The 71,619-nt window shown below is 44.6% G+C and overlaps 4 protein-coding genes across 4 annotated transcripts in view; 3 read left to right on the top strand and 1 right to left on the bottom strand.

Moving 5' to 3' along the window:
- The window catches only part of Cfap107 (cilia and flagella associated protein 107), a 19,098-nt gene extending 13,070 nt beyond the window's left edge, over nucleotides 1-6,028 (top strand). Inside the window, 3 exon segments of the mRNA NM_001109629.1 lie at nucleotides 1,312-1,425; nucleotides 4,542-4,719; nucleotides 5,619-6,028. Of these exon segments, the coding sequence (NP_001103099.1) occupies nucleotides 1,312-1,425; nucleotides 4,542-4,719; nucleotides 5,619-5,800 (474 nt within the window). The 3' untranslated portion in view covers nucleotides 5,801-6,028.
- Nucleotides 6,029-14,459: 8,431 nt separating this feature from the next.
- On the top strand, nucleotides 14,460-25,579 carry Pramef12 (PRAME family member 12). The gene is given in 4 exon segments (NM_001431288.1): nucleotides 14,460-14,560; nucleotides 21,147-21,449; nucleotides 21,936-22,520; nucleotides 24,094-25,579. Coding segments are annotated over 3 exon segments (1,410 nt in total). The 5' UTR covers nucleotides 14,460-14,560; nucleotides 21,147-21,156; the 3' UTR covers nucleotides 24,626-25,579.
- A 17,095-nt stretch (nucleotides 25,580-42,674) lies between these two features.
- Pramef20 (PRAME family member 20) lies at nucleotides 42,675-47,151 on the top strand. The gene is given in 3 exon segments (NM_001434651.1): nucleotides 42,675-42,967; nucleotides 43,300-43,869; nucleotides 46,581-47,151. Coding segments are annotated over 3 exon segments (1,434 nt in total).
- Nucleotides 47,152-50,786: 3,635 nt separating this feature from the next.
- Pramef25 (PRAME family member 25) lies at nucleotides 50,787-60,801 on the bottom strand. Its single transcript, XM_087551679.1, has 4 exons — nucleotides 60,776-60,801; nucleotides 52,708-53,004; nucleotides 51,636-52,226; nucleotides 50,787-51,354 (listed from the first exon to the last, which is right to left on the bottom strand). The coding sequence occupies exons 1-4, from the start codon at nucleotides 60,799-60,801 to the stop codon at nucleotides 50,787-50,789; spliced, it is 1,482 nt and encodes a 493-aa protein (XP_087407805.1).
- Between the last annotated feature and the right edge of the window lie 10,818 nt (nucleotides 60,802-71,619).

Here is a 71,619-nt window from a genome sequence, read left to right as displayed (position 1 = left end):
ATTAAATAAATATTTTTTAAAAAATGAAACCTGAGATTCAGAAGGATGCTGCTGTACCCACGTGCAGAGCAACATTCTTCACATTTAGCCAAGAGAGAGGCACACAATGTGGGTACTCACCCACGGATTGATGGGTCAACAAGATATGCCAGGTCATACAGCCTTTACAAGGAAGGAAATTTGTATAACCTCCCTCGTGAATGAATCTTGAAGACATGAGTGAAATGCATTCAGTGTAACAGGACAAACACTATGTGACCCCTTTTCTGGGTGTCCAGAATATGCACACTCATAGAAACTGAAAGTAACATGGCCAGAAGAATGGGCACTGGTGTTTGGGATGTGGACATTCTGGATAGGAATATTGGGGGTGACTGAATAACAATGTGAATGACTAAAATTGATCAGGCGGTGGTGGTGTAAGCCTTTAATCCCAGCATTCAAGAGGCAGAGGCAGGGGGATCTCTGTGAGTTCAAGGCCAGCCTGGCTTACAGAGTGACTTTCAGGGCAGGGCTACACAGAGAAATCCTGACTCGAAAAACCGAACCAAACTGGGGGGGGGGGGAGAAGGAAGGAAGGAAGGAAGGAAGGAAGGAAGGAAGGAAGGAAAGAAGGGAAGAAGGGGTTGGAAAATGAGGAACAGAAAGGAGAAAGGAAAGGAAGAGACTTTAGAGCAGTGGTCAGTTATCATTGAATGGTCCTTTCACAGGAGTCACATACCAGATAACCTGACTGTCAGATATTCGTGTTATGATTCATAAAAGTATCAAAATTACAGTTATGAAATAGCAATGAGAGTAACTGTAGAGTTAGAGGTCACCACATACTATACATGTTAATGTAGTTATAATAACAGTTGTATGAAAGTGTTGCAGCATTAGGAAGGTTGAGAACTACTAGCATAGAGGAATGCCAAGAACAAAATGAGAAAGTATAGATCTGGGCTGGAGAGATAGCTCAGTGGTTAAGAGCACTGGCTGTTCTTCCAGAGGCCCCGGGTTCAATTATCAGCTACCACATGGTAACTCACAACTGTTCCAAGGGACCAAACACCCCCCTATACACATACATGAAGGTATAACATTAGGGCACATAAAATAAAAATAAAAATTGGAATAAAATGAAAGAAAAAAGAAAGGACAAAGGAAAGTGGCCAAGTGAGTCTGAGACAGACTCTGAGACCTTTAGCTCAAGCCCTTCTTATCCTGGACTTTTTAATTCACTCTCTACCTGCCTATATTCTGAGGGATAAAGCAGGGGTATGAAAGGCAGCATCTCAGATGTTCTCATGAATATATGTTCTTTTCCAGTTCACCAAAGCCACTGAGCACACACCTCAGTGCAATTACAGGATGGAATATATTCCCTTCCCAGACCACAGACCAGACTACATTTCTCGGTGGTATACAAAAAGGAAAATGGAGGTAAAGTGACATTTATTAGCAGGTGGGAGTGTTTCAGAGACTCTGGGTACATCAGGGAGGGTCATCTCCTACCAGACTTTCTTCCGATGGGGACAAGCTTGTCAGCATTCATCCATAGGACATAGTCGTGCTCTGTGCCACCACACTCTGAGAATCCCAAGTGAGAATCCTGAGTGTTTTGTTTTGCCAGCCTGTTGCCTCCCCATTCTATCTGCCTGGCACCTGTTCAAACTTAGGTGGGTGAAAGGAAGGAGTAAAGTGTGGTTTGTAAGAATCAGAATTTTAGTGTAAGGAGGGACCCTGGAAATCAGCTATTCAGAATCCAAAGGCAGGGAACAAACTCTTTCAAATTGTGTGGCTTAATGGTAAAGGAACAAGTGAGTGGCTTTTCTATAAATCAGACCGTGCATGTATCTCTTCTCTTTTTTAAAAAGACTTCTTTTATCTATTATATACTAGTACACTGTAGCTGTCCTCAGACACACCAGAGGAGGGCATCGGATCTCTTTACAGATGGTTGTGAGCCACCATGTGGTTGCTGGGATTTGAACTCAGGACCCCTGGAAGAGCAGTCAGCGCTCTTAACCACTGAGCCATCTCTCCAGCCCTTTTTTAATTTTTTTTTAACTTAAAAAATTATCTGTTCCTTCGCTGTGGGATACACCAATGGATGTGTGCACGTGTGGAGGTCAGAGGACAATCTACAGGAATCAGTTCTCTCCATCCCCCATGTGGAACCTGAGGATCAACCCCCAGTCCCCAGACAGCAAGCAGCTTTACCAGCTGAAACGTCTCTCCAGCACAACTTAATTTTATTTCATCATGAACTGAAATTCTTTTCATTTTAGCAGGGACTGAAGTCCCCGGGGGGTGGGGTGGGGTGGGGGGGGGGGGGTGTTGCACCTGTGTTAAAAGGTTCCACAAGCCTGATTGACTGATCAGAACTTTCTGATTGAAATGTTTCAGAATGTTACAGCTACAGAGCCAACTTCTTCCTCTTAACAGCCACTCACTGCATTTGTGTCTGACCCAACATCCTTCTAGCTATCTGGGGAAATCCTTTTGAAATGCATTAACCTAGCTCTCCCCTAACCAAAGCTGAGAACTTCATCACACAGCATCTGAGACATGTCCCAGAGGTTTCTCCATTTTGTTACAACTTACCTACCTGATGTTCCAACTGATGCATTTGGAAAATACTTCATTTTATGGCTTTGATTTGTTTTATGACAATAAAACACTTCAGGAGATTCTAAGTGTGATGACGTACACCTTTAATCCCAGTACTCAGGAGGAAGAGACAGGTGGAGTTCTATGAATTTTAGGGCAATATGGTCTGCATAGGGAGTTCCAGACCAGTTGGGCCTACACAGAAAGGCACAGTCTCAAAAAATAAAAACAAACACCACCAAGGGCTGGAGAGATGGCTCAGCGGTTAAGAGCACTGACTGCTCTTCCAGAGGTCCTGAGTTCAATTCCCAGCAACCACATGGTGGCTCACAACCATCTGTAAAGAGATCTGATGCCCTCTTCTGATGCATCTGAAGACAACTACAGTGTACTTATATATAATAAATGAATAAATCTTTAAAAACAAAAACAAACACCACCAACCATAAAACAAAACAAAACCTTCATGAGGGCCAGCTGGCAAGGTAGCTTATTCGGCAAAAGGCTCCTATCACCACACCTGACATCCCATCCCTTGACTATTCTTTGGTGAAAGGAGAGAGCATAAGGTTTGCCAGTTGACCTCTGATCTCCACGCAGGCGCGCGTGCACGCGCACACACACGCAAATAAATAAAGATAAAATAACATATTTATTTTAAAGTTCCCCTGAAGGCCCAGCAGTTTAATTGCTGCAGTCTGGAAGTAGAAACCATGTGGGTCTCTGTGATTCCGAGGCCAGTTTAGTCTACAGAGTGAGTTCCAAGACTGCCAGGGCTGTTACAAAGAGAAACTGTTTCTCAAAAAAGTTCCCTGACACTCAACAACAACCACCATACACCCACACACAGCCAAACAACCAGAACTTCCTTCCTCAATATTCTCTCTGTTCCTAAGGATTCGCCAAGTCCCTCTCTCAAGGTTAATTGGCTGTCCCTGGCCTGCTCTCTGCCACCTCGTGTGGCCATAAATGGTATTGCATGCCCCTCCTCATGAGAGCCGAAGGGTCTAAGAAAATATTTTGCCACCGTATCATTTTTGAGACAGCAGGGCGGCACTCAGAACCCAAAGAAACGCCAACAAAACTCTGTTAGCCCCTGACCTTCTATCACCCAGGGAATACCACCAGCTCACTGGCTAGATGACAAAGCCACTCCTAGTCCCTCCTGGTGCAGCTTGGGAACTCTGCATCATATCCAGTCTAACCCGTTCGTCTCTCTCTGGCATTGTGCTCTGATTTTAATTAATGGGATCACCTTTTGAAGTCTGGGGTACAGGATTTCTATAGCCCACGACAAACACGCCATCCCCTCAATCAGTCCTGTTCCCTAGAATTCCCTTCGAAGCTAGAAGGATTTCGTTCGGGAAACTCCAGTTTCAGACAGGCATCCCAAAGGCAGAAAAACAGTTTTCTCCTTCCTGGTAAATAACTCTTCACCGAAGAGAGGGCTCCTTGCTTTGAAGCTGAGGGTATCGTAAACCCTTCCTGGGGAAAGGCGATTTGCAGACACTTCTCTGGGTCTTCCAAGAGTAAATGAAGGGACCGTGAGGCCCAAATGCCCCCTTGCCTTGGAAACAGGCAGGTAGGGTGACAAGGAAAGATTGAACCAAAGGATGTGATGTCAGATCCCAAAGCTGCACCCTGAGCGGCCCTGACAGTTTCCATTCAGCAGATCGTCCTGATTTTAATACTAATTTACCATTGTAGTTCACCCTGGGGGTGAATGTACTTGGCCAGAGATGTGAAAGCAGCGAGCAGGGGTATATAACTGAAAGAGGAAGGGGTCCGGTGAGATAGACAGTTCTGTGGCCCTTAGAAGTCTCTGGTGACCGATGGAGGCTTTCTTTCCCCTGGAGATTCTTGGGAGGTGGTCACTGCCCTTATCCTGGGCTGGAAGGGACACATTGCTCTGATGGATAATATGGCGACTGCTTGTGTCCTTCCAGGGTCTCCCACACAATTACCTGATGACCCATCACCAGGAGCCCTGGCATCGCTATCTGATCAGCACCTATGATGACCACTACAATCGGCACAATTATAACCCAAGCTTGCCTGCCCTGCGTACCTGGAATGGACAGAAGTTGCTGTGGCTGCCAGAGAAGTCTGACTTTCCCCTTCTTGGTACTTTTATAATTGGAGATTGTACCCCTGTCTTTATTCAATGAGGGGACCACAGATGCACAGGGCTGAGGTGGGCTCTTATCACAAAGACCTACATGAGGGTGAGGTCAAAGGAAAATGAGGTTTGTGTGTGGCTTGGAACTACACCTGCCTCCTTTCCTTGACATCAGGGATGGTTCTGTAATGACAGCCTCACCTGTATGTCATGGGGACTGTTTACTAGGACCAAAAGTGGTCAGAAACAACACATTCTCTACTCCTCTGCTGGGCCTTCCCTCTGTGCACAATAATTGAATCTTCGTTAGGGTACCTAGGGGACATAGTGACGCTAAGCATACATTTTCACCTTCAGGGTGTTGATCCAAGAAGGAAACATATTTATCTTATTAATAAATAAGAGGAGATTGAATAAACAAGATAGGGGTGTATAGTGTACAAAAACATAAAACAGGTAGTGGTAGAGCTTTTGAGACATTCGTTCATGCCTTCATGCCCTCTCTGGCCTCTGCTCACTTTGCTAGCCTTAGTTCTTTTATAATGGCCTGGAAAATGTAACAGGAGTGTGAACAATTGTGCACACACACACACACACACACACACACACACACACACCCGGCAGCTCCTAGAGATGTCTCCATTAGCACAAAATTGCCATGGTGGGCAACTAATATGCCATTCCAGAACTAATTGGCTTTACTGCTCTGATGGGTGATGTGACTACGGTGTGTGTTCTCTATAGACCAAACTAGCCTCCAACTCACACAGATCTGCCTACCTCTGCGTCCCAAGTTTTGGGATTAAAGGCGTGTACCCACCACTGCCCTTTCCACGTGTTCTTATAACCACTATGTGCAAGACTCCTGAAGCCCTGTGTCACTCAAACCTGGTTTCTCTTGCAGGACCTCCCACAAACTATGGACTATTAGAGCAACTGCAGCAAAAGTGGCTTGCTCCCAAGACTGGCCTGAAAGAGAGCATTTACACTACATCCTACCCCAGGTTACCCGTGTGTGCTATGTCCAGAAGGGAGCATGCCATCCCAGTCCCTCCCACTCGACTGCAGCCTATGCCACGCTCCTGAGAATTACCACTCCACTTACAGTCTGGCCCGAGCCAGAAGACCCCACAACCTCACTGGACTTGAGAGATAGCAAACATCTGCAGATGTACCCCAAGAATGAATTATGGACCATTGTTTTGTGTGGAGTGTAGGAATCTCTTGGAATCATGATTTGTATTTTATGGTATCTTGTCTCTAAACTCATAGGTTGTTTTGGGTTACATCCCATAATTAAAGCTTTTTAACACGACCGTCAAGCCAAGTGTGTACAGAGGACAAAGAGACACTATAGGAGAAAAGCAAAAGGGTCCTGAGTCCATTGCATTGGTCACTGTGATCTGACAGACAAATGCTTTAAAGGAAAAAGGTTCTGTTCTGGCTCATGGGTCCAGAGTACAGTTCATTAAGCTGGGGAAGGCCTGGGGGCAGAAGCAGGAGGTAGTTGGTCCCTTGCGTCCCAAGTGAGAGGTAGGTTCAGCAGTTGACTTCTTTTTGTCTCGGAATCCTAGTCCATGGAGTGACACCACCTACAGTTAATTCAATCTAGATCATCCCTCATGGGCGTGCCCAAAGCTTGTCTCTTAGATGAATCTAGAGCTGTCAAGTTGACCATCAGGATTAATACCATCACAAAGCCCTTTAAAATGTGTTCGTTTGTTTATGGGTATGCACGTGTGTGCATTCCTAAATGGGGGGGGGGGGTCAGAGGACAACTAGTGTGAGCAGGTTCTCTCCTCTGGCTTCTCCTCTCTCTGGCTTCTGTGGCTTGAATTCAGATGGCCAGACTTGGCAGCAAGCAACCTTACTCCCTGAACCTTCTCGGCAACCCTCATCACAGGTCCTTGTTTGATTTTCCCATATTCCACAGAAGGGAAAACTGAGGCAGAGAGAGGCCACAGACTCCCTTAGATCTTTACAAGTTCGTGTGTACTTTCAAGGGATGTTGGGCCCAAGGGTGAGAAGCATTCTTGGCTCTGAGACCAATGAGGAAACGGCAGAGAAAAGGGACAGTGACCTGGGGAGTATATCAAAATAGCGGGTGATAGGAAAGACGTCCATCTCACTGATGTTTGCTCAGGCTACAGAATGGGTATGCTGGCATAAAGGGAGTCATGGGACATTGTCCTCTGCCTTGGGTTCCCAGATCTTTTTGGGGGTCTGGGAAGGAGAGATCTTTAAGGATGTTGGAATAAAGTAGATTTCCTGAGGGGGGGAAAACAGCCTTGTTCTCACCCAGAACAGTGGTCCACTGGCCATGGGAACTTGTCCCAAATTAAGGATATGATTCTAATTTGGCACCTTTTTCCAGGATATTTTTCATATCTTCTGAGGGGAGGGCAAGTTTGAGCATGCACACACCACAAAGTGTTATGTGGTCAGAGGACAACTTACAGGAGGAGTCAGTTCTCTCCTTTTACCATGTGGGCCCCAGGAGTTGAACTCAGGTCACCAGGCTGGCAGAAGAGTTACAGTCCAGTCTTTCTGGGAAGAGCCTTTCTCTGCTGTGGGGCCTCCAACCCAACTCCAGCTGTTGGCATCCACTACTGTGAGTACAATGAATGCCCTGTATATAGATGATGCTTAACTGAATGCATATGAATAACCTGTGTCTTTGGGAATGCCTCTCAGACCCAGCATACTATTCCTTTGAGTCTCTGTCATTCTGTGCCTCCAGCGGAATTCCTAAGGACTGGTTAATCCCAGTCCCAGAAGACCCTGTTCTTCACAGATCGCAAATCTTCCCGCCAAGCATCAGAGCAAGTGCCTCCTCCTTTGGACCTTTTTGGCCAACCCGAGAGAGGACTACACCTCAAGATAGCTCTGTCCTCAGCACATCTACTATCATACATACATACATACATACATACATACATACATACATACATCCCCTTATACATACATGCATCACTCCATCCATTTATCCATCCATTAATTCACTCATTCTATAAATAGACATTTTCCACCCACATATTCATTCATCCATGCATACATGCATTCATACTGTAGGGAGGAGATAACAGGAAATTTTACTGCCATTTGACTTCAAACTCCATTTTACCTAAGCTGACCAATTCCCCTTCTAAGCAAGAATAGTTACCCTGAACATAATTCCTGTTCCTAACCACAGAAAGAACAAATGAATTTGATTGGTTGGGCAAAAACACTTACATTCAATGCCAGGTGACAATGATGGAACCCTTGAGAAAGTCTCTAATCCCTCAGTTCTGACTGGTAAAAATTATAACCGTACGCTGGCCCAGATGCTTTTGGATTTTACACCTTGGTACTACTAAGGTCTGGCAGTAGAAACAAGGCTCCTGGGTCCTTGTCTAGTGGCCCTGAACCATTAGTGACTCCACTTAGGCCGTGGGAATAATGAAAGGATTTTGTTGTTTCACACGCCTGCTAGTGTATTCTCTTCCCTTCCTCGTGGCATACAGCGGACATGGTGTAACAATACAGCTGTCCATCTCTGTCCATCCAGCCATTCACGAATCTCAACAATGTCAGAGCAACTGGTTCTTCTTGATTATCTATGTATTTTCCCGCCCAAACAAACAGCAACTGTTTACCTGTTTTGCAGAAAAACAATTAATAGAAACTCATTTTCTTACATTTTTGAAACAGAGAGGAGAGGGCTTAGCTGACTGAGCGTAACCTTCGTTGAGGATTGAGTATTATGTCTGCCTCAGGGTGGACTCCCTCACTGATTAACTGCCACATTCCAAGCTGCAGAATCATTGGGGACAGTCCTGTTTTACAGGGGCAGAGGAAGAGATAGTATTCACTGAATGGCCTGAGGTCACACAGTTGTTGAGGTGTAGAGCCAGCTGGATGCTGGACTCAGAGAAGTGGCTGCGCTCATGCTCCTTGAGCCCTTGTCTTTGTGCCTCTCCACATGACAGCTGGGGTCCTCTCTGTGCTTGGCTCACAAGCCAGAGTGAGCATGTGATTTTTACACTGCAGGCAAATAGTGTGACTCAACATTTAGAGCCTGAGTCTGTGTCATCCCTTTCGCAGGAAGCCTGCTGGCCTCCAGCCTTCTGTTCCAGGGTAACCTCTGCACCTACTCTGGCTCCTTCCGTATTTTTCCAAGTATCCAGAACTTCAGACACTGACGAGTACTAAAGGCTTGACAAATGTTTGTTGAATGACTAAAGGGAGGGAGGGATGACAGAAGGGGGAATCAGGTGATGGAGAAAGGTTAGGTCAAGAAAGCTCTAGAAGACAGAGCTGGACTGCCTCTTTGCTCCAGCACCCAGACTGTGAACCCATAAACATCCACTGAGCTATGATTGATCTGGTGCTGCCCTCACAGAACCTCCTTCCAGCAGGAGAAGAGGCCTATTAAATACCTACAGGACACAGGAGTTGGGGAACAGACCTGTGGGACTGGAGACCTTGGAAAAATATGAGGGTGTGTCAGAGTAAGCAGAGGCCATGACCCCCATGATGGAGAAATCTGATCTAACCAGGTATTGCCAATGAAGGTTTTCCTGAGGAAAGATGTTTAAGTCAAGACGGCAATGCTGAAGGGACGGAGAGAGAGGAAAGGTAGCTCAGCCTGTAGCAAGCATAGGAGGAAAAACTCTTCCAGTTTCAGTTGCTGGGCAGCTGTGAAAAGTTCAGCACGGTAGTTAATTGGCTGCAGCTGCTGTAACAAAACACCAGAGCCCCATTGCCTTAAAGGGATGAACGCCTATGCTCTTACAGCTCTGGAGGTGAGACAGCTACAAGGGATGTGGTCTAGAGGGCTTCATTCCTTCTGCGGGGTTTCAGGATGAATTCTTCCCTTGTGGGTTCTCTCTTTTTTCCTCTCTCTTTCTTTCTTCCTTCCTTTCTTTCTTTCTTTCTTTCTTTCTTTCTTTCTTTTTCCCCAGCTGGGACAACTATACCCGACTCAACATTTACAGTTCCATTCCTATTCCCTCTAGGCCATTATAGCATATCCTGTGCAGACAGCTGAGCTGGACCTGTGGGAAGAATTGACCTTAGGCCCTGGAGACTAGGACTGCCTAACGTATGCATATGCAGTGTCTTAGGGTTTCTATTGCTGTGATAAAGTACAGTGACCAAAGCAACTTGGGGAGGAAAGGGTTTATTTGGCTCATATTTTGATATTGTTATTTACCACTGAATGTCAGAGACCAGCTTTGTCACCAAAGAGTAAACTGAGAGCAGCTGGCTAATAGAGGTGAATCCAGATACCTACAGGAGCCAATGTCTACGGTAGCTAGCAGTAAGAGAAAAGAAAGCAAGGGGTGTGTGTTTGTGTGTGTGTGTGTGTGTGTGTGTGTGTGTGTGCGTGCACACACACAGGATGGCTGAAGCAAAGACAAGTTCTAACAAGTTATCTCTTCTTTTAACCCCATTTTATACCCCTTGTTGACAAAGTTTTTTTCTATTGGGAAGAAAATTACCGCATAGCCCCAAGTTACATATTTTCCAGAGATAATCGCCACAAGAACATATTCTTCAAAAACAGATTAAAATCTGTACACAAAAGAAAATCACAACAGGATACAGAACCTGTCTCAAACAATCTGTGAATGGTTGACTCTCAAACTCTTTTCCAGGGAGGCCCTTCCTCCTCTGCTCCCAGTCTCTCCCTTGTCCAGCAACAGAATGCCCTGGGGGTGGGGGGAGGGGTCACTGGCCCACTCTACAGTTTCTAGATCAGTAGGACAAAGGGGAGTTGCTGCCATTGCTAGTCCAACAAACTTTTCACAGGCTGCCACTGCTGCTGTAGCTGACAATCACTCCTAGAAGCTATTCTTCCTTCTATTTATATAATTTCTCTGAAATAATGGATTCTACAGCGAAAAGAGAAAGGGTTAGAGGTGGTACTATGCGGGTGGGGTGCTTGCCTAGTACACGTGAAACTCTGGGTTCCATTCCCAGTATGACATAAACTGACCCACGTGATGTATTTTTTTTCTTTTTTCTTTTTTTTTTTTTTTTCGGAGCTGGGGACCGAACCCAGGGCCTTGTGCTTGCTAGGCAAGCGCTCTACCACTGAGCTAAATCCCCAACCCTGATGTATATTTTCTACCCTAGCACCCAATGGGTGGAAGCCAGTGAGTAAGAAGTTCAAGATCATCCTTAGCTACACAGTGACTTTGAGGTTAGCCTGAGCTACATGATGCTATGGGTAGGCCGCCAGAGATGACTTTTATAGCCACGCACTTTATAGACAGGTTTATAAACCACATCCTGACATCCTTCTGAGCAGCTTCAGCAGGGGGGGGGGGGCTTTGCAGAAGTAAGCAGTTTGAAGGAAGAAGTTTTAATATAGGCTAAAATAAGCAGTGAGCTGGAGGGAGTTCTGACTAGAAAGGCAGTTCAGCAGAAGCTGAAACAAGACAGCCAGGACATCCTGACCTTGGGTTTTAACACAGAATTGGATAACTTCTCCACCAAGGAGATCCAATTCTAGTTAATCCTGAAATTGACTCGGCAAGAACACAAGATGGAGGAAACGTTGCCTTTTCTTGCCCTGTCACGATAAGATCCTGTCACAGGAAAAGAATGAAAAAAAGAAAGAAAGAAGGAAAGGAAGAAAAAATATATATATTAAACACCAAACCAGATATCCTAAAGGTTTCCCTAGCTGTAATAGGTCTACAATGTTACTGCTGAATCTGTGTCTTCATTTATTAATGGGCACAGTAGTAATTGCTAATTCAGACAAAAATATTAAGCCTGTGGTGACTAATATGGAATTCTCAACCCAATTGACAGACTCTAGAATCACCTAGGAGACATCCGTGAGCACCACTATGAGGAAATTTCTAGACACAGTTAGCTGAGGTAATTAAACGACACCTTTCTTCTTTCTTTCTTTCTTTCTTTCTTTCTTTTTCCTTCCTTCTTTTAAGCTGTTTATGTTAGATATTTTGTCAGATCAAGGCACAAAGCAAAGTAATATAGAGCCCAAGGCTGGGCATAGTAGCTGCTAATGTTTGATACACAAAGACTATAGGCATAGCTAGGAACCTGGGTGGGAGTCGTGCACACATTTTAGTCCCAGCCCTCTGGACGCAGAGACAGATGGATCTCTGTGAGTTCAAGGTTATACCCTAATCTACAAGTTTCAGGCCAGCCAAAGCATAGTGAGAGGAGAGAGAGAGAGAGAGAGAGAGAGAGAGAGAGAGAGAGAGAGAGAGAGAGAGAAAACAAGCACAAATAATTTTGGCCCGGGTCTAAAGCAGAATGCATTCACAAGTAGCTGTTCCTGTTACAAGCTAAAGGCCCAAAGACCATGGCTAAAGTTAGAATTGAGAGTCTGTAGTGGCTGGGGTTGGGGGTAGCGGGGTGGTAAGAGAACGGACTGCTCTTCTATAGTTCTATAGTTCTTGAGTTCAATTCTCAGCAACCGAATGGTTGCTTGTGTCTTGTGTGTCAGAAAGAAAAAGAGAGAGAGAGAGGAAGAAGAAAAAGAAGAAGAAGAAGAAGAAGAAGAAGAAGAAGAAGAAGAAGAAGAAGAAGAAGAAGAAGAAGAAGAAGAAGAAAAGAGAGAGTCTGGAGACCGTGACTGCCTGAAGAGAGAAGCATTTCTCACAGAGCAGCCCCAATGCATATTACAGGGATTTTGAAGATAAAGAACACAGAAAAACTGCATTCTGCTTGGCAATTGCAAGGGAAAGCAAGCAAACAGTTTAACAAGAGCCAAGTCCATATAGTTGGCTGGGGTATTTTTGACCCTGAGTTTCTAGAACAGGGTTGGGGGCTTTCCCACTTTCCCAAGGGAGTTTCAGGGCAAGAGGTGGAATCAAAGCTGGGTTCAGCCAAGACAAGATGGAGAACACTTTGCTATTACATTTCTCTCTGCTGTAGTACAGTGGTACCTTGAGTTTAGAGCCCAGCTAGAATTGCTTGGGGATCAGGACATGGGAGGTGGGAAGAGAAGGATAATGCTATCATAAAGCTGCACTGCCATCCTCGATAGTCATCTTGACACCACTTTACAGGCTATATGGTTTTCGACTCCGAATCTTTTTGTGCCTGGTATTATTACCACTGGAAAACGGGGGTGAGAATAATTGAAAACTAAACCGTGGAATGTGTCTGTCATCCCAGCACTCAGGAGGCAGAGAGGCAGGAGGATCAGGAATCCTTGAATACCTTGCTAGTCTGAGGCCAGTCTGTGTTACTAGGGGCCGTCTCAAACAAAACAAATGAAAAACCAAGTGCAAGTTGAAACGAACAAAGAAAAACATCAAAACCAAACTCTTCACCTCACTTCCACCTCGGTGAGGTGATTGTTTTGTTCTTGGAAAGGATGTGTGCTTGGTAGTAAAGCTAAGGCGTGCTGGTGCTGGACGTATTCACGCATGGCTTCTGAGGCAAAACATTGGTACCCACAGGGCACGAGTGACTGTCAAGTTGGTTGTCACCCTCAGTTTTGCCCCCTGAGAAAGGAGGAATCTCAGAGGTCCCTAAAACATAGGAAAACTGAGCCCAGTTATTCCTACCTGCTTGCTTAGCTTTTATTTCTCCTAGACTGGAACTTCCACGGTCCCCAGGGAGGCAAAGATTAGCAGCGTGTGCTATAGGAACCCAGATCCCCAAGTCTTCCACTCCCTTTGGGACCCTTGCCAGTTCCAGGAATCCTCCCACCAGGTGGGGGCTTTATCTACACAAAATATCAGCCAAGTTGCCTCACTAGTCCACCCTCTGAACCTCCTGAATGCTTCCCAGGGCCATTCAAGGGCAAGCCAGTCTTCCTCCACAGCACTATAGCTCAGAGGTAGAGCACCGAGTCTAGGAAGCACATAGGTTCTTGAACTCACCAATAAGCATCAGGGAAACCAGGAATGTTAAACAGCTAGGGCTGTCTTTTCAAAGTGAAAGAAGAATAACCAGTTTTCTGCCCAGAAGGCTAGAGTAGGGGGAGTGGTTAACAATACCCCATGATCTTTGCGCAATCTGTATGACAAGGCCACACCAGCTCCTCCCCTAGACCCTCGAAATGTCACAGGTACACAATGTCCAATACTCATTTTTTGCGGATGATTTCAAAGGTACTTTACAAAGAGTTTTGATGCGGTTGTGCTCTAAGAATTATTGTGCACACAGGATTGTGTTACTTATTACCAGGAAGCTTCTTCCCCCACCATCCCCAACTGTGCTGTTCTTAAATATACTTAAAATAAACTGCCGGGTGTCAAAGTTTGAACCAGGCTACTGAGTCTTGTTGAACTGGACTTCTTTCCGGCTTCTCCAGGATATTTGATCCACGCAGAGACCTCCCTCACACGTGGATTCAATTTTGTGTCGATCACTGTGTAAAATGGCGCACACCTGTGATCCCAGCATTTTGATGAAAACGGAAAAATCTAGAGTTAAGGTCACTGGCTACATAGTTTATCGGAGGCTAAGTCTGGGCTGTAAGAGACCCTATCTCAAAACAAAATAAAAAGTAAAAAATAAAACCCAGTAACACAACACGAGGACTTGAAGCCTGTCTGCTTCTGTTCCTTTCAACTGAGAGGCCTTAGTTTTCTTTAGAGGATTAGTTACCATTGGACACTTTAAAAAAGGTTGGCCTCTTTGAATTTAGCCTTAAGTCTTGAAAGTTTTCTGCCTAGAAACAGTAGCAAACAGCCGTCCGCAGGGCATGCAGGGGGAAAGGGAGGGGCTAGAAGGAGGAGGGGAGGAGAGGAGGAGTCTAAGTCTCATCTGGTCCCGGGCGTGCGGTTCACGAGGATTTCCTTAAACTACCTTCCTTAGAAGATAGATCTCTGGCCTCTGGAGTTCAGCACAGAGACTTCGTTGCAGGTATTTATGACGATCGAAAAGCAGCCGTGACTCTACAGGCGTTAGAGTAAACAGACCTTATGTCTCTAGCAGTCCAGGAACAGTCCGGGGTAGTTTAAGGATCGGCGTGCGTCCCGAGAAATGGGTCACAAACCTGAAGCACACTTCACGGAAGGCATTCACACAAACCTAAAGGATGGGTGTAAGCTAGTCACTTGCCTGGCTTCTTTGGATAGTTGGCTTTATTTGTTGTTTTTGTTTTGGAGACAGGGTGTCACTATGTATCTCTGGCTGCCCAGAGATCTGCCTGCCTCTGCTGAGCGTAAAGATGTGTACGACTTGCTCAGCACTTCCAGGTTTCTGGGGTTTTGTGGTTTGTTTGTTTACTTATTTACTTACGTATTAAGACAAGTTTTCATTATGTAGACCTGGCTGTCCTGGAACTCCATTTATAGACCAGGCTGGCCGTGGAGTCGGAAGACATCCATAGGCTGTGCTCAGTGAGCGCCAGGAATAAAGGTGTGTGACTTTCCTAGCATCCATCTTCCTTCCTTCCTTCCTTTCCTTCCCTTCCTCCCCTTCCCTTCCCTTCCTTCCGTCCTTCCGCCCTTCCGTCCTTCCGTCTTTTGATACAGGATCTCTCTTATTATGTAGCTCTGGCTGTTCTGGAACTTCATAGGTAGACCAGGCTGAGTTCAAGCTCATAGAAATTCTCCTCCCCTCCCGAGTGCTAGGGTTGTGCCCACAACCAGCTTGCACGACTTCCTGTTGCAATCAACGCAGTCTGCGGGAGGCTGGCATAACATAAACTCTGTTTTACAGACTTTTGCCTTTTTAAAAAACCTTTTATTAAACTTTGTTTTTATTTCATGTATTGAGTCTTTCGCCTACAGTATGTCTCTCCACCCTGCGAGTGCCTGGTGTTTACAGAGGACTGAAGAGGACAGCAGAGCTTCTGGAACTGGTTCTAACCAGTTGTTTTTGTTTTGTTCTGAGGCAGTATTGACTATGTAACCACCCTTGGCTCAGTCTTTCTGAGACTGTGGAATGCTGGAATTACCCGTGTAGGCTGCAACATGTAGCAACTTCGGTATAACTAGAAGGAAAATGCACCAAAATAAGGATAAAGGAGGAGCTAGGGAAGGGAGGTGACTCGGTTAGTCCAGAACTTGCCTACTATACACAAGCCCCGGGTTTCTTCCCCAGCACTACATAAAACCAGACATCACGTAATTGTAATTGTAGCAGTTGGGGAGGTAGAGACAGGTCATCCTTGGTTACATGGTGAATTCGAGGCCAGCCTGGAACCCAAGAGACATTATCTTAAAATGATGAGATGATGATAAATGTAAAGCCCTGTGGTGGTACAAGTCTTTAATCCCAGTTCTACAGAAGCAGAGGTAGGCAGATCACTGAGTTTAAGGCCCACTTGGTCTACATAATGAATTCCAGGACAGCCAAGCCTACACAGAGAAACCATGTCTCAAAAAAAAAAAAAAAAAAACAAACCACAAAATTATTGTTGTTGTTATTTTTAAAAGGTTTTAAAGAGCCAGGTGTAGTGGTCTGCACTTTTAATTCCAGCGCTCAGGAGGCGGAAGCATGTGAATTCCATAAGTTTGGGACCAGCCTGATCTGCAGAGAATGCTCTAGGCCAAGGCTCCATAAGGAGACCCTAACCTTAAAAAAAAAAAAAAAAAAAAAAAAACAGGTACAAGTGATGGGAAGGAGAGAGGCAGATACTGATACCACAGGTCTCAGAAATGTGGCTGAGCACCTGATCAAATGAAATGATGAATTGCTTGTTTCCTCCCCACCCCCACTGTTGGCTGATGAGGAATGAGATGGGAAGTTGATTTCCCTGATATGCAGTGTCTTACTGGGAGCATTAACCTTCTGCCCTCGCAGTTTGCTGGCTTTCTGCATAAAACATAACTGGAAGGCTCAGTTCCTGCCTTTGCTCCCTGAAGAGTAGTGTCACTATTCTGGTTACATATTCTGGTGGAACTCTCTGGTAAGTGACAGAGTTAATCAGGCATCCTGCTCACTGCCAGGACTTTGGGGTCCACAGAGGTCCTTTGGGAAACTCCTGGCTCAGGTGATGTAGTACTTGCCTAGCATATACAAGCCTTAGGTTTGATTCCCAGCACAACATAAAACCAAGCATGGGAGCACATGCCTGTCACCTTAGCAACTGGGAGGTAGTTCAGGATCACCCTTGGCTACATGGTTCAGTGTAGTTCAATGCCTGCCTGGAACCCAAGAAAAGTTAAGAAGGTATCTGATGATGATGATGATGATGATGATGATGATGATGATGATGATGATGATGATAATAGCGGCAGCCAGATGTAGTGGTCCACACTTTTAATCAGGACTCAGGAGACAGAGTCACATGACTTCAAATGATGGCCCAGGACTTCAACTTTACCCTTCCGGCTTCCCAACTCTCTCCATCACCCTCACTCAATACTTAACTGGTTTTGTTCCAGGTTTACAGCTTTTCCTGCCTGTGGTTTGGAAGAACTTTGGGAGGTGGGGAGTAGTGGTGAATACTTTTAATTCCCAGCACTCAGTAGACAGAAGCAAAGACATACCTTTTTGTAAGTTGAAAGACAGGCAGGACAACAAACTGAGATCTTACCTCAGAATAAACAAACAAAAAAGAGAGTTCCCTCTAAGAAATGTATTTTTTTAAACCTTATTATATGAATACATTCTTGGTGGTGTCATTGTTTTTGGTAGGATGTAAAACAATGATTAAAAAAACTTAATTTGGGGCTGGAGAGATGGCTCAGTGGTTAAGAACAGTGGCTGCTCTGGCAGTGGCTGCTCTTCCAGAGGTCCTGAGTTCCGTTCCCAGCAACCACATGGTGGCTCACAACCATCTATAATGGAAGCTGATTCCCTCTTCTGGCCTGTGGATGTATATGCAGCAGAGCACTCATAACATTAAATAAATTAAAAAGAAAAAAAAACGCAATTTGACCTTGAAATTCCTAAATATATTAGAATAGCAAATCTCTGTTAGTTTCAGAATTAGGGTTCCTGTGTGATATGCTGTATGGCTTCTCTTTCAGAGACTTTTTCTTATGTGCACACCCGCACCCCTGCTGCCCGTAGAAAGTAGAAGAGGGTGTCAGAACCCCGGGAGCTGGAGTGGCAGTGGTTGTGAGCCACTATGTGGGTGCTGTGAACTGAACCCAGATCCTTAGCAGGCAGGGCTCTTAACTGCTGAGCCATCTCTCTTGCCCCTGGTGTTGGCCTGGTCTCCTGGGATTATATAGCTACCTGGAGTCTCTCTGCTTCTTCTGGGAAATAGATGCCTTTGGCATTATTTCTGCAGCTGCAGACTTAGTTCATAACGATTTTTGTAGCCCTCTGTGTTTCCTCTACCTTCTTGATTATACGAGATCTTCCAATGACCAGGAAGTTGTTATCCTGGCCAGTTCTGTAAGGCAATGTCATATATCTTTACTCACACGCTTGGTGAGATATAGAAAGGAAATATGTAAAAAGAGCCTTACTTTTTTTTATTTGTGTGTGTGTGTGTGTGTTAAAATTGTGGCATTCTATCTCACTTTAGATCACTTAGTTCCCAAATAAAAGACACAAAACCTTTATATTTATCTTTTTTTTTTTTTTTTTTTTTTTTGGAGCTGGGGACTGAACCCAGGGCCTTGCGCTTGCTAGGCAAGCGCTCTACCACTGAGCTAAATCCCCAACACAAAACCTTTATATTTATAATAAGCCTTAAGGGTACTAGAGCTGGGTAGACATCAGCCCTCTATGCTATTTTGTCTACCTCCTTATCAATATACCCTTGCCATGTTCTGCCTGAGCCACTCCCACTCCACCTGGCTGGCCCTCGTGGCCCTGGTCTCTGCTTCAGACCTCAAGCCCTGCAACTGGAGCCACGGCTAACTGTCTTCTGCCCAGCTACAGGCTGTTGGTACCTTTATTTAACCAATAATTTTAAAGTAAGGAGCAAGGTTACATAGCATCACTTGGTGTACTTAAGGATTTCCTCATCCCAGAGCCAACCAGACCTTGGGGGCAAGTATTTAGCATTACAATACATAGCAACAGGCCAAACCTCCACATGTGGATGCTCATAGGGTGTGCACATGAGGTCAGAAGATAACTACGGGGAGTAATTTCATTTCTCCCAGCTCATTCAGTTAGGCAGCAGGTCGTAGCCTCCCGTTGGGTAGTAGTAGCCTGGGATAACAGATACACACCACCACGTCTGGCTTTTTGTGGGATCTGGGGATTAAACTTGGGTCCTCAGATTGGCCCATTGGCTGGTTTGTTTTGTCTACTGTCTTTTTTCTTTTTGGTACAAGTGGGAGTAAAAACCCGTTGGGATCACAGCAAATAACTATAGTTTTACACTATGCAGTGAGGGGAATTTTATTTGTTACATTGTATTATGCGTGTAATCAGATTCAGTTCTCTTTTAATAAATTAGTAAGTTCGTTGTGTTGCTCTCTGTCCAGTGACAATGAAAAAGGAAATTAGGGTTTGTGCACGAGGTTCAGTTGGGGTAGTCCTTGTCCGTTGTGCACAAGCATGGCCTAAATGGGGTCTGCTGATACTTGCCTCAAATCCCAGCATTCAGATGGGATCGGATGTTCAAAGTCCTCCTTGGTTACATCAAAGCTCAAGGCCAACCTGTGCTGTAAGAGACTCCATCCTTTCTCTGTCTGACCCTCCCCATACAAATGTGACCCTGTCTCAAGAAAGGAAATAAAATGAAAGGGATTGGTAAGTTATTTCTTACCAGCGAAATGAGCCCATTCGAGTTAGATTAAAATATGTATAAATGCACGTTTGTTGGGAAACTGCTCTTGAGTGGGCAAGTTCACCGGCCCCAAGGAAAGAGGCTAGGGAAGCCACCACCATCGGGAGGGAGACAAAGGAGAGGAAAAAGAGAAAGGAAGTGCATTAAAGAGAAGGAAAAAGAGTGGGGGGGAGGGCAGGCAAATTGTCTGGATTATACTTAGAAGGGCCCCTGGGGGAAGGCAGCACAGGCCCCTGGGCCAGAAAGTTCTGGATTAGGGGTGGGGAATGCCAGATAGGGACTGAGTGATGCTTGGGAGAACCTGGAGGCCAGGTCTGCTTTGGTACTTAAAATATGCACCTCAGCCCCTTGGACCTGAAACCAAACAGGGATCAATCCGTAAGCATGGCAGGGAAATCTTAGGGAACATTTAAGGATGCGAATATGTTTCTTGTAACCTTAAAAAAGACATCCTTTTCATAAGGAAGGACTTTCTTTGTATAGCAGAATAAAAAAAAATTGCTTTGTTTTTCGAGAATAGAAAAGGAAAGGTGAAGGCAGGGTAGTGCCAAAAAACTTTAGCTTAATGCAGAAGGATGTCTCACGAGATGAGTGGAGACGCACTTAAAGATGGTCTATGCGAAACAAAGAAAAATTGGGGAAAAAAATACATTTTCAAAAGATGGTCTGTCTGAGATTATCAAAAATCATTAAAATTCCTAAGGTACAGAGGGCAGAAGAGGGTGTCAGGCTCCCTGAGACTAGAGCTACAGATGGTTATGAGCCCTATTATGGTTGCTGGGAATTGAACTCTCTGGTCCTCTGGAAGAGCAGTCAGTGCTCTTAATTACTGAGCCATCTCCCCAGCCCTGTTTTTTGTTTTTTGTTTTGTTTTGCTTTACATCTTGCTCACTGCCCCTTTCCCAGTCGGTCAGCACCTCCCACAATCCTTCTCCTTCACCTCCTCCCCTTCCCCTCCTCTGGGCAGGTGGGTCCGTCCTGGGTATCCCCCTCAACCTGCTACTTCAAGTACCCCCGCATGGAGACCCAACAAGGCAGCCCAGCTAGAAGAATGTATCCCGTGTATAGTCAGCAGCTTTTGGGATAGCCCCTGCTCCAGTTGTTCGGGTCCCACATTTGCTAAGTGTGTGCAGGCAGGCCTAGGCCCAGCCTCTGCATGCTCTTTGGTTGGTGATTCAGACTCTGAGAGCCCCAAGGGTCCAGGTTAGTTGATTGTTGGTCTTCGTGTGGAGTTCCTGTGTTTTCAAGCTAGTTGTAACAATATTTACTCTCAGGGGTAGCTTTCTGTATCTCCTTGTGAACATTTGTGGCTCTGATGTCTCTGCAGTTTCTAACCCAAACAGAACAAAGCAATAAAGGTCGTGGCCAGGATAGAAAACATCCACTGTGTTCGGTTATGAAGCTGGATAGGAGACCCTAAGAAGAGAAAAGGGGTGAAAGCAGACAGGGTGGGAAACAGATTGTGAGACACGAAAACGCAAAGGAGTTCTAGAAAGTTCATGGCAGAAACTGAGAATTTGACTGTGTTGGTCCACAGGACATTCTTAATCCTTGTTCCACGGCCCTGGGTGACTCTTTTCTAAGAAGCAAAGTAAGCTTCTCAGGTTCCTTGGTACCCATTTCAAGGTGTGAGGGCACCATGCAATGGGATCCTGTCTGGAAGTGGATGGGTAAACAGAATCGCAGGCAGAGCAGTGGCTGTGGCCCTAAGTTTGTTTCTGGATTGACAAGGGCTTCTTAATCCTTGGCCCGAAAAGGTGTCTTTTCTTGGACATTTCCTCAGGATCATCTGTCTCCCTCCAGATCTGTGAGAATGAGCTTGCAGGCCACACCCACACTCCTGCAGCTAGCGATGCAGAGTCTGCTGAGGGACGAGGCCGTGGCCATCTCTGCTCTGCCGGACCTGCCCATGGAGCTCTTCCCACCACTCTTCAAGGATGCCCTCACCCACAAACGATCTAACATCCTGAGGAGGATGGTGCAGGTCTGGCCGTTTCCCTGTCTCCCACTGGGTGGTCTAATGAAAATGAAGGCACCGTACCTGGATGTCTTACAAACCATACTGGATGGGATTGACGGCCTGCTCGACCAGAATATTCACCCCAGGTAAGGGAGAGCCAAGTGCCCTGAAGAGAGGCCCGGGAGTCTAGGGTAGAGAGAGAATAGAGAATGGAAGGAACGTTAGAGGCTTATGTTGGCCTCAGTGATGAGGATTTCACAGGCCATTGCACCATTGCTGCACATCTAGGGAAAGGATTTAAGTGTCTAGGACTATTCAGAACAGACATAGCTATGGCTGAAGACACCTGTCCCTGCCTTTTCCCATAGGCACTAGTAGTGGGTCCAGACTGGATTCGAGAGGAAGGGATGACAAACATCAGGATGAATAGAAGGAGGAAAGTGATGTTGAGAGTAAGGAGTCCTTGCAGATCTGAATTAGGAGTGCTAGCCTGTAGTTTCAAGCCTCTGACTCCAAAAGCGGGGGTGGGGGTGGGGGTGCTTTGAAACCTTTTCGAAAAATGGAAGCAGCCAATCGTAATGGAGAAGGATGAATTCCCGTCTTAAGTCTAAGACTTCTACTTTCTCCCACAGTAATTACCGACTTCGAATTCTGGATTTGCGGGCTTTGCACAAAACCTTCTGGACCGTGTGGGCTGGAGATAAGACGGCGTCTTGCATTTCAGAGGCCAAGTGTAGGAGAAGGTCACAGAGGAGAGGTCTGGAAACGGTAGCCAAGCCAGAGTCATTGAAAGTGTTTATAGACCTGTGCCTCAAGCCGAGAGCCTTGAATGCATGCCTGTCCTATGTCCTCCTGTGGGCGAGAAAGAGAAAAGCTTTGCTGCAGCTTGGCTGTAAGAAGCTGAAGATCAACACGATAGCTCTCCAGAAAAACGTGAAGGTTCTGGAATTGCTAGATCTGGACTGTATGGAGGAGGTGGAAGTGTGCTGCACTTGGAAGCTGTCTACTCTGGCCATCTTTGCTCCTTACCTGGGCCAAATGAAAAACCTTCTCTCACTCATTCTCTCTCACATCCATGTCCCTGCCTCCATTTCCCCTGAGGAGAAGAATCAGTTGGTCAGCCAGTTCACCTCTCAGTTTCCCAACCTGCAGTGCCTCCAGGAGCTCTCCCTGGACTCTGCCTGCTTCCTCAAAGGTCATATGGACCAGGTGTTCAGGTAAGGAAGGACGAGGAGCTTTCCAGTAGACCACAGCGAAGCCTTTTCTTGTTGGGGCAGTTTAATGATGTAACCTGAGCTAGGGTTGTCTGTTTTGACGGTTGGGGAAAGGAGATACAGGGCTGTGGGCTGAGCTAGTCCCACAGTGATAATGTCATGCCTCAAGTTAGAATGGGTAACTTCAGTGAGTGGACTCTTTTTATTATTATTATTATTAAATTATTTATTTACATTCCAAAAGTTGACTCCCTTCTGGGTCCCCTCCTCCCCGAGTTCTTCACACCCTCCATCAGCCACCTACCCCTCCCTCACCCCCACCAGCATCCCTTTTCCCTGGGGAAACAAGTTTCCACCAGATTAAGCAACACCCTATCTCACTGATACCATACAAGGCAGTCCTCTGCTACACATGCGCCTGGGGCCATGAACCAGCCCTTATATGCTTCTTGGTTTTTCACTCGGTCTCTGGGAGCTCTGAGAGGTCTGGGTTAGTTGACACTGTTCTTCCTATGGAGCTACAATCCTCTTCGGCTCCTTCAGTTCTTCCTCTAACCCTCCCATGTTAGTCCCTGACCTCGAATCCAATGGTTGGCTCTAAGTATCTCACTATGGATATTAGCCAAAAAGTTCAGAATACCCATGATACAATTCACAGACCATAGGAAGCAGAAGGAAGGCCCAAGTGTAGGTGCTTCAATCCCACTTAGAAAGAGGAATAGGGTGCTGGAGAGATGGCTCAGCGGTTAAGAGCACTGATTGCTCTTCCAGAGGTCCTGAGTTCAAATCCCAGCAACCACATGGTGGCTCACAACCATCTGTAATGGGATCTGGTGCCCTCTTCTGGTGTGTCTGAAGACAGCTACAGTGTATTCACATAAATAAATCTTAAAAAAAAAAAGAAAGAAAGAGGAATAAAATAATCTTGGAGAGGCAGAGGGAGGGAGGAAAGTGGGTGGGAGAGGGGAAGGAGGGGTAGGATCAGGTATGAGGAGAAAGAGGAGGAATGCCCAGAGGGCCAGGAGAATGAATTAAAATATGCTACAGTGGGGATTAGGAGGCAGGGGGAACCTCTAGAAAGTCCTGGAGACCTGGGATATGGGGAGGCCCCAGGACCCAGTGGGGATGACATTAGCCAAACTGTTCAACAGTGTTTAAGGTGGAACTGGAAGAAACCAGCTCCAATAGATAGACTTGACCCCCAGTTGAGGGATGGGGCTACCCACACATCTCAAAATGTTTAACCCAGAATTGTTCCTGTATAAAGGAAATGCAGGGACAGAAATGGAGCAGAGACTAAAAGAAAGGCCATCCAGTGACCTGGCCCAACTTGGTATCCATCCCATGTACACATACCAAACCCTGTAACTATTACCGAGGCCTTGTAGACATGAGCCTTGCATAGCTGCCCTCTGAGGCAACCAGCAACTGAGTGCGCAGACTCTTCGAGGCAGCACACTAGGCGTTGATGCTTATCCGGTGGCCAGAGTGACAGAGGAAATGATCCACCCTACCCTCGGACTCCCTAACCGAACCCCTACAACTTGTAACCACTAACTACTTACTCTCTCCCTAGGTGCCTGGAGGCCCCCTTGGAGATGCTCTCTATCACTGATTCCCAGCTATCAGAATCAGACTTGAAGGCCCTGTCCCAGTGTCCAGGCATCTATCAGCTCAAACACCTGAACCTGAGTGGTGTCATTCTGACCAACATAAATCCCGAGCCCCTTCGAGTCCTGCTGGAGAGAGTTGCAGCCACCCTGAGGATCCTGGATTTGGAGAACTGTATGATTAAGGACTCCCAACTCAGTGTCTTCCTGCCTGCCCTGAGCCAATGTGTTCAGCTCATCATGTTCAACTACTTAAGGAACCCCATCTCAGTGGCTGCCCTGGAGAGCCTGCTTCTCCACACCTCCAAGCTGAGCTGCCTAGGCTTAGAGATGTACTCTACCCCTTGGGAGATTTTTGGTGCCCAGAGTGATTCCTATCATAAGAGGCTAGATGAGCTTCGAGAGGAGTTGAGCAAGACAATGATGCATCTAGAACACACCAGGACCGTCTGGTTCAGCGTCGCACCCTGTCTTCCTAATGACAACCAGGTCATATGAGTCAGAGTGCAAGCTTCATCAAGGCTGTTCCCTCAGTGGGTACTTGGGTGGCAAGTAATTCCTTCTAGCTCTTGGGGACAGAATCCTCTGGTATAGAGGCATCCTGAAGCAACACAGAACCTGTGATCTCAGGGTGGGGGATTGGGATGGGGGATCGGTTGAGCAACAAAGACAACCTCAGAAATATTGACCTTAGGAATTGATGTCCTTTGGGACATGTGTCTTTAGCAATAAGAGGTGAGGTTTCCAGATGAAACGTTTTAGGTTGTTTACTTCATGGATAGGGTTAAAGAAGTTGCCAGTGTGTTTTTCCCCACTTCAGGCTATAGGGTAAATAGACTACACTATGTTACAGCTTGGCAGGCCCCGGTAGCCTCTGGCAGCCACCACCTTAATCTCCAGCTCTGAGCCCTAGAGAATTTGCCCACCAGCAGCCCCATGCTGGCCATCCAAGAAGGCCATAGTTCTGCTCAGAGGGCATTGTCAGCATAGATTCTAAACAGCTTCACTGAGAGGAATGCAAAGAGCTTCCAGATGGTGCTGCCAGGTGCTGAGGACCACCCCAAAACAAAGTGGGAAGGGATAGGTTTAAACTCTAAGTAAACAACAACCATACACCATACTTGAAAATCAGTAAACCCAACACACAGTAAAGTAACGTATTTGTTAATCCTAAGGTACCCAAGTTAACAGCTGACTGCCATGAACAGATTTGTCACCTGACCTTTGTTTGGTCTACGGATGGTTCAGACTTCTTGATTTAAGTGACGGGCCCTATTGCACTGTGGGTGGGTGGCTTTATTAGTAATATACTAATGGGGATTAAATGTAGGACTTTGTGCATGCTAGGCAAATGCTCTTCCACTATGAACCTTTAAATCATTACTCTGCTGTGTATGTATAGGATGTAGGGGAATTTTCAGTGTTTAAATAAATGCGTGACAAAGAAGTCTTTTTGTTGTTTGTTTTGCTTTTGTTCTTGTTTGTTTCATTTTGCTTTGCTTTTTGGGACAGAGTCTCTGCATAGACCAGGCTTCCATGGAACTCACTGTAAACTCCCAGAGATCCTCCTGCCTCTGCCTCCCAAGAGCTGGGATTAAAAGCTGCACCACCAAGACTGACAAGAAGTCTAAATATATGTAGTCCATACCAAACTCCTGATAATCCTCCTGCCTTATCCCCACTACTATCACCCCATATGTTTGATTATAATGGTCATCCACCACATCTGGCTTGGAATGGTACGATTTCAACAATTCTTTCCCGTTCTTGACATCTGTCTTGGACAGATGTGGCCACTCTGTGAGTTCACACACACAAGGTAATGCACCTTGGATGTACAATGAAGAGCTACTCTCCAGAGTAAACTTTGTTTGGGAATGACAGGAGTGCTTGGGACGTTCATGTTTGGCCAACATGAATGTATACAAGGAGATGAGGGGATACATTTAAATGGAAGCGAAATGCAAGTTATCCACTTGGGGGAAGGTTCACTGCATGGACTTGTGGAAGGAATTAATACTAATTCTTTGGTGACCGCAGCTCTGATCAGGCACACTCCTGAAAGTCCCTTCTTTGAAACAGGGTGGCTATGAGCACAGTGCTCTATCCTCACATCCTCTGTCCATTTTAGGAGAGTTTGACATAATGAATCCATATGAATATAGGTAACTTCCACCAAGGCACACACAAGTCCTTCCCAGACAGTGAAGGGGGCTCCCAGCTAGCTAGAGCCTCTAGACCTCCCCAAACCATGTCTACCAACCTATTGGGTTGCAATCCCTCTTAAGAACTCTGTTCCCTTTGAGTCTAATACTAGGATCACAGCAACATGAAACACTGTATTTAAAGTTCTAGCATATTAAAATTACTGTATCGTTTTGGGACTTGATCACGTCAATGAAAGATCTTCCTACACGATTAAGTGCTTCCGTTTCCTATAAGAAAAACAAACCACTTCTTTCTACTACTACTGACAAGGTGTCAAATAGCCCAGGCTGGCCTTGAACTCCTGAACTCCTATAGCTAAAGATGGTCTTGATCGTCTGACACCTTTTGATCTCTACCTCCCAAGTGCTGGGATTGCAGGCATGTGCCACCACATTAGGATTGTGCGGTGCTGGGGATCGAACCTAGGGATTTATGCACACAATTGACTGCATCTCTGGGCCGAGAGCAGATTTTTCTTTTCTCTTAAGATTTGTTTCTTTTATTTTACTCGTATAAGTGTTTTACCAGAATGCATGTGCACCGTGTTTATGCAATACCCAGTGGCCAGAAGAGGGCATCAGATCTCCCAGAAACTAGAGGTAAGGAGCTGCCATGTGAGTTCTGTGAACTGAATCTAGGTCCCTTGAAAGAATAGCAAGTATTCCTAATCACAGAGCCATCTCTCCAGCTCTCCCATTCACCCCCATATAGATTTTAGATGCTCTTGTGATCCAAGGATGGAAAATAACAAGGGGCCTGTGGGCAAATGTGGCTCTAAGTAAAAGATTACTAGTGAGTCTCCCAGCTGAGGCCTGAGGGTTATGGGCTGGGGATCTGAATGAAGTATGAGCCCTAGTTTTAGCATCAACTGAGGATATCAATCCACACCTAGATGATGGGGCCCTTCTAGGAGCCAATGTACTGATGCACATTTAGGGATTAGTATACTGGGAGCTCAATAAGTCTACCTCTTTCTTCATCCCTTCTCCATGCCTCAGTTTGCCCTCTGCTTCTGATAATGGGAGGAAGGCAGAGACACAGGTACAAGAAGGGACTGGACTCTGACATGGGATCCACCATTAGATCCCTGCTCAGCCCCAAGGCAGAGCACAAAGTTAGTGCTCTTTAGTGATCTTAAGAAAACTTTACAAGCTGTGGGGTTTGAGTGCCATCTACTGGTAGGCCAACCCAAACATCCATCATAAGTTAACATTAGAAGGAAATAGTATGTGTGTGTGTGTGTGTGTGTGTGTGTGTGTGTGTGTGTGTGTGTGTGTGTGTGTATGTATGTTTATGTCATTGAGTGACACACAGTTGCCTGTGCCTTGAATCTTAGCACTCAGAAAGCAAAGGCAGGCTGATATCTTCGCGTTCCAGACCAGGCTGGTCTATACATAAATTCCAGGAAAGACAGCTATAGCAGCTCTCTCTCTCTCTCTCTCTCTCTCTCTCTCTCTCTCTCTCTCTCTCTCTCCATTCACTGTTACATAAATGCTATTAGGTGTGTGAATAGTTGCACTATGGTTTACATTTTAAAAATTCTCTTAAAAGTTTTGTTTTGAGACAGGATCTCATTTTGTGCCCCGGCTGGCCTGGAAGTTGCTATGTAGACCAGGATGCCCTTGCCTCTGCCTCCTGAGCACTGGGTTAAGGGGATGTGTCCCCACCCCCACCCCAGTGTATCCTTTTAAAATTATAAAAGAAGTTTACTGATTTTAAATAAATGGGTGTGTGTGCTGGCCTAAAATTATAAGGGAAGTTTAGTTCTCTTCATGCAATACATATGAAAATATGTTAAACTTCGTTTTCTTTGTGAAAACAAGTGGGACGTTTTAAAAACTAAAATAGATTTTTAAATACCAATGCACGGGCATTGTTCCAATCTTTAAAAAGTATTCTGGGTACAGTGTGTGAGCTTCAATCCTGAAGGGCTCTGGAAACTGAAACCAGGGGCTAAAGAGTTCTAGGTCAGCCTGGGCCTGAGTGAGACTCTCAAACAAATGAAGAGGTAGAGAGGAGGGTCAGTTCAAATGAGTTCTTAGTGCAGTCAAGCCTGGGCTTCGTTAGCCACAACCAAACAAAATCTTCAGTGGGACCACTGAGCACTGATGTGGCACAGTGGGTAAAGGCACTTGCACTCAAGCCTGGTGAACAGTGTTTGATCCCCAGAACCCATGGGAGGGCAGAAGGGCATACCTGCCATGACACACATGTACACACACACACACACACACACACACACACACACACACACACAAATAAGTCGAATACTTAAAGAAAACCTTCAGTACTTGGAGAGTTAATTCCCCTTTCCCCCAGTTTGAGGCAACTGTGGGCGTATTATTAACCTTATTTTTATCAGTTTTATCAGCTTTTTTGTCCGTCATTTTTCTTGCAAAGAGCCTCACTATGCAGCCCTGGCTGTCTTAGAACTCACTCTTTAGGCTAGCAGGGCCTCAACATCCGCCTGCCTTGGCTTCCCGAGTACTAGGAATTAAAGGTGTGAACCAAGGGACCCCATGCCATGTAACGTTTTTATTTATTTATTTTTCTTTTTTTCAGAGCTGGGGACCGAACCCAGGGCCTTGTGCTTGCTAGGCAAGCGCTCTACCACTGAGCTAAATCCCCAACCCCCATGTAACATTTTTAAATTGCCTTTCTTACTCAGGTTTGTTCTTATCTTTTCACAGCTTGAAAACAGCCCTTCCTCTGGGCCAGCTGACTGCAAATGCTTCACGAAGGCAGGTACTGACAGGAGCTCGTGATTTCATCACCTCCCTACCCCCACCTCTGTGGCAATCCAACCGGTTAGGTTAGGTGGAGATGGCCCCTTGTCAGGACAGGGAGTTTGTCACTATTCTGTCTCATAGCTGGTAACTGATAGCAGCTACTGCTTTAAGGGACAGTGGAATTCTCTGCAGTCAAGACGCACATTTCACCTTGATGTGGTAACAAACACATGCACACGTGTGATACATGTACATTCAAGAGGCAAGCACTGGGAAGCATAAGTTCCCAGCGAGCCTGAGTTGCTTAATTAAACTGACTTGGACTGGAGAGATGCCTCAGTGGACAACGGTACTGGTTACCTTACAAAGGACCCAAGTGTGATTGCCAGCACCTACAATGTAGTTCACAGACAACCATAACTCCAGTTCCAGGGGGTGTGATGTTCAAACCTCTACCAAGCACTAAGCATGCATATGGTACACATACATACATAGGGCAAAACATAAAAAAAAATAATAATTAGCAAAAAAACAAAACCAAAAACAAAACCCAGTCTATATTCAAAAACTACAAAAGAAGAGATGATAATAAGAGGGTGAGGGGAGGAAGGAGAGAGGGGAGAGAGGGGAGAGAGGGAGGGAGAGAGGGGAGAGAGGGAGGGAGAGAAGGGGAGAGAGGGAGGGAGAGAAGGGGAGATGACGGATAAAGGACTAGTGATGTAGATCAGTTGAGAAAATGCTTGTGTGTATGCCATACAGGAGGTGGAAGCAGGAGAGTTCTCTACAACACTGAGAATTTGAGACCAGACTCCAACTTGAAAAAATCAATGTCTTCATTGCCAGGTGGTGGTGGTGCAAGCACTCAATCCTAGCCCTGACAAGTAGATCTGCCCGAGTGGGAGGACAGCCAGTTTACACAGGGAGAGACCCAAACAAACAATCCAAACTAAAACAAAGATTAAAAAAAAAAAAAAAAAAAAAAGCAAAGTGAGACTCTCAAAAAAAATGAAACAGAACAAACAGGGGTTTTGGTGGTGGCACATACATGCCTATAATCTGAGCATTGACACTCAGGTGTGGTGGCCCAGCCCTAGGGAAGAAGAGGCAGGTGGATCTCTGTGAGCTGCAGATCAGCCTGGTCTAGGTACCCAGTTCCAGAACAGCCAGCACTGTTTATAGAGACCTTGTCCCATGCCCACCTGCCCACATCCCTCACAAAAAAAGGAGAGAAGAGAGAGAGAGAGAGAGAGAGAGAGAGAGAGAGAGAGAGAGAGACTAGAAAATATTAAACTAGTTTCTAGCTTGTCAGACTTCTAAATCCAGAGATGTTTAACATTTTAGGTATGTGGAACACCTGCTGGACCCTCGCACCCCTGAGGGCAGAGCTCGTTTAAAGGGATAACTCAGGCAAAGGGCTGGAAACAACAATCCAATCTACTCAGGTGGTAGCTAGCCTCTTTTTACAATGACTTGGACTTCCCTCCCTCAGTAGAAAGCCTGCTGCTGCAACAGTGACAGAAAGAATTTAAGGAACTGGTAGGATGGCTCGGCAGATAGAGAAATGAGGGCATTCCCAAACCTAATGACCTGATGATCCTCTGGAACCCATTTGGTAGGGGGGAAAAAAGAGACCAGAGATCTGCCTGCCTCTGCCTTCCTCTGCCTGCCTCTGCCTTCCTAGGGCTGAGTTGGCACACCTGGAGCAGATACATATCTGAAGTAAGATCTTGGAAAACAACAGTACTAGCTTTGCCCTTATTCTATTCAAGATTATCAGAAAAATTGGATAAGCAGTATTCTGAAACCTAATTTACCTAAGCTAAGTTGCCTCAGCCGGCAAAATGGCTCTGGATAAAGGTGCTTGCTGCCCCTCAGAAGGACCTGAGCTGGACTTCTAGAACCGGTATGGTGGAAGGAGAGAGTCAGCTCCCACAAGCTGTCCCCTTGCCTCCACATACAAATTACATATGTCATAAACCAAGTTGACTGCTTGTTCCAACCAGCCTTAATGGCCTCTAGATCTGCTCCTATACCTACACAAAAACTGGTCAGGTGTTGTGCCTCAGGCCTTTAATCCTAATCCCTCCTCTTGGGAGACAGCTGCATAGATCTCTGTGAGTTCCAGGCCATCCTAGCCTTCTTTGTTCAGAGCAGCTGGGGGTGAAGCAAACAAATACCTAAATGAATTCCTCCTGAAGACCTGTGACTTGGATAACTCTCCTCCGCCCTTGTTGGCTCTACTATGACCAGCCTCAAGGTTTTGACACACTAAGCAGGGGCAGATTTTAAAGAGCTTAGTGGCCTACCTCAAACATGCCAGTGTCTATGAGCTACGGCATGGATCAAGCATTCGTTTACTCCTTTGGGATCCACTCCAGGCTTTGAATATACTGAATCTATTCATCATCACGCAGTTTTTCTCTGTCGTAAGACCCCACAGTGGCCTTATCTCAGGAGCACCACCCACAGAGCACAGATTGACAAAGTGACCACTGCAATAGCATGAGGGTATAAGGTTTTTAATCCAGGTACGTGGAGTTGCTCATCCACGCAGGAAAAGGCATCCCTGGACCCCAAAAGCACACAACTTTTATTTGTTACAGAGGACAGACTTCAGCAACAGGATTAGCTGGCCTATTCTCATTGGTGGTTCACAGGACAAAGGATCTGGTCAGGTATTGGCTGGCCTGCTCAAGGGACTGTTCTTGGCTCAGTTGGTCACTTTGCTCATCCAGCCCTGCACCTGGCCTTGGAGAATCACTGGGAAAGGGCTAAGTTGGCATGTCCCTTACAGGGTGTGTGTGTGTGTGTGTGTGTGTGTGTGTGTGTGTGTGTGTGTGTGAGAGAGAGAGAGAGAGAGAGAGAGAGAGAGAACTGGGTGGTCGGGCAGGGTCAGGATGACATCTTGAGGTTGTTCTCCGAATTTACCACGGGGAAGGGTAGGGGGTCTTTCCAAGAACAGTTGTTATTGCTTGATTAGCATAGTCAGAATCTTGATCACCAAAGCTTTATCATATCACTGGGCATCCTGACGTCAGACGTATCCCTCTCAGAAAGGTCACAAGTTTGTCAAGGGCATCCTGACCACCACATGTATTTCTCAAAACCTTGTTTTTATAACTTCGTTCCTCACATCTATGAAATTTTGAAACTTTATTTCTTCATCTCGAGCCACATCATATATGCCATGCCAGCTGGTATGAAATGTTCGCTCTGTACCGGAAAGCCTTCCCCTAGATGCAGGTCATGTTATTCAGTGAACACTTCCCCAAGATGATAAAACAAGACTCCATGTGACTTAGATTCTGTTTGGTTTGGTTTTGGATGGGGCTCTATGGTCTCACTTTGTAGACCAGGCTGGCCTAGAATTCACAAAAGATCTACTTGGCCCTGCCTCTCTCACTCAGGTGCTGGGATCAAAGGCCTGCATTACCACACCAGGCCTAAGACTTAGTTTTGTTTTGCCCTATTCAAACTGTGTTTTTATTTCTGTTAAACTGAACACGCCATAGCCCAATATTAAATTACAGTCACTCAATAACCTGAGTAATAGGAAGTATGGTCTCCATTCGCCTTAAGAAGGATGAACTTGTGTGGTGGCACAGGCTGGCAGGATGTGCTTGAAGAGGAGGGAGAAGGAAGAGGGTGGGAGATAGCTCTGTGGGGAAAAGTCTTGCTGTCCAGCCTGAGTTCAATCCCTAGAACCCGCATGCTGAAGCAGCCCCTGCAAGTTCCATGTGCACACTAAGGCAGGCACAGTGTGCTCCCCACAGCCACACCCCAATAAATACATAGGTATAAATAAATAAAGGAACAAATAAATGTAATAATTTTTTTCAAAAGATGAAGAGAGGAATTTAGAATCAGACACAGTTCTCGCACACATTTGGAGAGCAATTCAGGAAGCTGGGTTTAGAAAAGGCTCGTTTCCTTCACAAGACAGTTAACCCTGGGAGGAGCTACAGCACCAGAGGATGGTCTCTGATAATCTGACACTGCTGGCTTTATTTCAGGCCATTTAAATCTGCTCTTGGAGGTCCTTAAGTCTAAGGCTATTGGAAATACGATAATAAGTAATTCAACGTACTAGTTAGACTCTATTCTTCACATACAGGAGCTATGGTGCAGGCACACACACACACACACAAACACACACACACACACACACACACACACCCCTACAGTAATACACACAAGCACACAGAATAAACAAATGCAATTAAAAATATGGTCTGGAGAGATGGCTCAGTGGATAAGAGCACTGACTGCTCTTCCTAGAGGTTCTGAGTTCAAATCCCAGCAACCAGATGGTGGCTCACAACCATCTGTAATGAAATCTGATGCCCTCTTCTGGTGTGTCTGAAGACAGCTACAGTGGACTCATATACATAAATAAATCTTAAAAAAAAAAAAAACCCAAAGAAGACCAGGAGTCGTGGCACAAGCCTTTAATCCCAGCACTCAGGAGGCAGAGGCAGGAGGATCACTGTACATTTGAATATAGCCTGGACTTCATACTGAGTTCTAGGACATCCAGGGTTACAAAGAGAAACTCTCTCTCAAAAAAATGTAAGTAAATGAATAAAAGAGTTCAAAGCCAGTCTTCTCTACATAGCAAGTTGGAATCCAGGCTGGGCTGTATCAGATCCCATATCAAAAACTAAAAGCCAAAAACAAAACAAAACAAACAAAAAAAACCACCCAAATATTGGAAAGAATCCTTAAACAAGACATTGTGATACAATCATACAATTGTACAGTGAAACAAGTTTCTGTCTGGCTTTGAACGCATAGAGGCCCCTGCTTTAGCCTCCTGCGTACTGGGGTTAAAGCTGTAAAGCACCATGCTGTATGAACACTTTGCTTATTCACTTACTGTTTTTATGAACCTCTTCTGAGGTGTAAATCTTTCAGTGGCAGTTGTGGGTTTTCTAACTAAAAATCTACTAAGATCAGCAGGGTGTGGGGGTACACACCTTTGATCCCAGCATCGAGGAGGCAGAGGCTGGCAGATCTCTGTGAGTTTGAGGCCAGCCTTAGAGTTTAAGATTTCTTTTTGAGCATAACAGGTTACAAATGGTCAGGATTGCTACCAGAACCTGCTGGGCTCAAGAAAACCCCATGAGATAATAACAACATTGGCCATGTGCCAAGTAAAGTAAACAGCCTGACCGTTCGGGCCCACTGTCAAACCTAGCACAGGTCCCACTCCCATGGCATTCCCAAGACTCATGGGATTTTATCTTTTATTCTTAAGAGACATTAATAAAGCTCAACTCTCATAGCATGCAGAACACTCTAGATAGCTATATGATGATGGTCTATTATCATAGATGTGTTTAGATTTGGGGGTAAATTACATTTTGAAGTGCAATAACCTTTTGGAACTCCCAGAACTACGAGGTTAAGGCGATTTAAGATGGGAAGGGACCTGTGCTGGTGAGATGGCTCAGTGGTTAAGAGCACTGGCTGCTCTTCCAGAGGTCCTGAGTTCAAATCCCAGCAACCACATGGTGGCTCACAACCATCTGTAGTGAGATCTAATGCCTTCTTCTGGTGTGTCTGAAGACAGCTACAGTGTACTTGTATATAATAAATAAATAAATATTTAAAGATGAGAAGGGACCAGGGCTAGAAAGATGGAGGACTCCGTGGTTAAGAGAGCTTGCTGCTCTATAAAGAGCCAGAGTCTGGGTCTTGGCACTCATATTGGGTGATGACTCTTCCAGGGACTCCAATGCCTCTTATGGACTCTGTAGGTATCCTATGCGTGCGAACACACACACACACACACACACACACACACACACACACACTAGCAAAATAAACTTTTTTTAAAAAAGACTATTGGAAACATAAAGACTTCTTAAAGGATGAGCATTGTTTACTGAGACAGAGTCCTGCCTTGAGCTTTAAGCAGCACTCCTCTTGCCTGCCCCAACCTCCCTAGTGCTGGGTATAGGAACAAGCAGAGACAGTTTTTTATTTCCTTTAATATGTAACTTCCTGTTTAGCTTTTGAACTCGTCTAATTATCCCTCTGGTGAATGGAAAGGCTTCTGTCTCATCACGATCTGGGTCCACTTGTTTGCATTAAGTGATTTTAACATTTTGACACTTTTGACCAACTTTCCTAAGGTTAGATGCTTTATCTAATCCTTTTGACCTTGAATAGAGAGTCTCAAATTCTCAAAAGAATTATGAGTTGTACTAAGCTAATTAGCCTTATTGCATATGATGGAAATAATGCTAAAATACATACGTAGTGGCCCGCAGCTATAGTCCTAACACTTTTGAGGTAGAAGCAAGGGGATAAGAATTTCAAAGACACTCCCAGTTACACAGATTTCTAGGACAGTCTGGGCTACCTGAGACAATGACATACATTGCCTGGTGTCATTGCTGGAGTATGTGCTCAGCATGCCTGACACCTGGTTCAATCCTCAGGACTAAATAAAACAGACAACAACACTTAGCATCTAATTCCAGCATTCGGGGCACTGTTTCTCCACTCTGGAGGGAAACTTCTTTGTGATCACCTGTCAGATATCCCACATATCAGCTATATACACTATAATTTATAACAGTAGCAAAACTAAAGTTATAAAGTGGCATCAAAGTAGTTCTATAGTTATAGGTCACCAGTACATGTGGAACTGTCTTAAAGGGTTGCAGCATTAGGACTGAGGGGGTGAAAGTGGAGGTAGGGGCATGGATCAGGAATTCAAGGTCATCCTTGGCCAGTTGGCAAGTATGAAGCTGAACTGGGCTACAGAACATGCTCCCATTGGGTAGGTGGGTGAGCAGGGTAATAAAAAGAAAATCGTGAATATGTAGTCGAATCTTGTCAAATTCTGTTCCTGGACTATCTGAGATGACATTTCATTTGTTTTTGTTGATATAATTAAGTATAGAAATGGACTTCTTTTGTTCGTGGTTTTGTTTTGTTTTTCAAGACAAGGTTACTTTGTGTAGCCCTGGCCTGGGATTAAAGGCCGACACCTGACAACCAGAGTGAGATCTCAGGAACTCATGGAATAGTGGAAGGAGCAAGATGTGCTTTGATGCCTATTCTCAGGCAGTGAGTGACAAGCTTACCACTCCTACCTGACAACCGGACATCACATACAGCACACGGAATGCATAGTTTAGGTGGTTATGTTTTGAGACAGACTTTCACTATGTGGGTAGACCTGGAATTCACTATATAAATAAGGCTGACCTTGAATTTACAGATCCACCTGCCTGCTGAGTGCTGGAACTAGAGTGCCCATGGCACCGTACCACACTCAAAAATTCAAAAAAGAGAGAAAGAAAGAAAATCTGAAACCTTCATAACTAAATCAGATGTTAAAGATAACTCCCCTGTGGTGTTGCAAACCCCTTGAGCTCATTCAGTCTTTTCTCTAACTCCTCCATTGGGGATCCCCTTGTTCAGTCCAATGGTTAGCTGCAATCATTCTCATCTGTATCATTAGGGCTCTGGTAGAGCCTCTCAGGAGACACCCTTATCAGGCTCCTGTCATTAGTATCAGCAATAGTGGCTGGGTTTGGTGGCTGCATATGGGATAGATCCCCAGGTGGGGCACTCTCTGGGTGACCTTTTCTTTAGTCCCTGCTCCACTCTTGGTCCCTATATTTCTTCTCATGAGTATTTTATTCTCCCTTCTAAAACAGAATAAAGCATCCACATTTTGGTCTTCCTTCTTCTTGGGCTTCATATGATCTGTGAATTTTTTTCTTAGGTATTCCCAAATTTTGGGCTAATATCCAGTTATCAGTGAGTGCATTCTATTTGTGTTCTTTTGTGACTGGGTTACCTCACCCAGGATGATATTATCTAGCTCCGTCCATTTGCCTAGGAATTTCATGTAGTCATTGTTTTTAATAACTGAGTTGTACTCCATTGTGTAAATTTTCTCCACATTTTCTATATCCATTCCTCTGTTGAAGGACATCTGGGTTCTTTCCAGCTACTGGCTATTATAAATAAGGCCTCGTTGAACATAGTGGAACATGTGTTCTTGAACTCTAGTCACATATGTAGCAGAGGATGGCATTGTCCAGCATCAATAGTATGAAAAGCCCTCGGTCCTGTGAAGGCTCATTTCCCCATTGTAGGGGAACGCCAAAGTGCTGAGGTAATAGTGGGTGGGTGGGAGTAGGAGCATCCTCATAGAAGAGGGGGAGGGTTGTGGGAGGGGGGGATAACATTTGAAATGTAAATATATAAAATATCCAAGAAAAATAAAATTAAAAAAAAAGATAATACCCCTTTGTACTTTCAGGCTTAGAAATTGTAGTACCACGCTTTGGGATAACAGATAAATAAGAACAGCTGTTCTGTTCAAGATGCCAGCCAAAATGTCAGGAAAGCTGTGTGGTGACTCGGGAAGACAAGGAAGCACTTTACAGACCCACCACAACCTACTCTCTACCCAGTAGCAGCTGCTGGTATCCAACAGCAAGTACAAGTCCGCATATAACAATGCCCTGCCTGAAACAAACCAAAGTGCCATGCAGGTGACACTGGCTACATGGTGGTTCTCTGTGAAGACGTGAAGACATGGCTATCTTCATAGAACTGTTTCGCTATGGGATAGTTTTAGCCTTTTGTTGTCGAGGAATGATATTGCAAGGCATGGGGTCTCGCCTTTATTATTTAGGTGTGTAAGTGTTTTGCCTGGGTGCATGTGTGTCTGTGCACTGTGTCTGCAGGAGAATCAGTTTCCTTGAAACTGGAGTTATGGAAGGTTGTAAGCTGCTATGTGAGTGGTAGGAACTGAACCTGGGTCCCCTTGGAAGAGCAGCGAGCGCTCTAAACCACTAAGCCATTTCTCAGCCTCTATTTCTATTTACGGGAAGTTTGTTTGGTTTTGGTTTTTTTCTTTTACCATGTGAGTCCAACTCCAGTAATCAGGCTTGGCATAAAGTGTTTTTACTTGCTGAGCCATCTTCTTGGCTCTGCCCTTGAGACAGGGTCTCATGTAACCCAGGCTAGCCTCTCACTATGCAGCTCAGGCTGTCCTCAGACTCCTACTCCTCTAGTTTTACATCCCAAGTGTTGTTACTACAGGCCCGTGCCTCCGAGTCTGGTGTTGTTTGGTATCAGTTTGGTTTAGTCCAGGCAAACAGACTAAATCCTTGGCTGTGTCTGTTCCTTAAGGCCTAAGGCAGTGCTCACTTACTGGGAAGTCTTAGCATTTCTGTCATGAATTACCAAAAATTTTGAATTTCACAATTGAATTCCTCTGTTTCCCTTTTAATTACTTTATACAAGGAAAACAACAGGATGGCTGGGTGGAGATTCAAACGTCTAATCAGCTAGTAGCGGTTTACATTGGGAGCTGCAGCTGGGAAGGGGAGGCTTGAGTAGTACGGTAAAGCTTCAGCAGAGCCGGAGAAGACAGTATCTGGGAGCTTGGAGTCACATGCAGCCTGGCTTAAACAGAAAGCTTTCTGTCCCATCTGGTAAGTCGCTCACCTTTATTGAGACACTTCTGCTCCCTTTCCCCCAAATGAAGGTCCTGGTAGTGCCACCTAGAGTCCTGCTCCACTGAGGTTGAAGGGTCAGGTCACTTCTTGAGCCCAGGAGTTCCAGGCTAGCCTGTGCAATATAGCTAGTCTGGAAGGGGTGCTGCTGGACCTCAGCACTGTCTACAGCCAATTTCTGGTGGCCAAATGTGTATGCGCTTGATAGGATCTTAATTCAGAATGTTTTCTTGGTTTTGTGACAAACTTGTTATGAATCCCTGGCTGGCCTGAAACTCACAATGGGTGATTTACACGGACTCTGTATCACATGAATGCCTGGAGCCTGTGAAATCTACAAGAATCCCAGAATTGGAGCTGTGAGCTGTGAGAATTCAATCCCAGCTCTCAGAGCAGCCAGCTCACTTAGACACTGAGCTATCCCTTCACCGCCCCACCCCCCACCTCCAACCCACTTTTTGGAGACAGGATCTCCCTATGTAACCCTGGCCTGGCCTTAAATTCAAAGATATCAGCCTGCCTCTGCCTTCCAAGCACTGCTGTGGTTAAAAGCATTTACAAACATGCTCAGCCTAGCCGAATCATTTTAATTTCTGCTTTTCACTTATTTTACATTAACTTTTTTGTTTGTTTGTTGAGAACAGTCTCGACACAGTCCTGGTTGTCCTAGAACTCAATAGGAAGACCAGGCTGGCCTCAGTGAGACCATCATGCTTTTGCCTTCAGAGTGCTGGGATTAAAGGCGTGTACCCCCACAGCTCACTATTTGCATTAAATTTAAAGCAAGACTTTGGTGACCTGTAAACTTGGAAAATGAAGGCAGGAAGAATATGGGTTAGAGGCCAGCACAAAGTACACAGGGAGACCCTATTTGAAAGAAAAAAGAATGGTGGGGATATGTTGTGGAATGCTCTCCTGGTGCCCAAGAGCCATTAACCTCTTCATCAGAACAGCTGTGGTTACTTGATCTCGTCTGCTGACCTTCTATTATGGGAGGGGCATTAGACCCTCATCTGAGGCGCACCCATGCCAGCTGTATGCAATTCTGTTCTAACTGTTCCAGCTTTCAGGAGGCTGAGTATATTGGAGGGAAGGCTAGCTGATGGAAGGATCCATCTTGGCAGCTATGGGGATGTGATGTTGGGGTTCTGGGATGGAACTGTGTGTTGGTCCTATTTGGGGCTCCTGTATGTAACCTCACCCATGATCCTGTATAAAAAACTGATAAATACATTAGTTGGTCAAGTTGGACTTGGGTGAGAAGCTCCCATGTCACCATTGGTGGTTTACGTGGGGTGACAACTTATTAGTTCCTATCTATCCAGGGATTGTTCATAGGTCTGGGTTGCTCCACCACTGAGCCACATCCCCAGCCTACTTTCCTTATTTATTTCCTAATGTGAATGCACCACTCACAGATGCCAGAAGAGGGCCCTGCATCCATTGCAACTGGGGTTACAAAGGACTGAGCTATCTGTGTAAGTGTTGGACATCAATCCTGGGTTCCTCTGCAGCAGCAACCATGCTTCATCCTAGCCTAAGGACTAGTGTGATGAAGTTGGGCAGCATTTGCTTCATGTTTGGTAGATTCCTGGGGACAAAATGACGTCGCCTTATTATACTTATTTTCAAGAAGGAAACACTAGAAAGGAAGGGGGTAATGACTTCGCAAGTTTGTCCAATGAAGCTGTTTAGGGCTGGGGAGCTGGAGCTGTAGAGTTGAAAGTTCAACAAGGACAGAAACCAGGTCATTGGGAGACTTACAACTTGGAACTCTGAACTTTATTTTCTGAGGTGTCTCACTCTGTAGCTCCACATGGGAGTCACTATGGTTGGTGCCTGAGCTAATATCAAACTCAGGGACATCCCCCTGCCTCAGCCTCATGAGCTAGTATCACATGTAAGCAGCAGCAATAAAAATGTACACTTTTTGGTAAAACCTACAGAAAACTCCCAGATGTGATATTGCACACCTTTGATCCCAGCCCTTGGGTGGCAGAGGCAGGAGGATGTCTGAGTCTGCGGCCAGCCTGGTCTACATAAAGAATTCCAGACCATGGCTACATTAGGAGAGACCCTGTCTAAAAAGTAAATAAATGAATAAATAAAATAAAAACTTACAAAAAACCTGGGCAAACATTCTTTTTAAAGATTTATTTATTTTATATATGTGAGTACACTGCCGCTGTCTTCAGATGCACCAGAAGAGGTCATCAGAACACATTACAGATGATCATGAGCCACCACGTGTTTGCTGGGAATTGAACTCAGGACCTCTGGAAGAGCAGTCAATTCTCTTAACCATTGAGCAACCTCTCCAGACCATGAGGCAAACATTTTTAAAGTTCTCTTTTTGGAGCTGAGAATGCAAAACTCCACAAGTTGTTTTAAACTACATATTTTTCTGAATTGCAGGGTGGTGGTGGTGGTGGTGGTGGTGGTGGTGGTGGTGATGATGATGATGATGATGATGATGATGATGATGATGATGATTACTGAGATGGGGTCTCTCTGTTGAGTTCAAGGCCATCCTGGACTACAAAGAGAAACTCTGTGTGTGTGGGGGGGGGTGAGGGTGGGGACTTTCTGGCTGAAAACCAGGCATGTTAGTCCATACCTTTAAGCTTAGCACTCGTGAAGGCAAGCAGATCTCTGAGTTCAAAGCTAGCCTGGTCTATCTACAAGTCTACAGAGTGAATTTCCATTCTGACTACATAGTAATAAGACCCAGCCTAATAAGTAAATACATGCATACAAACATACATAAGGCTGAGAAACATGCATAACATTATATATAGATTACACACAGGTATAATGCCCATGCACATAAAAATAAGTGACTAAATACCTTAACTTAGATGGGTGTGGGGGCCAGTGCATTAAATCCCAGCACTTGAGAGGAAGAGGCAGGTGGATCTTTGAGTTTGAGTCTAGCCTACAGAATGACTTCCAGGACAGCCAGGATTATACAAAGAAACACAAAACAAAATCCCACGTTAATTAAAACAACCAAATCTCTTGATATTGGCGTCTTGTAGTTCTGTGTTCTGGGTTTGAGAACACTGCTCCCCTGGCTTCTCCTTCTCCATCATTGCTAATGAACCACAAGAAGCCTGAGCAAGGCACCAATAGTCTCCATGCTCAGTGTGCCTGAAACTGGGTGTGGATTCAAATATTTTGCTACTGCTTAGCACAAATGAGGAAGCCTTTTGGTTCTGCAAGAAAAATTAGAAGCTCCATATCAGATAAATTGAACAAAATATTTAATTTGTGTACACTTCTATTTTCATGACTGGTTGAAGAGACAGCAAATTAGAGTAAAGTTAGGATATCTTGTTGAAGTTTCATGTAGCCCAGGCTGAGGTCCAGTTTGCAAAGTAGTTGAGGCTGGCCTTGATCTCTTGATTCTCCTATTTTCCTTTTGAGACAGGGTCTCTCTGTAGCTCTAGCTGTCGTGGAACTTGCTATGGAGACCATGTTGGCCTCAGCCTCAGAGAGCCACATACCTCTGCCTCTTGGGATTAAACATGTACAGCACCATACCTGCCTTTAATTTATTTTATATGTATATGAGAGTTTGCCTTCATATATGCAGTGTACCATGTGTGCATCTGAGAAGGTCAGAACAGTGCGTCAGATTTCCTGCAACTGGAGTTACAGGCAGTCGTGAGCTGACATGGGAGGACTGAGAATCAAATCCAGGTCCTCCACAAGAGCAGCAAGTGCTCTTAGTTGCTGAACCATCACTCCAGCTTTAGAGCCTCCTGTCTTTCAAGTGCTGGGAATACAAGCCTGTGCCACTCCTCCCAGCAACATGGGCTCTTGAGTGGTGCGAAAAATTACCCCAGAGAGTTTAAGTAAGCTTCCAGTATCCTCAGGACTCACTTCCCACTGGGAATGGGTGCGAATGAAGTGGCCTGTGACCAATGATGCTTGAAAGAATATAGCTACTGCAACCAGCAGTGAGCCCTTTGACTTGGTGCTCAGTAGAACCTGGAGTGGAAGGAGCAGTGACTGTGGCCCTGTGACGGGTGAGAAGGGTTCTCTAAGCATTCATGGAAATAGATGTTCTGTTTCTAGATGCTTCTCCAGGATCTTTACCCCTGAAGAACCACCAAGATGAACAGCAAGCCCCTACCCACGCTCCAGGAGCTGGCAGGGCAGAACCTTCTGAGGAATGAGGCCTTGGCGATCATTGCTTTGGAGAGCTTACCCAAATTACTCTTACCTCAACTGTTCAAGCAAGCCTACGATGGTAATCACGTTAAGGTCCTGAGGACATTAGTGTCTTCCTGGCCTTTCCCCCGCCTCCCGCTTGGAGCTCTAAAGAAGAGAACACCCTACTTGGAGGCTCAATTACAAGTTGTCTTAGAGGAGATTGATAAGCTGCTTATCCGGGAGGTTCACCCCAGGTGAGGAAGACTTAGGTAAACTCAGAGGGTAGCCCAGAAAATCTAGAGCAGAAATGAGGAGAGTTGAGTGTGGAAGGGTGCAAGGACGGGGCGGAGGACTCTGATGCCATCAGCTTGGAGAACCACAGAGGCCACTGCTGTGCCATCTTGGAAAGGGGTGTGGAGTGTTCAGGACTCAGGCTGGATATAGCAGAGGCTGAAAAAGTGATGACACACGGAGTGGAAGTCCAGCTTTAGAGCTAGAATAAAGATACACTTTAGATATTGTCCCCTTGCCTTGCTGCTGAGACTCTGTTGTTGTTGTTTTATTGTTTTTCCTGTTCTATTCACAGAGAGTTCAAACTACAAGTGCTGGATTTACGCTCTGTGGGACAACACTATTTGGATGTGTGGCCTGGGTCCATGGATGACTGGTTACCCAAGACCACTCAAGTAGATCCTTGCTGTTCTAAGATAGTAATGACATATCCCTTGAAGGTAGCAGTGGACTTGCATCTCAAGGGTAGAGGCCAGAGTAGGCTGTTCTCCTACCTGGTTCAGTGGGCTGAGAGGAGGAAAGGGTTGCTACAGCTGTACTGTAATGAGCTTCAGGTTTGGGCACCATCCCATCAAAACTACAGGAGGCTCTCACAGATGGTGAACCTGGAGTATGTAAAAACACTGGGCCTGCATTCCTCCTGCAGTCCAGCCTTCCTGCTTAACTTGGCTCCTCACCTGCGCCGAATGACGAACCTGCGTAAACTTGCTCTCTCCAACATCCGCGAGGAGAACTTTATCTCCCCAGAGAAGAGGAGGCGTATCGTCACCAGGTTCACCTTGCAGATCCTTAAGCTGGAAAGCCTCCAGAAGCTGCATCTGGAAGCTGTCTGTTTCCTTGAGGGACACATGGACCAGCTGCTTGGGTAAAGACATGCTCTGCTGAGCTAAGCAAAACATTGTTCCTTTACATTAATGGGTACTTGGGTTCCTGCAGCCACTGGAGATTGGCAGTCCTGAGGCATCAGAATATCAGGGTGTCATTTTCATGTCTGCTTTGGCCTGCAGAGAAGTCTTACATAATCACTAATGGAAATGTGCAGGCCTAACCTCAGGCTGGTGGTCTTCAAAGAGGTGAATGCTGAGAAGCCCATTAGAAGTCAATGAGATCTAGTGACCGTTTTCTGGTTTCTTCCTTAGCTACTGTGTCTCAACTAAGAGGGGAAGAGACAAGTGAAGAGGGCATTGTTACAACTAACTGTATTAGGTCTCCATCTGTGCTCTATTCAGCAGGCATGTGAATCGACACATCAGCCTGCCTACAATTTCTCAAATAGGAAACACTGGAATTTTTTTCTTTAAATGTAATGGTGCTTTTTATTGAATGTTATCCTATAGAAATAGATGAAAAATTCCAAGAGTCCATAACAGGCATTTCCCTCGGAGCCAACCTGAAGTATGAATCATTTTGCCTCTCTCTCTCTTTTTTATCTTTATTAACTTGAGTATTTCTTATTTACATTTTGATTGTTATTCCCCTTCCCGGTTTCTGGGCCAACATCCCCCCAGCTCCTCCCCCTCCCCTTCTATATGGGTGTTCCCCTCCCCATCCTCCCCCCATTACCACTCTTCCCACAACAATCACGTTCACTGGGGGTTCAGTCTTGGCAGGACCAAGGGCTTCCCCTTCCACTGGTGCTCTAACTAGGCTATTCATTGCTACCTATGAGGTTGGAGCCCAGGGTCAGTCCATGTATCGTCTTTGGGTAGTGGCTTAGTCCCTGGAAGCTCTGGTTGCTTGGCATTGTTGTTCATATGGGGTCTCGAGCCCCTTCAAGCTCTTTCAGTCCTTTCTCTGATTCCTTCAATGGGGGTGCCGTTCTCAGTTCAGTGGTTTGCTGCTGGCATCCGCCTATGTGTTTACTGTATTCTGGGTGTGTCTCTCAGGTTCCTGTCGGCCTGCACTTCTTTGCTTTATCCATCTTATCTAATTGGGTGGCTGTATATGTATGGGCCACATGTGGGGCAGGTTCTGAATGGGTGTTCCTTCTGCCTCTCTTGATTCTGACTAGCCTACATATTTTTTTCTCATAACTCTATGATTAAATAATTCAATCAAAAACTGTACATCTAAATAGGGCAGGCTTATTCATGTTGGTCAGATCTAAAGTCTTTGAGCACACATTAAAGTTTGCCCTTTTTGAAGAAATAGGGAAAGTTTGCTATACAGATGTTTTGATACTTTATGTGTGTGAGTCTGAGTTTGCCTGTGGAGATCAGAAGAAGGCATCATCGATTTGATCCCCCAGTACTATTTTAGGTGAGTCACCTTGTGGGTACTGGGAATTGAACCCATATCCTTTCCAAGAACAGCAAATGTTCTTAATGTCTCTAGTTAGGTTTTAGCACCTAAGTTTGTTTTATTTTGTTTTGTTTGTTTTTATGAAATAGAGTTTCTCTATATAGCCCTAGTTGTTGTATAGACCAGGCTGCCCTCAATTTCACAGACATCCACTTACCTTTGCCCCCATTCCCAGTGCTGGGATGAACATCACTATATTCTAAGCTATTTATTTTGTATGTTTTGGAGAAGTGGGAAGGGAGAGCTATAGCTCTTGTGGAGGTCAGAGGACAACTTGTGTGAGACAGTTCTCTTCCTTCTATCATGTGGATCCCAGGGATGAAACACAGACTGTCAGCCCCCTTTCCGGACAGGAACTATTATCTGCTAAGCAATTTCACCCTGGAATGAGCTCTGTTGTTTGTTTTTTGTTGTGTGCGTGCGTGCGTGCGTGTGTGTTTTGGTTTCTTTGTGTAGCTCTGGATGTCCTGGAAATCATTCTGTAGACCTCCATAGATGTCCTGGCCTCTTAACTAGGAGCTCTGCTTGGCTCTGCCTCCTGAATGCTGGGATCAAAGTTGTGCATCACCACCAACCCAGCAGGAATGGGCTGATTTTAAAAGTGATGTCTTCCTATGTGACCCGGAGTAGCCTTGATCACCTTCTTTCTCTTGTCTCTGCTTCCTGGTCTCAATGTTACAGTTGTGTGTTGTAATATTCAGGTTTTGTTCTTCTTCAAGATAGGGTCTCACCTTGTTGCTCTGGCTATTTTGCAACTTACTGTGTAGACTAGGCTGGCCTCAAACTCACAGGTATCCACTTGCCTCTATCAAGTGCTGGGATCAAAGATGCACACTACTATGCCCAGTAACCACACCCGGTTTTGATGGATGTTAGTTGGATAGGGGATGGGTAGTTGGGAATGGGTAGCAGTGAGGTTAGGGAGGTACAAAGGCATGAAGCATAGGAGAAAAACAGGATGTGCTGAGGGTGGGTTGATCAGTGGGTGCTACAAGGCTTTTGGCAGATCTTAGTTGGGTTAGTCCTTTCTGTGTGCTCTGTTCCTCTAGCCATCACTTGTGTCTTGCTTGACAATGAGGGAAATATGTGCAGTTAAGGATGGCGACAGGCCTTACTACAGATTTTAGTATGTAGACTTTCATGTTAGCATCATGGGTACTGATCTGTCACACATCTAGAAAGATTTTAGCTCACATGGTCCTTTTATATCATTCTCCGTCATCCTCCTGCACTAGTCATCAACTCCAACAACTGTGTTCTTCTTTTTCTCAATAGGTCTGTGAAGACCTCCTTGGATGACCTGGCAGTGACTCACTGTAATCTTTCAGTATCAGAATGGAGCCATCTTCCTGAGTTCCCATGTGTCAGTCAGTTGCGACAACTGAATTTGGGAAATGTCAGATTGGCTGGTTTAAGTCCCGAACCTCTCCGAGTTCTGTTAGTAAAAGCTGGACCCACCCTGGTGGCTTTGGACTTGGAAGACTGTCACCTTGAGGATAGCCAGCTCTATGCCATCCTGCCTGCCCTGAGCAGGTGCTCCCATCTCACCAAGTTCAGCTTCTATGGGAACCAGATCTCCATGCCTGCCATGAAGGACCTACTATACCACACTACCAGCTTGATCTACCTAAGGCTGGAGCTTTACCCTGTCCCTCAGGATAGCTATGACTACCATGGTATCCCCCACCTGCAAAGGATGCAACAACATTGTGATGAGCTTATGAAACTACTGAAAACCATTAGGGAGCCAGGGAGGGTCTTCTTTGGTACTGACCGCTGTGATCAGTGCTGCAATCGATACATCTATGGCAAAACCATTATGTGTAACTGTCGGAGACCTTACTAGTTCTATGCAAATATCAAAAACCTTCGTGGGCACTGGAAGATGAAAGGCACGTCACAGTTGTCTAGTAAAGGGACACACAACATATGGTTTGATTTCTTGTTAACTTGTTGCCCAGGTATCATGAGAGTGGATTTGGGCAGGATGGATTTATAAGGGCATTACACCAGTGTGGTGATTGTAAAGTCATATTTAGAACTGGGAAATGGGGGTTGGAGAGATGGCTCAGTGGTTAAGAGCACTGACTGCTCTTCCAGAGGTCCTGAGTTCAAATTCAAGCAACCACATGGTGGCTCACAACCATCTGTAATGGGATCTGATGCCCTCTTCTGGTGTGTCTGAAGACAGCGACAGTGTACTTATATATAGTAAATAAATATTATTTTTAAAAAAAGAACTGGGAAATGTGTGTCTTTCCTATCTGTATAATTAGCATGGTTTATATTTGTAAAGCTAAGAAAGTTCTGTCAACACCCACTTGAAATAAAATAAACTGAAGTTGCTCTCATAGTCTCTCCCGTGTCTTTTGGGGTTCCGCTACATTTCAACTGTGTGACTGGTTGTGTCAGATACGTGAACCCAAGGTTGTCATCTAAAGATCGCAGTAAGCTCTGATGGGAGTGTATTGAAGATGCAACCCAAGATACTCAGGACACTGGAGGAATTAACATAGGAGGAAAGGTACCTGGGTTTAAGCCACCGTTCTATGGGGCTGTATTTCAGGGGGCATCCAAACTTTTGAAACCATTTTAACAAATTTTTGAAAGATTTATTTTGGAGTAGCAGTGTCTTGCCTGCATGTTTGTATGTAACATCATGCATGGGCCTGGTCCCTGTGGTGGCTGGAAGAGGGAATCGGATCCCATGGAACTGGAATTATATGGAGTTGTGAGCTGTCCTATGGGGCTGGGAACCATACCTAAGTCCTCTGCCAAAGCAGCAAGTGCTCTTGACTGCTGAATCGTTTCTCTAGTCTCATAAAATTTTAAGATTCATTTTGTATGTGTGTGTGTTGGGGGGGGGGTGTTATGTGTCTGAAGGTAGAGCTCTGTGAGTTCTAGGCCAGCAAGGGCTACAGAAGGAGACTCATATATGAAATCTGTATATGTGACATGAGCACAGATATTAAGAGAGGCCAGAAAAAGGGGGATGTGGAAGGATGCTGGGTGGGATGGGGTATGCATATGAGCGTCAGTGCCCTTGAAGTCCAGATGATAATGTACCTTGAAACTAGAGCTGGACTTAAAAGGCAGTTGACCCCACAGACAGTGGGAGACCAGCACTGAGCATTGGTTTGGTTTGCCCCACCTCGGTATTTTTCCCTAACAACATTCCTGTATTGTTTTGCCCTACATAGCATCGTTGAGCTCAACCATTGAAAGACACTCACTTGCCCAAGAACTGCTCACGAGGTTCCTGTGGCAGCTTGCTGTTTCGGCAGCCTCACCTCAGGCAGGTCGGTGAGCCTGGCGGCTTCTTCAGGATTGAATTATAGCTGCCAATTCATAACTGATCTTTGCATGCCAAAAGGACTGGACTTTAGCTGCTGGTTCGTGCCACAGTCTGCCTGCCTAGAGGACTGGTCTGCAGCTGCTGAGTCGTAGTTGGTGTTGGTTATGGGACTGCCATGAAGATTGAGTTCGCACTTAAAAGAACTATTGCTGGATAGGTCCACTTGCCCCACATCCTAAGAACTTTTCTCTTCCACTATTTCTGGGTGATAGGTTAGCGGAGAGGGTAGAAGCCTTATTAAAAGTAGGTTGCAAAAAAGTTATGCCTATACCTAGGTATGAAGATCCATCTTTAATCTGGGCCACATCTTCTGGCAGTTCAAATAAAGGGTGTTGAAAGGGGAGGCTTCCTCTTTCCCTGCTTGTTCTTTCTAGCAAGTCCTTTCCTTCACTGGCGTTAGAAGTACTTCTTTGGGATTCCAGCATATACTAAAGAGCACCTGAGACATCTAGCCTCATGCACTGACTCTTGGAATTTTAGTTGATAGACAGTCATTGTTGGATTAGCTGGACCACAGCCTGTAAGCCAATCTAATAAATCCACCCACTTTCTTGCCACATGACACTGATCATCCTAAAACTCCCTTATGTAGACTAGGCTATGTAGATCTAACTCACAGATCCATCTGCCTCTGCCTCCCCAACTAAGGATTAAAGGGATGCACCATCATGCCTACATAAACTCCTTTTTAAAAAAATTCTATTTAATTATCCTCCATGGTAGTGAGTTTCTAAACGGATTTTTCATATGTCCCTGTGATCCTGCTGCCTCAGCCTTCAGAGTTGCTGGGATTATAGGCTTTTGCCAACAGCCCTTGTCTTTCCTTGGTCTAATGTTGGTTTCATATCCTTGACTTGGTTAAATATTTGTTTTGAGACATAGTCTCAATCTCTAGTTCTGGCTGATCTTGAACTCCTGACTCTCCTGCCTCTACCTCCTATGTACTTGGATTGTGAGCATGTGTCACTATGTTTGGTTTGCTACAGCTTAACTCAGATGTTTTGGAGGTCGATCAAACAAAACAAAATAAAACAAAACAAACAAAACAAAATAAAAACAGCTGAACCTTCTACCATGAGCTAGTGCTGGCACCTGTGGGGCCACGTGGCACTGGTTTGCTTTTGACCTGCTCTAGCGCTGGCATCCATAGGGTCACATGGCACTGCGGGTATCCTTATCTCAGCGGCTCCACTCTGCCCCCAAGAACTCTCTGACCCAGGCGGTCCACGGGCTGTTCCAGCATGGCACCTTACCACTCTGTTCCCTGGAGTTAGTTCCCGCACCCATGGGACCATATGGAACTAACCATAATTTATTTCTGGTTAGTATCTCTCCTGGTGGCTCTCTGCTAGCCTCAAACTCTCTGGTTCCAACTACCCAGTAAAATCAGGCCTCTAGAAGTCCAGCGTAGCTTGGCCTATCGCAGCTCCCTACTACCAACACCCAACTACCCAGTGAAATCAGGACTCAATAAACTGTAATTTGTCAATCAGATTTATTATATGTTAAATTATCAATTCACAATAAATCCACACAATAAACTCACAATCAATTGATAAAGATATAAACTGCCCTAGATAAGATAAATTGACCTATAGAAATCCATCCCCTTAAGAAATATTCATAACATCCTGTATCTATGCAGGGAAGCATGGTGAGGATCATTTACATCTGCCTCCATGTTGCTTCTCTGCCTCTCCATTTCCTTCTAAAACCTCTGTTCTCTCCTCCCTTCTTGTCCAATGACAGGCCTTGTTTTATCTTGTGTCTGCCTTCACTTGAATAATGACATCAACCTACACAGAGTTCCTAATGTTTTATAGAAATCAGCACTTACCTACAATGCTGGGACTACTACTGTATATTTCTATTTATTTTACTTTGTGGATGCCTGTACTTTATATAGCATACCCTCAGTTGCAGACTCCTGGAGGTAAATGGTAAACTTTGGGGGTCAGTACTCCCCTTCCATTGTGTGGGTCTCATTCATAGATCAAACTCAGATTGGTAAGCTTGGCTATAGTATAGGTACCCTTGGCATGTTAAGCAATCTTGGCTATATATATATATAATTTATTTATTTTATGTATGTGAGTACAATAGGAGAAAGAGCAACCTTCTGCTATTTACTGCCAACAATGGCAAAGTCTGGTCTCCTGGTCATAGATACAGCGCTGTAAACATTGAAGGCAAATCTGAGAGGCAAAGGAGACAGCCCCTGGCTGCCTTACAGTGCGAAGTGCGTTCATGAGCTGAGAAGAAAACTGGACAAATTTCTCTGCTTTGACAACAAAATCAGCTTCATAGCACTCCAGAGGGGCAGGGTAACACTCGATGATCAGTTGGCTTAGGTTGGCTGTGCGATGCAGAAGATTCCTTAGAACAGTCATGGAGATGTCATTGTCATAGAAGTTGACCTCGACAAGCTGAGAGCACTGACTCAGGGCAGGGAAGAGAACACTGAGCTGAGAGTCTGTCATTCTACAATGTTCAAATTCCAGGGTCTTCAGAGTGTCTGCGACATGGTCTAGCAAAACTCTGAGAGGCACAAAACTCAGATCATACAAAACGACACCTGCCAAATGCAGATGTTTGAGATGATGGAGGCTCTGACACTGGGCAAAGGACTCCAAGTCTGATTGTGAGAACTTACAGAGAGAAATAGACAGGAACTCCAACGGGGTCTTCAGACACCTAAGGAGAGACCATGGGGGTTAGTTGGGCATAGAGTGACAGGGCTAACCTAGAGTAGGGGAGACCACATATCCTGAGTCAGTATCATGCTGGGATGACAATGAGCTTTGAGTGCAGCCTGTTGGAGTCTGCCCACTCACGTCACGCCATTCTAGGCTGTGACCAGTCACCATCATGATAGGACTCGGTTATTATTTTGAAATCTACAATGGCCACTAGACTATATGGGAGACAGGAAATGCTTGCTTTGGAATCAGAAAGAGCTTTCCCTCCTTACTTACTGGAGCAGTTTATTCATGTGGCCATGGAGAAAGTAGGCACCAGCTATGTCGAGATGCTGGAGATGGTGGAGTTTGGAGAACTGAGAAATGAACTTGGTGACTCTCTTCTCCTGTGTGTCTGCTGACGTAGCTAGAATCTCAAAGAGGTTCTCATTGACTAGCGTTAGAAGGAGTCTACGAAGATTTTTCATCTGACCGAGGCAAGGTGAGAAGCATGTCAACATGGGCAGAGTCCACTCTGTATTCAGTTCCAACTCCTCAAAGTAATCTGGCTGGAACATCTTCAAAATCTTCCTGACAGTGTACATAGACAATCCCCTAGTCTTCATCTTCACACAGCACAGACACAGGGAATCTCTTCTCTCCTGTGCCCACTGCAAGAAGTAAGTTTGATGTTCCTCCAGATCCTGCTCAAGGCAAAGGTCAGTGACCACCTTCAAACGTTGCCTTAGGAAATATCTATGACGGCGTGCTGGTATTCGCCTTTCACGTACAGTCTGTTTTATGTGGTCTCCATCCTCTGGTCCAACTGAAATGTCCCAGAAGCCATGGTACACATTCCTCAGCTCTAGCAGTTTAAGCTTCTGCCTTCTGTGGGTAAAACAGGTAGAAGGTGAGGAAGATACAAAAGACCAAACACTAGCTAGCTATCTTTTTCTAGGCATCTTACTTGTTAGTTGCTCCGTGCTCTGCTCTATCTTCTACAAATTTAAGACTCCAGTGCTGGGTCTCCGCATAGCAACTCAAGCCTGCTGGGCAAGGGCTCTTTGCCTTAACTGCATCTGGAGACCTGTCCTGCTTCCTCCATTTGTTACTCTGGACCTCTGCTCTCCCTATTTCTATCACCTGACATAGACACAGGGCCGTGTAGCTACATGGGCTCCATGTACTGCATATTTAATGAACATTTGCTGTCCATTAAGGAGTCTGCAGCTGTTCAGGATTCTGCAGCTCTTCAAGATGATATCAATAGAAACCCCTATCCATCTTTGACCCCATTCTCCATGAGTCCAGATGCCCTTCTCCCTACACTTAAATGTAAGCCATTTGGTATTGTATGATTATTGCTTACCTTGGGTGAAAATTTCCTGCCAAATGCATGTCCACACCATCCAGCACAGCTTGCAACATCATCCTGTCAGGAAATTTCATCAGTGCCCCCACAGGGAGGCAGGGAAAGGGCCAGGCTGCCACCATTTCCTTCAGTATCTTCGTGTGTCTGCCGGTGAAGGCTGCCTTGAAGAGTGGTTTGAACAAGTCCCTGGGCAGCTCCTGCAGAGCAGAGATGGCCAAGGCTTCATTCTTCAATAGGCCCTCTATTGCCAGGCTCAGGAGTGTGGGTGGGGCCTGGAAGCTCATCCTGATGAATCTTCAGTCAGAATAGACCTGTTGAAGCATTGAGAAACTCAATTTTCAGGACGTGTCTTAGGAATGTGCAAATCCCTGCATCAAAGAACCACCAAAGTGCCGGAGTCCCTGCTCTGGCCACAGTGTGGAACTCACGTTGTCCTGTTATAAGACCCGGTGGTCAAAAAACCAAACTCCTATCACTCTGCATATGGGGTCCCTCACAAGAATCTGCAGCGGTGCACAAATTAACCTTTCACACATGAGGTAACAATCACTGGTCCATGCTCCAGAATAAAATTGGGCACACTTCCGAACCTGAATGGAATTCATTTTGTAGTCTAGGCTCGCCCCTCCTTACCACGCTCTTAACTATCACTGGGGAGTGGGGGTGGGGGAGTCAGCTGTTTTAGCCACAACACCTGGCTAATGCACTTGGCTTTAAAATTACTGCATAGATGCCAGGTGTGGTGGTAGAAACTTCTAATATCAGCGCTTTGTAAGAGGAGTAAGGAGGATTCTGGGACACCTAAGCGAATATTATGCTTTCATGCTTGTCTTGGGTAGTGGATCTCAAATAAAATATGATAAGAAATGTCTTGATAGAGGTGGCTTGGTAGTAGAGTTTGTGGTGGTTTGAATATGGTTGCGTTTGTCTCCTGGGATTAAAGATATGTACCACCATGCCTGGGCCTAAGTTTTTCATAGCCACTGTTTCTCAAGATCTGGATCAAAAGATTGTGTCTTGCAGCCTTACGATCTGGATGACAAGTGTGCCCTCCATTTCTGGATTATAGTTCTTTCCAGATTAAAAGTCTAAACTACTCCTTTTTCAACTGCAGACACAAACAATACGTTTAGCTGAATGGGATCTTGCCCTGAGATCACCATTTCCTTAATCTCTTTATCTCCTTCAGCACAGGATTAAGTTCTATTTCACGTCCTGGTGCCCCTTTATTATTACTGAAACTATATATTTTGTTTTTCCTTTCTAAACTTGCTATACTTGATAAAAATGTTCTTCATGAGAGCAAGCCAGTGGACAAAGTCTATGCAATCAATCGATTCTCTTCACCTTAGCCTTCGCCTCAGACAGACTCCTCAGACAAAGGCAAAGGACAGCCACATTCTTCACATAAATTACCACAAAAATGGTCTCTAGGCCACATTCTGAAATTCTCCTCCACTGAAACCTCTTATGCCAGGGTCTGTACAGTTAAAATAACTCTCAGTAACAAAGTCTTTTATACCTTACTAGGCTAGCCCATTAAAGCATTCCATGACTTTCCAAATCCACAGTCCCAAAATCCACACTCTTTCAAACAAAAGCATGGTCAGGCCCATCATAGCAATACCTTATTCCCTGGTAGCAATTTAGGGCCTTAGGGTTTTACTGCTGTGAATAGAAACCATGACCAAGGCAACTCTAATCAAAACGACATTTAATTTGGTCTGATTTATGGGAGCATGGCAATGTCCAGGCAGGCATGGAGCAGGAGAAGTAGAGAGTTCTACATTTTCATTTGAAGACCTCCCATGTGGTTAGGAGGAGGGACAAAGCCACATCTTCTAATAATGCTACTCCCTGGGCTAAGCATATATAAACCACCTCAGGGTTTGATCCCAAAGTATCAGTGTTCTAATACTGAGCCACTTTTATAGATCATCTATTTGCTTTTTTTGTTTTTTTGTTTTTTTTTTGCTTTTTAATTTAATGTAGAGTCAAGAAATCTTTATGCAGCTGTGTCCAGCCTGGATCTGGGATTGTCTGTGCTCAGGACCATAATTTTAGTTCCCAAGTGATTCTGGTATGTCCTGCCTGAATGCCTGAATCCCCTCTACATGTTTTTTGCTTTGTTTTGTTTTTTAATTTCAGTCTTAAACAACAGCATGTCAAACAATCAAGGCGAAAGTAACACATTACTAAAGCTCTAGTGTTCAGAGCAGCTGAGACACGTGGCTTGTATTACAAAACCATTAGTAGTTTCCACAGCTATTTGTAAGCTACAGTCAAGAGGAAATTTCAGTTCAAACAACTGCAAAGCCTTCATCTATGAAACATAATTGAAGTGATTCCAAAGGGTTTAAACTATAAGCAGATCCTGTCTTGAATTCCAGAATGAACCTAGGAGGCTGTATAGAGCCAGAAGAATCTGGAGTTCAAGACTAGCCTTTCCTTATGGGACACTGTCCCAAAACTTCTCAAATGAACTTATTAACATGAAAATTCCAGGGGCCTGGAGAGCTGGTTCAGCGGTTAAGAGCACTGACTGCTCTTCCAGAGGTCCTGACTTCAAATCCCAGCAACCGCATGGTGGCTCACAACCATCTGTAAAGGGATCTGAAGACAACTACAGTGTACTTATGTATAATAAATAAATAAATCTTTAAAAAAAGTTCCTGTCCAACACGGATTTCTCATTAACACCCAACCTAATGAAAGCAAATCATCATCATTATTGAAAGAGCGAGAGAAATCAGAATTTGCCCTATTTTATTCTAAATCCAGCATCTTGAAATATAGTTGAGTTGGAAATATATCTGTCCAGACTATCAAAGGCCTCCTGATGGAGGAGATTGATGAGTGACTTACGTGATCACGAGACTGGTGACAGGGCTCCTCTTCCCAGCAGGGCCAGGCAGAGACTGTAGACCTCAGGACTCTGAGTGTCTTTTAAGTCTCCTCTAACCCTTTTATCCTTTTTTTCCCCCTCACACCCACCCTATCTAGCTCCACCCCCAAGCACAAGATTCCATCAACTGGAACTTGATGTTGTGGTAGATTGATTGAATTATAGTTATTTGTGTGAACTCAAAATAATAAATTAGAAAGTGAAGAGTCCACTGATTGAATTGTTCAGTGTGTGTTTACATACTCAGATGGATGAACGTTTTCTAGTGTGTGGTTTATTCCACTTTCCATGTTTCCTTTGTATGTGTATTTGAGTGTGTGTGTGTGTTTGAAGTTGACCTCAGTACTTCACTTCTGACAGAGTAAAACTTTATCATTGAGCTGTCTTTCTGGACCCATTTGATTTAATCAGGAAGTTGATTAATTTTGTCAGTGATTCACTTATTTTATTGGAGACTTAGTATGGCTTGATAAATTGGATTATGGGGAAACTCTTTCTGTAGATCAGGTTGGCTATAAACAGAGCAATTTAGCTGCCTCTGCCTCCTGAGTACTGGAATTCTATGTATGAGACCTCATGCCTGGTTGTTTCTGTTTTTGTTTTTGAAACCACCCAGAGTAGCATGTAATCAACTCTGTCCACAAAGCTGGCCAAGAACTTGCTTTGGCTTCTCTGGTACAACACTGAAGCTGGCTCAACATCAGATCTTCAAAACAATCATCCGAGAAATCAAGAAGAAATATCTGTGGGCTATTTTGGGATGTTTGCCATCGTGAGAAGCTCCCTGAAGGTGGATTGAGTCATTCTTCCCTGTGGCCACTGACTGAAGATGAAGAGCAGCTTAACAGAACTGTGAGATTCACATGTGCTCATCCTGTACTCCCCTCCCCCTATTCACGCCTCCAGGATTCCAGACCTCCCTTTGGTAGCTTCTCCAGGGCTTTTTGTTGCTGTTGTCCAGGTAGGTCCTGATGAATCCCTCTGGCTAGGAACCATTTTGTAGCCAGACTGCCTTGTACATCTGTTCCTCATCCCTGTCCCTCCCAGTATCAGGCCTGTACCACAAATCTGCCCTCTCCGGACAGAATTAAGGACCTTTGGACTCACATGTCTAATTAACAATGATATCTTCCAGTTCTGGGGTATGTGGTTATATTCTCGAATCTAAGCCTAGCTCATGACTTCCTCATATTCCAGCAGACAAAGAGATCACATGCAATATTTTCATTATTTGGAAGCTGAATCTGAGTATTTAGAATGAATACAAAAATCACCCCAGGCCATTTAGTGAGTTCCAGAGTAATTTGGACATGGAAGGTAGAGGTGAGTGAATCAGTTATTCAAGGTCATTAAAATTTAGAATTTATTTTACATGTGTGTGTGTGTGTGTGTGTGTGTGTGTGTGTGTGTCTGACAGAGAGAGAGAGAGAGAGAGAGAGAGAGAGAGAGAGAGAGAGAGAGAGATTATAGATGGTTAACACAGACTGGGCCTGGACACAATGAGACCCTATGTAAGAAAAAAGGAGAAAAAAAATTCTTTTAAGGACTGCTTTGGGTCTCAACCAGCTCTGCTGTCTCTCCAAGGTTTTTGGCTCTAGTTTTCCAGTCCTGAAGATCGAACCCTGTATTTTAAATAACAAAAATTCTTCCCAGGTTCTATACAGAGATGGCCTGAGAGAAATTTGGGGGATCAGGTCTCTTAATCCCAGAAGTTGCTTGAAATAGGAGGAGCTGGCCTGGGAGATTTAACAGCAGCCAGTGGAGCAAAGGAGGGCCCTTTCAGTTCAGAAACAGAGACAGCCCTCTGCTGTGTGATTCGGATATCTGAGGCAACGTGTGTGATGGTTTGTATATTCTCAGCCCAATGAGTGACACTATTAGAAGGTGTGGCCCTGTTGGAGTAGGTTAGTCACTGTGGACTTGGGCTCTAATGTCCTCATTCTAGCTTCCTGGAAGCTAGCATTCTGCTAGCAGCCTTCAGATGCAGATGTAGACTCTCAGCTCTGCCTGCACCATGCCTGCCTGGATGCTGTAATACTTCCACCTTAACGATAAAGACTGAACCTCTGAACCTGGAAGCCAGCCCCAATTAAATATTGTCCTTACAAGAGTTGCCTTGGTCATGGTGTCTCTTCACAGCAGTGAAACCCTAACTAAAACACAAGTTGGTACCAGGGACTGAAGTATCGTTGTGATAGGCCTGATCATGCTTTTGTTTGGAAGAATGTGGATTTGGGGACTTTGGATTTGGAAAGCATTGGAATGCTTTCAATGGGGCTTGATGGGATATTCTGTTGTAAGACCCCAAAGTGGCCCTACATCAGGAGTGCCACCCACAGAGCACAGATTGACAAAGTGACCGCTGCAATAGCATGAGGGTAGAAGGTTTTTAATTCACGTACATGGGGTTGCTCATCCACGTGGGAAAAGGCAACCCTGAACCCAAAAAGCACGCAACTTTTATTCTACAGAGGGCAGACTTTAGCAACAGGGTTAGCTGGCCTATTCTCATTGGTGGTTCACAGGACAAGGATCTGGTCAGGTATCGGCTGGCCTGTTCAAAGGGTTGTTCTTGGCTCAATTAGTTACTTTCCTCATCCAGCCCTGCACCTGACCTTGGAGAATCTCTGGGAAAGGGCTAAGTTGGCACGTCTCTTAGAAGGGGGGAGGAACTGGGTGGTCAGGCAGGGTCAGGATGATACCTTGTGGTTGTTCTCAGGATTCGCCACAGTGAGGTCGGGGGTGGGGGTGGGGGGTCTTTCCAAGAACAGTTGTTTTTGTTTTGGCTAGTTTCCATTAAGCCTGGTCACTCTGACTACAAAGACCTTGCTCCTGTATTCCCGAACTTCGTTCTTACAGCTTGGTTTCTTGCATCTATGAAACTTGTTACTGAGTGAGCATAATTTAAATTGTGCAGACCTAGCCCAAGAGGTTTCAGTGGAGAATTTCAATATATGGCCGAGAGACTGTTTTTTGTGAACAATGTGGCTACTTTTTGCCCTTTTCTGAAGAGTCTGCCTGAGGCTAAGGTGAAGAGACTCAGATTAATTGCATTGACAAAGGAAGTCTCAAAAACACCCATCATAGACTTCGTTCCTGATTAAGGCTTATGAAGAGCATTTTAGACAAGTATAGCAAGCTGAGAAAGGAAAAATATAAAAATATATGCTTGGAGTATTAAAACTGCACCAGGAAGTGAAATGGAGCTGAATCCTGTGTTCAAGGATGTTAAATTGAATTAAGGGAGCAGTGTCCTTGGGTCATGACCCCACCCAACTAAATTTAAATCCAAGCATGGTAGTATAAGGCTTTAATCCCAGGAGGCAAAGACAAGTAGATATCTGAGTTCAAGGCTAGCCTAGAACAAAGCAAGTTCTAGATGAAGGGAAAATTTAAATCCAGGCTTGGTGGACCACACCTTTAATCCCAGTGTTTAGGAAACAGGCATGCAGATCTCTGAGTTCAAAGTCAGCCTATGGTGCATGTTCCAAGACAGCCAAGCTTACAAAGTGAAGGAGTTGGGAAACAGAAGGCTGGTAATAATGTGATAGAACAAGAAGGCTGAAGGAGCCAGAGTTGGGACCAATCTGGAGCCAGTGGGAAAATTTCCACCACAAACCTCTGAGCACAAGGACCCCTCCCTTCCAGGAAGAAAAAAAAGTTTGTTTGGTTCCTGGAACAGCTGCAAGTCAAACTGTCACACAAAGCTACCTGTAGCTTCCAACCAACACCCCCCTCCAAAGTCTTGAATGGTACACTGAGTCGATCTAAAAGTTGTTTTGCGGGGCTGGGGATTTAGCTCAGTGGTAGAGCGCTTACCTAGGAAGCTCAAGGCCCTGGATTCGGTCCCCAGCTCCGAGAAAAAAAAGAACAAAAAAATAAAATAAAATAAAATAAAATAAAATAAAATAAAAGTTGTTTTGCTCACCAAATATGCATAGTACCCTGCCTACTTACCATTGTGCAAATTCATCCCCAATTGATTAAATTCTGCCCCAATTGTTTACAAGGTATATAACTCCCTGTTAGAGTCTGCTCAGGGTCGTCTCCCCTTGAAGTGGTATGGCCCTGACCTGTCAGAATGATTAAACTCCTCTTGCTTTTGCATCGATCACCATTTTCGTGAGTTTCATTTAAGTGGTCCTGGAAGAGGTTTAACTCGGACCTCACAGGTCATGCCATGTTCTAACCCCAGCAAGGAGCAATGGAGTAGATCAATGTGAGCTTACAGTGCTACAGAGGGCAGAGCTGGAGAAGTGACACCAGCCATCTGGAAGAGCTCAGAAGATCATGGGTGGGTTCCAGACATTGGAACAAGAAGCTATAACCTTGAGGTTGCCTTGGAGGCCCCAAGATATTGGAGATGTCAGAGCCATGAGAAAGCTGCCAACAGGGAGCTGAACCAGCCCAGGAGAGGGATTTGAGGGATCAGGTTTCTTAATTCCAGAAGCTACTTGAAGTAGGAGGAGCTGGCCTGGGAGATTCAACAGCAGCCAGTGGAGCAAAGGAGGGCCCTTTCAGTTCAGAAACAGAGACAGCCCTCTGCTGTGTGATTCGGATATCTGAGGCAACGTGTGTGATGGTTTGTATATTCTCAGCCCAATGAGTGACACTATTAGAAGGTGTGGCCCTGTTGGAGTAGGTTAGTCACTGTGGACTTGGGCTCTAATGTCCTCATTCTAGCTTCCTGGAAGCCAGCATTCTGTTAGCAGCCTTCAGATGCAGATGTAGACTCTCAGCAATGCCTGCACCATGCCTGCCTGGATGCTGTAATACTTCCACCTTAACGATAAAGACTGAACCTCTGAACCTGTAAGCCAGCCCCAATTAAATATTGTCCTTACAAGAGTTGCCTTGGTCATGGTGTCTCTTCATAGCAGTCAAACCCTAGCTAAGACAGCATTAATAAAGTCATGTTTGACTGAGGTAGTGAGTGAATTCTGAGCCTCTCCTTTTTTCCCCTTGGCTTCCCCACAGGCACAGGCACTGTACTGCCGAGTCTGGGAAGAGGCAGGAGCAGTCGACAATTAGGGTCAGCATGGGTACATAGTGACTTTTAGATCAATTTTCAAAGAAAGGACTCCATTTAAAAAACATAGAGAAGACCAGCAAGATGGCTCAGAAGGTAAATAAGGGACTGCTTCCTGTCAGTCCCGGTACCTGGATTTGACCCAGGATCCCCACATAGTGAAAGCAGAGAAGAGACTCACAAAGACTTTCCTCTGACCTCTAAGATGGGCTTTAGCAGGCTTGCATTTTGTACACACATACATATTCTCATTCTCTCTCTCTCTCTCTCTCTCTCTCTCTCTCTCTCTCTCTCTCACACACACACACACACACACACACACACACACACACTCATAACATAAATTTTAAGCTAGAAAACAACAGAAATTTCCCGGGGGTTCATCTTTATTGGTCCCTAGGCATCTTATACAGTCTGGGGAATGTGGTATAAATCCAGCATCTTCCTCTCACAGCAGTTCAGTCTCTAAAAACCCACAGCCCCAACCTTGGCCACCAGAAGTCTCAAGCACATATAAAATTATGTAGGGATACAGTGTGCTGTACTCTCCATTGTAGTTCATCCTATAAGTTTGGATGGGGCCAGGTTAAGATTCAACCCTTTAGTTCTACTGCCAATCAGGAGAAACTGGAAGAGGACAGCAGAAAGAGTCTTCCCCTCTAGGACTTCAGATCCCTTCCTTCCCGGCATCTGTAGGCCACTGGCTTTTTGACACCAACGTGAATTCCTTGGGGAAGGTGGCCAGTAACAAACATTCCAAGCACACTTGACTTCGGGTCATCAACTCCTATCCAGGGCTACACAGAAAGATCCTGTCTCTGAAACAAAACAAAGTCAAACAAACAAACACAGACAGTAAGTTAGAAAAAAAAATGAAAGTTTGAAAAGAATGTACAGACATACAAGACAGAAAAGTATAAAGACTAACAAAATGTCTTCACAGTGGTCTCAATTCATTCTCTTTCCTGAGTGGAAAATCTCATCAAGTTGGACACACCTTGTTACATACATATTATCTAATGAGATAGGAATATTACTGAGACATACCGGTCAGTGCAGAATGCAATATGAGTTCCAGATAGGCCTGAACTATAGTGTGAGACCTTAACTGGAAACAAACAAACAACTTCAAAAATATTGTAAATAAGACAATGAATCCTGGGGGTTGGGATTTAGCTCAGTGGTAGAGCGCTTGCCTAGGAAGCGCAAGGCCCTGGGTTCGGTCCCCAGTTCCGGAAAAAAAGAACCAAAAAAAAAAAAAAAAAAAAAAAAAAAAGACAATGAATCCTGGATCTCAGAGTCTGAGAAGTACCATGGATGGGCCCGGGACCTGGACCCTAATCTCAGATTTTATACTTTCTCATATTAAGATGATTCATTCAAGCCACAGATGCAAAATCCCAAATAGGATTAAATAGGTGGAGATTTCATTATCTAATCTGGTGGTTACTTGTGTTGAAAGACCCCCCCCGGAGCGGGGAGACCCTCACTCAAGTCTCGGGATGACACAACCCCCCAAGAACTCACACAAGACCGTCCTTGTTGTAATCACATGAGGTTTATCGATAGGAACCAGTGCACTGGGGTCAAGACTCGAATCTCACGCAGGGGCAGTGGAGTCGACCCCGAGAGGCTGGGAGAAAGGGTATATAAAGGGAGAAACCACAACCCGAGGGGGCAGGGATGGCGTCATTGGAAAGTGTGAAGAATACCAGTAAAAAATCACAAGGAGAAACTCTGTTTCTCAAGATTGTTTCCTAGGAGAAGCTGCTTCCTGCTTCTCAAGATTGTTTAACTTTATGGTCCGCTAGTTCCTAGGAGAAGCTGCTTGAACCAGCAGATGTAATTACCTATTCTATAGCCCTAGGAGAGGCTTCCTGGAACGTACAATTTTGAGGCCTAACCTGTTTCTTCTGCTCTAAACTTTGTGTCTAGGGGAGCAACTTTAAAACTTTTACCTTTCAGTGTCTGAGAGGTGGGGCTATGAAGGGAACATCTGAGGGGAAAAGTGGCTATAAGGGTTAGACTGGCTAGACTACACACTCTGAACTTTGGAGCTGGGGTGACTTTCTGTCCTTGCTGGGGTTGAAAGACCAGCAAGCAATGTTTAGATCAGGTAAGTCACTCACCCCATCAGGATGCCCCATCTCGCCCAGCCTAGCCAGTCTCTCATTTCATCTTAATATTTTTTATTTCTTTGTTTGTTGGTTGGTGTGGCTATTGTGAAGGAGCAAATCTAATTTAGCCAAGATCTAGCGACCACCTTTAAATATAGCTAAGGGTCATAAAACACTGATCCATTTGCTCCATCCTTTCAGTTCTGAGACCAGAGGTTGGATGACCTTGTGCTTTTTATAGAGAGGATGCAACATTCAAGGACTCAGGGGTGCACCCATCTCTGACCAACACCTCAGGATTTAACTTAACATTTTAAAAGTACAAAATGATTATAGGCTTATTAACCAAGGGCAGTTGGCTGCATAACCTAGAACAGAATCAAATTTACAGTTCTCAGTCCTCAATATCCTAAAAAGCAGGTTAGAACTGAGCATGACTCCTTCACCTAATGCTTTTGGAAGGGCCATGAGACATAATTAGAGATGGAATCTGCTTTACCTACTTCCCAGTGGAGTAGGGTATGGGAGACCAGTGGCTTTGATTAGGCAGAATAACAAGGAAGGTCAGTTTAAGTGGGTGCTTATTAACTCTGCAGAAGGTTCATGAGGAACCTGTGGCTTTGACAGTAAGTAGTGGGATAAAACAAGGTTTCTATCATTGCCAGAGCAGTGACGAGTCCAGTGTAGTTTTCGGCAATGAAGGGAGAAGGAGGCTTTCTAAAAGTATGTTTGCTTTAAAGGATTTCTTCCTTTGGAAGTTTCCATAGCATCTGCCTACATGAAGGTCAGGATGAGCTAGTAAGCCATCCTGTGGGTAGGCTGTGAGTAGTCACACTCAGGCTGCTGGTGAGAAGTCTGCTGAGAAATGAAGACTCAGTGAGGTCTGTTCTGCAGGACCTGCCCATGGAGTTCTTCCCACCACTCTTCAGGGATGTATTCACCAACAAACAACCTAACGTCTCTGTTTTGCTAATTAATAATAAAAAAAAAAAAAAGAGTGCACCATCCCACACTTGCGCTGGCTACTCTCTGTCCCCAGCAGCAGTCTCACCACCTCTGTGGCTCACCCCATGTAGCAACTGCCCTTCTCTCAGTTAGCTGTCACAAATCTCTATAACCCAGTAAAATCAAAACTCTAGAGGCTTGTAACTTATCAGTCAGATTTATATCAGCAAATTCTCAACCCACAAAACGCCCAAAGAATTCAAAGTCAACTGATATTAACGTTTAAGTCACCCACTTATATTGAATAAATTATCCTACAATAAGCCATCCCTTATATGATACTCATAGCTATCTATGGCTATTTAACACCACATGGATCTGGGTCGCCCTTCTCTTCCTCTATTTTATTTCTCACTTCTCACCTATCTCTCTCACCTTTCAAAAACCATTAGCTCACTCTTCTTTTCTATTGTCTAATCACAGGCTCTAGTCTTGTCTGTCATCTACCCTCACCTGCTTACAGACAGCAAATCTACACATCCCTATGGCAATGGTGGTACTCTGGCCTTTCCCATATCTTCCTGTGGAAGCCATGATGGAGTCTCCCCACCTGGAGACCTTGAAGGCTCTGCCAGATGGCCTAGATTTGCTGATGACACAAAAGTTTCGACCTAGGTAAGTGATACCAAGGTAGATGAAGGGAAGTGTGTGGATGGAGGGAAGTGAATATGGTATTCACAATGTGGTCCAAATTGAATCAGGAGGTTCTGATGCCACTATCTTGGAGAAGTTAGAAAATAGAAAATATCAGTGTGTGTGTAGCACAGATGAAACAGACACAGTCAATATGCAATGAGTTTGTTCCTGCCTCTTCAACAGCATTTAGAAATAGAAACAGAGTGGTTTCAAGTAATAGAATGAAGTTGAGAGATGAGATTAAAACAGATTATAAATTTAGTCCTGCCATCTGAATCTCCTTTCTATTTGACCTGCAGGAACTGGAAACTATAAGTGATCAATTTGCTAGAGGTCCAACATAATTTATAGAACACATGGACTGTAAAAGACAATGGTGTCTGCTCTTCAGATGTCATGGGGAAGACTCAATCAGTGGTTTGTCATCCCTTGCAAGGAAAGAAAGAAGCCCTAGCTATGTTTATGATTTCCTCAAGTGCATCCATCTTTGTAAACACCTGAAATATTTCTATCAGTGGGCCTAGCAGATGTGATACAGGTGATCTGTCAGAAGCTGACATTTAGGGCTATCCCTGTCTATTATCCACTGGATGTATTGGGAGTATTTGAGCCAGGCTCAATCCAGGATTGGAAATAAACGTATGTTGGGACCCAGAAACACTTGCATTGCTAGTTCCTGGCCTGGGCCAGATGAAAAACCTTCAGAATCTCCTTATGACATTGGTGATGTCCTGCCAGATGATTTGCACAACATTGTTCTGAGCTCATAGAAGTGCAGAGTGGAGAAACACTCATAGAAACCTTAGAAAGTTTCACTCATAGAAAGGAAGACTACTTTCTTAGTAAGAGATATCTACATTGTCATGGATTCTGTGGTTATAACCTGGAGGCCACATTGTTTCTGTTGGCAATAAATCAGGAGAGGTCACTAGTGGGCTCTGAGAAATGAAAGCCAGAATTCAAGTGACTCATTAGAGACACAGAACATGTATATTCAAGCATTTTTTGATGTACCAGGGAAAGGAGATTAGAGGGAGAAGCTTTGACATGGAGAACCAGGGACTCATCTTCTGCCTAAGGTCAATAGTAAAGACCCACCCTTGAACAGCAAAAGAGATCTGAGAACTGTAGATTTCATCTCCGCACAATCAGTGTATGAGAAATCATAAACACAGGGAAGGGGACAAAGTGAGAAGACATTACAAAGAACAAAACGGACTGGATGAGGGGGACTCTAGGTCTCTGCCTCTGGTTGGCCTCTATCTTTGGGGTGTCTACTTTCCATAAAGATTTGTAATTATGGATATATATTTTTTCTTGAACTGAAAGATTTACTGAACTACGAACTGGTGTTGAGCATACAGTATTCTCAGTATTCAGCTATGATCTGCCTTTTTCTTGCTTGAGGAGGCCCTGAAGCTATATTTCCCCCCCAACTATCCTTAGTATTACAATTTTCTATAGGTCTCAATAAAACACTTTTGCATGAGAATGTGTTGCATCCATTAGTTTCTGAGTGAGTTCAATGACCAACTTCCACTTGTGCCTAGTGCTTACTGTGTTTTCACATTCTTCTATCTCCTCCTCTCTGTCTCTTTCTCCTCTTGAATCTTTCAGAATAAACAAAGACCCAACATTTCCTGCTCTTGGAAATTTTATACATTTTAGCTTCATGAGATCCGAGTCAAAAGCTACAGCAATTCTATTGTACACATAATTCAGAAGTTAAGAGTGCTTCACAAACATCTGCAGCAAGTGTCTTCTGATATTTCTTCCAGTCTCTGTGAGCCCATACACACACACACACACACACACACACACACACACACACACACACATACTCTTAAAGAGAAATAAAAATAAAATATTTTAAAAATAAAAATAAATTCATAGATTAAAAAATGAAGCTCCTTTGATGGTTTTACCACACCAAAGTCTACAAAAGCCAATAGCAGGTGGGCTGGTACATATGTGTGATTTCTACAGCAGAGGATAAAGTTGGAGGATTATGTGTTTTTATGGTTGAGGGCTGTGGTTCCTCTCAATTATAAATACTTTTCCTGCTTGGGGGAATGCATTGATTCCAGATTTATTTTCTATATGGAAGGAAGGCTTCAAGTGCCTTTGGGGTGTAGGGTTCAGTTCTCTACTCTTGAGAAGAAATGTCCCCATCAACTGCAGAAAACTCTTCCCAGTCTCTGCCATTTTAAGACCCTCAGGAAACTAAAGCTTCATAGCTATGTTTTCAGGATGTGCCTTTTTCTTTTATTTACTATCATTGAATGTGTGTGTGTGTGTTTGTGTGTCTGTCTGTCTGTGTATGCATGTGTGACCTTCTGTGTCATGGTAACATGTGGAGAACAGATCTCTCTGTCTCTGTCTCTGTCTCTCTCTCTGTCTCTGTCCCTCTCTCTCTCTCTCTCTCTCTCTCTCTCTCTCTCTCTCTCTCTCTCTCAGATAGGGTATTACTACAAAGCTCTGGCTATTCTGGAACTCACTATGTACACCAGGTTATCCTCAAATGCACAAAACTCCACATGCTTCTACCTCCTTTGTGCTGGGATTAAACACACTTGCCACCATACCTAGCTTCAGAAGATGACTTCTGAGGCTCGGTTTCTCTTTCCACATGAGATTCCATGGATTATACCAAGATTTGTGAGCTTGTATGGCACTCTCTCCCACAGAGCCATCCTAGTGTTTCAGAATCAGACTTTTCTGGTCTAAGCAAAAGCAGATGAGGCCCTTCCCCCAGTCAATGTTCATGGAGTATGCACCGAGTTTTATTTCATATATTTAGCTGCTATTTGTGGACTTACTTTTGGATTCACATTTAAGACAGGGTCGTGCTCTATAGCTTAGGTGGATTTGGAATTCTAATTATTTTCCCTCCTGCTTCCGCCTTTCTCCTAGTCAGATGACTATTGTAAGCCAACACATCTGACTGAGTTTTATTCACTTGTGACCCACATGATTCTGAATGGAAGTCAGGCTGGTGTTACTCTGTCCCTGACAACAGACATGCACACAAAATCTCCTGAAGATATCCTTAGAAAACCTTGTCACAATCATCTTGCCACAACTGTGAAATATATACTGGCATAAAGAACTGAGTTGGGGGGCTGGAGAGATGGCTCAGAGGTTAAGAGCACTGACTGTTCTTCCAGAGGTCCTGAGTTCAAATCCCAGCAACCACATGGTGACTCACAACCATCTGTAATGGGATCTGATGCCTGCTTCTGGTGAGTAAGTGTATGTGCAGGCAGAACTCTATACATAATTAATAAATAAATCTTAAAAAAAAAAAAAGAACTGAGTTGGATGCTGCTGGTCATCTGCTCAGTTGGCCACAGAGAAGGCTATGTAAGTCAGGAGGATGACTTATATCCATTAATGTTAGGGAGGGGCTGTGGAATTATAACACAGTTGGAAAAATCACAAACCCTTGACCCTCTCTCCAGCATTACATGAATTAGACATATTGGGATATACCTGTCATACCAGAACTCAAGAGTTTGAAGCATGATTGCCCTTCCAGATTGCAACTCCAACTGTACCCATGACAGATGGGTGTGCCAGCCCACCCCCCAACTCCATTGCTTGCCTGTCTTCCTGGAGGTCTGACCTAGCTAAGGACACAGGTGAGGCCCCTGCCCCAATGGGATCTCACAAAGTCATCTGCCATCTGGGACCCCCACAAAGTCCTGCAGACAGACACTTGATCTTTGACAAAGAAACCAAAATGATACAGTGGGGATAAAAAGCATCTTCAATAAACAGTGCTGATCTAACTGGTGGTCTGCTTGTAGAAGAATGCAAATTGATCCATATTTATCACCCTGCACAAAGCTCATGTACAAGTGAATCAAGGATCTCAACATAAAACAAGATACTCTGAATCTAATAGAAGAGAAAATGAGAATTAGCCTCAAATGCATTGGCACAGGGGAAATTTTCCTAACGGAACACCAAATGGCTCAGTCTCTAAGATCAACAATTGATAAATGGGACCACTTGAAACTGAAAAACTTCTGTAAGGCAGAGGGCACTGTCAACAGGACAAAAGGGTAACCTACAGATTGAGAAAATGTCTTCACTAACTTTGCATCCAATATAGGGCTAATATCCAAAATATATTAAGAACACAAGAAGTTCGACTCCAAAAAACTAAATAGCCCAATTAAAAAATGGAGTACAGAGCTAAACAGAATTTTCAATAGTGTAATCTCCACTATTGGCTGAGAAGTACTTAAAAGTTCAACATCCTTAGTCATCAGGGAAATGCAAATCAAAACAACTCTGAGTTTTCACCTTATACTAATCGGCATGAACAAAATAAAAAACTCAAGTGAAACACATGGTGGCAAAGATATGGGAAAAGGGGACCCTCCTCTATAACTGGTGGGATTACACACTTTCTGGGAGCCTTCTGCCCTGGAGAGGGTAGAGACAAGGCATGGAGTAGGACTCTGGTGTGGCTTTAAAGTCTGAGGGTCTCTGGACTTTCTAACTTTCTAACTGTACCTAAATGCTGATGATAACTTCTGAAAAGTCCTAAAAACTTACCTGTTCATTCTGAGGGTAAAAAGCTGCTGGCTTAGGCGATTGACACCTGTAGCCTGACAGCAGGAACTGTGAGGCTCTAACTTTCAGCCTGCGAGTAGAAGTTTCAAGAAGAAAAAGGGACACTTTAAAAAGTGATTATAGCATTCATTACTAAGTTGTAAAAAGGTTCCTATGAAAGCTATCTAAGAAAAGGGTAAAGCAGAAAGATACTAAATGGGGCAAGGGAAAAATTCTTCTTGTCTCTCTGTCCTCGGTATTATGTATCTTTCAGAATACACGATCACATGTTAAAAAGTTCATCGTGGGGGCTGGAGAGTTAGTTCAGTGATTAAGAGCATTGACTGCTCTTTTAGAGGTTCTGAGTTCAATTCCCAGCAACCACATGGTAGCTCACAACCATCTGTAATGGGATCTGATGCCCTCTCCTGGTGTCTGAAGACAATGACTGTGCACTCGAATACATAAAATAAATGAACAATTCTTTAGAAAAATTCATCACAAGTTCACACATAAAATCAAATTATAAATGAAAGAGAAATTTACAACAGAGAATGTTTACATGTATATCCATTAGGAGTAATTATCTGGCTAAACATCCATCACCTGTCACAGCTCCACAGGCTCACTGACAGTTAAAACCATAACTAAGTTATTAGTGAAGTTTTGTATCGATAAACCCAGTCAATATTTTATCTTCTGTCCTAGCACCTATAATAAGCCATTAGCTCCTTTTTAAGGCCTTTGGTTAATTGTTTTCAACCTTTTGGAATGTGCTCTAAGTAGGAGAAAGTCTGCTCACTATCTAAGAGGCAATTAACTGGTGGCACGTGGGAGTCTGACAGAGCTCTCATGGAAGTTTTGACTACCAGAAAAGGATCTAATAGCAGTCCCACTATAAACAAGCTTAATAATCACTGATATAATTTTAGTAATTCTTATAGGATCATCATTAAGAATTAAAAAGTCATCTATTTGTCTATATAGCATCATTATAAGACTTCTTTGTAGGGGTTGGGGATTTGGCTCAGTGGCAGAGCGCTTGCCTAGGAAGCGCAAGGCCCTGGGTTCGGTCCCCAGCTCCGAAAAAAAGAACCAAAAAAAAAAAAAAAAAGACTTCTTTGTAAATCTGCAGAGATCTGCTCAAAAGGGGTGGGTTAATACCTAGCAATTGTTATATATGTTTCATAATAATAGGAAAAGCATATTAATAGCAGGAATCTTTCCTAAAATGACGTTCTCCTGGGCCTTGCATATAGGAGCAAATCTATCGCAGATTATAATCCAAAGCAGACTATCTCAGGAAGATCACCTACTAGTTATTACCTTGTCCTGACACACATTGGTACAACCACTCTGGAAATCAATCTGGTGGTTACTCAGAACACTGGAAATAGTTCTACCTGAAGACACAGCTATACTGCTGCTGGGCATATACCCAGAAAATACCACAAGAACAGGTGCTCTATGTTCATAGCAGCCTTGTTCATAATAGCCAGAGACTGGAAGCAACATAGATATCCCTCAACTGAAGGAAGGATACAAAAACTGTGGTTCATTTACACAATGGAATACTATTCAGCTATAAAAAAAAATCAAGGACATCATGAAATTTGCAGGCAAATGGATGAAACTAGAAAATATCCTGAGTGAGGTAACCCAAATCTAAAAGCACATGCATGGTATATACTCATTGATAAGTAGATATAAGCCAAAAAGTACAGAACACTCATGATATAACCCACAGACCCTAAGAAGTTAAACAAGAGGGAAGGCCCAAGTGAGGATGCTTCAATCCCACTTATAAGGGGGAACAAAATAATCATGGAGGGCAGAGATAGGGAGGAATCTGGGTGGGAGAGGGGAGATAAAAGAGGGAGCAGAATCAGCTATGCGGGAGACAGGAGAGAAGTTCAGAGGGCCAGGAGAATTAATAGAAATATGCAGCTGCTGGGGTGCGGGTGGGGTGGGGAACCTCTAGAAAGTTTCAGAGACTTGGGATATGAAAGGCTCTCAGGACTCAATGTGGGTGATTAAGCCATCAATCAAAGAGTATACAAGGGAGGATCTGTGACCCCCTGACACACATGTAGCAAAGGACTGCCTTGTCTGACTTCAGTGGAAAAGGATGAGACTAATCCTGTAGAGACTTCCAGGGCAGGAAAATTCCTCTGGGGGTGTGTGTGGGGGGGTGGTACCCTCTCAGAGGGGAAGGGGAGAGGGGATTGGGTGAATAACTCTTTGAGGGGAGACCTGAAGGTGCACAGCATTTGGGAAGTGAATAAATAAAACAATTAATTAAAAAAGGAGTTTGAGGCATGAGGATCAGAAGTTCAAGGTCATCGTTGGCCATCTAGCAAGTCTGAAGTCAGCCTAGACTGTAACAAAAAGCCGTATAATAAAGCAAGGCAGGGTCCTCGTCTCTCTGTCAGAAGAGGATGTTCTAGAAAAGATAACCCAGCACAACTGAGTGGAGGAAAGGAAATAAATAAAGAATGATATCTGAGCCAGGCATAGAGCCACACACCTTTAATGCCAACATCTGGGAAGCAGAAAAACTCATTTCTGAGTTTGAGGCCAGATCTACATAAAAAGTTTCAGGACACCCAAAGCTATATAGTAAGACTCTGTTTCAAAAACAGAATGGGATTTGA

Source organism: Rattus norvegicus, chromosome 5, assembly GCF_021556685.1.
Source record: "Rattus norvegicus strain SHRSP/BbbUtx chromosome 5, alternate assembly SHRSP_T2T, whole genome shotgun sequence".
Lineage (NCBI taxonomy): Eukaryota > Metazoa > Chordata > Mammalia > Rodentia > Muridae > Rattus > Rattus norvegicus.
Note: the sequence above shows the minus strand (reverse complement) of the source record. Positions and strands in the feature narration are given on the sequence as shown.

What these genes read in the sequence shown, in the direction of transcription:
- Pramef25 (XM_087551679.1), bottom strand. Translation starts at nt 60,801, where the DNA reads ATGTGGGGATCCTGGGTCAAATCCAG. An exon ending in GCAGGAAATTTTCACCCAAG is followed by an intron (nt 52,227 to 52,707) that starts GTAAGCAATAAT and finishes TTTTACCCACAG; the next exon opens with AAGGCAGAAGCTTAAACTGC. An exon ending in CACATGAATAAACTGCTCCA is followed by an intron (nt 51,355 to 51,635) that starts GTAAGTAAGGAG and finishes GTCTCTCCTTAG; the next exon opens with GTGTCTGAAGACCCCGTTGG.